This window comes from Staurois parvus, unplaced genomic scaffold, assembly GCF_062004578.1.
Source record: "Staurois parvus isolate SC_StPar_1 unplaced genomic scaffold, SC_StPar_1.0 ptg000746l, whole genome shotgun sequence".
NCBI classification, from domain to species: domain Eukaryota; kingdom Metazoa; phylum Chordata; class Amphibia; order Anura; family Ranidae; genus Staurois; species Staurois parvus.
Genome location: NW_028318542.1, coordinates 5905114 through 5977202, shown reverse-complemented (window position 1 = coordinate 5977202; position 72089 = coordinate 5905114). Strand labels below are relative to the sequence as shown.

Below are 72089 nucleotides of genomic sequence, written 5' to 3'. Positions count from 1 at the left end.
GTGTATAGTGACATGCATGGACAGTGTACTGAGCTGTATGTGTGCTGCACTGTGTATAGTGACATGCATGGACAGTGTACTGAGCTGTACGTGTGCTGCACTGTGTATAGTGCACAGTGTCAGAATGCCCGCTGCAGTCCCGCTATATCATGTGACCTACACTCCACTTTTTTTTTTTTTTTAAACGAACTGTAATGTAACAAACAACCAATGGCTGCAGGCTGGAGCTCGACAGGAAACGTTACATTAAAGTTTATTTAAAAAACGTTTGAGTGGAGGTCACATGTTTCCTGTCGAATGGAGCTCCAGTTTGCAGCCATTTTTTTACATTAAAGTTCATTTAAAGGAGTGGAGGTCACATGTTTCCTGTGGAAAGTGGAGCTCCAGTATGCAGCCAGACCCCCTTGTCTAATATTCGGCTATTGGACAGCGGCGGTGCAGACATTGCCAGCTATTGGTTATTATCCTGTGTCGTTGAAGGGGCGGGAGTGATGTTTGGTCACATGATCGGGCTGTCCTGCAATGGAGGGGCGATGGTGCGGGGTGTGTGCCGCTTGCCGTGCCGTGTAGCAGGTTACCTAACGCTGGAGGATGGGGTCACCGTGTGATTGTACAGTCCGCTCCCCAACCACCGTGTGTGGAGGGGTGTGCCGGCCTAGTGTACATTGCATTGGATGTGTGTGGTGTGTTGATGATTGGAGCCATGTTGCTTTCCCAGGATTCCTCTGTAGCACACGGACTAGGACAACGTCTTTCTGTTAGTTTCGTGTCCCCATTCACAAAGCATCATTCAGCGTGCCGCTTCCCTATTTCCTGGCTTTAACCACTTGCCTGCCGGGCGCTTTACCCCCTCCCTCTTACCAATGTTCAGCTTTCAGCGCCCTCATACTTTGACAATTGTGCGGTCATGCAACACTGGACCCAAACTACTTTTTTATCATTTTTTTTAGACCGAGCTTTCTTTTGGTGGTATTTATTCACCACTGGGGGTTTTATTTTTTGATAAACTAAAAAGGAGCACAAATTTTGAGGGGAAAAATAGTTTTTCTTAGTTTCTATTAAAATGTTTTGTAAACAAGTAATTTTTCTCCTTCACTGATGGGCACTGTTAGGTGGCACTGATTCAACTGTTGGGCACTATTGGCTGCACTGATGGGGCTACACTAATCACCAGGACACGGATTATCAGTGCCCTGATGATCAGTGTAGATGTTCCCCTGCGACATGCCGCATACCAGCTCTCCTCATGCGCTGTCAGCGGAAGGGGAGGACTACTGATAACCACCATTTCCTATTTACCCGGTGATCAGCTGTGATTGGACGCAACTGGTCGCATGGTAAAAGCATCTGTGATTGGCCCATTCCTTAGTCATGTGATCAGCTGTGTCCAAAGGACACAGCGATCACAGATCGTGCGTGCGGGGTGTGGTTCTGGGTGGACGTCCATGGATGCCCTCCCAGAACTAGCCAACCGCATTGTAGATGGCTTTTGGCTATAGCATGGTTGGGAACTGGTTATGGAAACGAAACCACTTGCCCTTCGGAAGATTTATCCCCAACCCCCCCACCCCCAATCCTGCCCAGGCCATTGTTTGCTATACGGCGCTGCGCTACTTCAAATGACAGTTGTGCGGTCATGCAACACTGCATACAAATGGAATTTATATCCTTTTTTTCACACACCGCTTTCTTTTGGTGGTATTTGATCATCGCTGGGTTTATTTTTTTATAACTGAACAATGACCAAAATTAAAAAAGAAGGTTTTTGCTATAAAACATATCCCATAAAAAAATTGGGGGAAAAAATTCTTAATTTAGGCCAAAATATATTCTGCTACATGTCTTTGGTTAACAAAAATCCCAATAAGTGTATATTGATTGGTTTGCATGAAAGTTATAGTGTCTACAAATGGTGATATATATATCTTGGAGTATTAATTAACCTCTTCCTTACCACGGTATAGCCGAAAGACGGCTACAGCGCGGTTGTCTAGTTCTGGGACGACGCCCATGAATGTCATTCCAGAACACGCCCCCATACGGACACAGCTGATCATGTGATAAGGTAAACGGCCAATCACAGCAGCCTTTTAGCATGTGATCAGCTGCGTCCAATGACACAGTAGATCACCAGGTAAATACAGTTGTCGATTTTCGGCTGCACTTTCCTCACATTGTCACAGCATGAGGAAAGTACTGCCGATAACCGGAAAGTGATCGGCACTGATGATCAGGGCCCATCAGTGACACCCAGCAGTGACCTAGCAGTGCCACCCACCTGTGCCCTGCAGTGCCGCCTATCAGTGTAGCCTGTCAATGCCGCCTCTCAGTGCCTCCTATCAGTGCCACCTCATTATCGCACATCAGTGAAGGAGAAAAATTACCTGTTTGCAATATTTTATAATAGAAACAAAGAAAAACTTTTTTTTCAATCTTTTTGCTCTCTTTGTTTATAGCGCAAAAAATAAAAATACCCAGCTGTGATTAAATACCACCAAAAGAAAGTTCTATTTGTGTGAAAAAAAATGATAATTTCATATGGGTACAGTGTTGCATGACCGCAAAATTGTCAAAGTGTGACAACGCCGCAAGCTGAAAATTGGCCTGGGCAGGAAGGGGGCATAAGTGCCCAGTAGACAAGTGGTTAATTTTTTATACTAGTAATGGCGGCAATCAGCGGCTTTGGTGGGCATTCTGGCACTGGGTGAGAACCAACTGCCACTCACATCTCCAATGACACTAATACAGAAACCAATGCTAATAAAAAGCACTAATACACTGGGCAGGAAGGGGTTAACATCTGGGCGATCAAAGGGTTAGCTGTGTACTGTTTTGTGATTACTGTGTGATGTTTTATTAGGGGCCGTGCTGGTTTTTATCTCCCTGCTTTGATTGGGACTGCCTGTTTGCTGGATGGGGACTGTCTCTGTGCTGGATTTTGGGGATGTCTCTGCTGGATTGGGCCATCTCTTTGCGGGATTGTAATGAAATTGCCATGTGAAGGAAGGCAGGCTGAACATTTTACCCCCTCTCTATTCCTTTTCATGCCCCCGCTCTTGTCATACACAGACTGATATTTATTGTCCTTAACATAGATGAAGCATACCAAATGAAATCCATTCATTCTAATTATTATTACCACTACTATGCACAATGGGTAAAGCTGTATATAAGAAACAAAAAGAGGGCGCACAGGCCTGGCGCATTACCTTAAACATGGGATTTATTTATAAATTGTAAAATACTCACAAGAGAAATGTAAAATCAGATCAAAATGAAAAACATGTCGCAAGGGATGCAGAGTGGTTCAGGAACCCCTCTGGGTGGTCTGGTGGGGGACTGTGAACCTTTGGATAGATGGTGGCTGACGTCTTTCGAGGTTGTACCTCTTCCTCAGAGCCAGTGTGTCACAGTCCCCCACCAGATCACCAAATCCTGTCCCTCCACCACCTCCCTCACCCGCACAACACCCTCCCGCCTCCACATCCTGCCGCAACCCCCGTAACTTAGTATCTGTCCCCCTGCTCCCTAAGATCTCCCCCCCGGTTTCATGTGCACTACTGAACGCCCGATCGGTGTGCAACAAGCTTACCGCCATGCACGACCTCTTTGTTTCCCGCTCCCTCAACCTCCTAGCGATAACAGAAACCTGGATCCAGCCCACTGACTCTACCTCCCCTGCTGCACTCTCCTACGGAGGTCTCACCTGGACCCATTCACCCAGGCCTAACGGTCGTAAAGGTGGTGGGGTTGGTCTGCTCTTGTTACCGCAGAGCACCTTCCGAGTCCTCCCAAACCCCCCCTCCCTATCCTTCTCCTCCCAAACCCCCCCCTCCCTATCCTTCTCCTCCTTCGAGGACCACTGCTTCTGACTATTCTCCCTAACCCCCCTGAAGATTGCTGTGATATACCGGCCTCCTGGATCCATATTCCGCTTCCTGGATGACTTTTCCTGCTGGCTACCTTTCTTCCTCTCCTCTGAGCTACCCACCATCATCCTTGGGGATTTCAACATCCCTGTCAACCCCGACAACCCAGACACATCCCATCTCCTCCACTTAACCTCCTCCTTTGCACTTGCACAGTGCATACAATCCACCACCCACTCCAACGGTAACATCCTTTATCTTGTCTTCTCCAACCGCTGCACTCCCCACAACCTCACTAACACCCCCTTCCTTCTCTCTGACCACAACCTGATTACCTTCTCTATCTCCTCGTCCTCCAACACCTACCCCTCCAAATGTCACACTACTACCAGCCGTAACCTCAGCAACCTTAACCCTGCCCCCCTCCACTCTGCAGCTGATCAACTCCATGACAGCATCCTCCCCCTGTCTTGCCCCGACTTGGCTATGACTGCCTACAACAACACGCTGTCAACAGCCCTTGACTCACTAGCGCCTTTAACCACACGCAACATCAGACCCCGACCGCTCCAGCCCTGGCAGACTGATCACACCAAAACCCTCAAATGACACAGTCGTGCCTTGGAGTGACTATGGCGCAAAACCAAATCCCAACAAGCCTTCACCCGCTACAAATCTGCCTTCCACAACTACACCTCCTCCCTCCACGCAGCCAAACAAGCCTACTTCCTGACCCTCATCAAGGCCCTCTCCTCCAATCCTCGCCGACTCTTCTCCACCTTCAACTCTCTACTCTCGCCACCCCCACCTCCACCCAGCACCTCACTCACTGCCCTTGAGATTGCCAATCACTTCAAAAACAAGATTGACACAATTCGCAAGGACATCGCCGCAACTCACACGCCCTCTCAACCCGTCCCCTCTCACACAGCTTCCCCCTCATCCCCCCTCTCCCTCGACATAACCCGCAGGGACTTTGTCGCTGCTCAAACTCCCTCCAACCCCGTTCCCCCTCACTCAACTACCCCCTCATCACCCCTCTCCCACGGCCCCACCACTGCTCTGACCTCCACTTCCACCCCACCCTACATTCCTCATACTGAAGCCCCCCCAACACTCCGCACCTTTGACCTTACTACCATCAAGGAAGTCTCCAAGATCCTCTCTGATGCCCGCCTCACCACCTGCCCCCTCGACCCTATCCCCTCACAACCCCTACGACCTCCCTCCCCCTCCGTCTTACGCTCCCTCCCCACATCTTTAATCTCTCCCTCTGCTCCGGCACTTTCCCCTCCCCTCTGAAACATGCACACATCACCCCCATACTTAAAAAGCCCTCCCTGGACCCCAATGACCCGAACAACCTCAGACCCATCTCCCTGCTCCCATTTACATCTAAACTCCTCGAGCACCTAGTCTACAACCGCCTAAGCTCTCACCTCAACGACAACAACCTCCTCGATCCCCTACAGTCCGGCTTCCGTCCCCTACACTCCACCAAAACTCCCTTTCTTAAACTCTCCAACGACCTGCTAACCGCCAAAGCTAATGGCCACTATTCAGTGCTCCTACTCCTTGACCTCTCTGCGGCCTTCGACACAGTCGACCACCCCCTCCTCCTCAAAAAACTACACTCCCTCGGCCTCAGAGATTCTGCTCTCTCCTGGCTCTCATCCTACCTGTCACAATGCTCTTTCAGCATTACCTATAATGCTACCACCTCCCCCTCACTCCCCCTCTCTGTTGGGGTTCCTCAAGGCTCTGTCCTCGGGCCCCTTCTCTTCTCCATCTACACCTCCTCCCTTGGTCAACTCATACACTCTCACGGCTTCAAGTACCACCTCTATGCCGACGACACACAAATCTATCTCTCAACCACCCACCTCAGCCTCTCGGTCTCCGCCCGAATCACACACCTACTGAGCGACATATCAGACTGGATGTCGCTCCACTTCCTTAAACTGAACCTCTCCAAAACCGAGTTTCCCCAGCCCGGACACCACCCCCCATTGACTTCTCCATCACATCCAACAACGCCACCATCAAACCCTCCCCGCAGGCCAGAGTACTTGGTGTCATTCTGGACTCCAACCTATCCTTCCAGCTCCAAGTCCAATCTTTAACAAACTCGTGCAAACTCCACCTCCGCAACATTGCCAAACTACGCACGTTCCTAACCCCAGAAACCACTAAACAGCTCATCCACTCCCTCATCACATCACGACTCGACTACTGCAACTCCCTCCTCACTGGCCTCGCCGCTGGCTATCCCCACTTCAGTCGATCCTGAATACGGCTGCCAGACTCATTCACCTTTCCAACCACTCCATCTCCGCCACCCCCCTCTGCCAATCCCTCCACTGGCTTCCGATTGCGCAACGGATCAAATTCAAAATCCTAACACTGACATACAAAGCTGTCCACCATACTGCCCCGTACTACATCACTGACCTAATATCCAAGTACCGCCCAGCACGCACACTCCGCTCCTCACAAGACCTCCTTCTCTCTAGTTCCCTGGTCTCCTCCTCCTATGCCTGCCTCCAGGACTTCTCCAGGGTGTCACCCATCCTCTGGAACTCCCTGCCCCAACCCATCAGATTATCACCTACTCTCCTCACCCTGAAAACCCATCTCTTCAGGGAAGCCTACCCCACCCCCTGCTAACCTGCCGACCTCCTCCACTCTTCCTACCACTCCATCCCCCACAGCTACCTCCTCCTGTACCACTATCCCCTCCCTCCTAGATTGTAAGTTCAAAAGAGCTTACAATCAAGTTCTCCTTTACTCTTTTTCTGTAAAGGTGAACTAACACTTTAAGCTTTGAGATTCCTTGTCCCATGCTACACAGAAAGGATGCATGAATCTCATGCTGTAGATATTGTATTTTGACCGCCAGTTATTAAAATACTAGAACAGCAGCTGCATTTGATTGGATGTAGCTGCTTTTTGGAAAAAAAATTTCTGCCTGGATCCTTTGATTTTTCAGTCGAGGGATGTTGAGTGGGAGGAGGCCAACAGGGCCACTCATTGTGCAAACCTCAGCCGATTCACCAGGAACTGGTTGGAATTCAGATAGTGTATGTCCAGCTTAAGCCCTAAGCTGTGATCGCATATGGAAGCAGAGGGACTGGCACATGGAACGCATTACAGCAGGCATATCAGTAATATGAAGTGTTGGGGTTTACATATTCTTTCATTCAGATTTATGTGTTGGGTTTTCCCACTGGGATGTGTTGCATCCTTGAAATTAAAAGAAATATATGAAAGAGCAAATATAACAAAAATAGGAGGAAATGGGTAAACTGGCTGTCCTTTTTTTTTTCTTCAAACAATAAAAGTTTATTGTTGAGAATTGTAGTGTAACAAAACATGGTGAAATTACAAATACTGCCATAACATCTATAACAATTCTTCTCAGCCTTATAATCACAAAGGGGAATAAGTCTTACATTTGAAAACATGCCATAGATTGTAATGCAAAGAAGTATTCAGAGATGATAAGATTATCTATGTAAAGAGCTACCAGCTGTTACTAGACCAGCTAATATGTAGTGCATATAAACATAAAAGTTCCTTTTCTACACTCGATTGCATCAAAAACAGTCTATTGATGCGGCAATTAAACAGACATCAGTGTCTTATAGATGTCTGAAAAGGTGAAAATATACCAATCTGACCACAATTTATGGTATCTGGTCAACTTGTCATCAGTCATGGTTAAAGTTCTTTCCATCTCATGCATCATATCTACTTCTCGAATCCAATCTTGGATAATATAATGATCAGTCTTATTTCCATGCTACCCTGTTAAACCTTCTGCTAGTCACACTTGTCCAGTCCCAGGAGCAGTGATCTTCTTCCTTCCACTCAAAATATAGTGGCAAATGTTTTTTTTAAAGGGCTGGTTTACTCTCCTAGTACCCAACCTTACTATTTTCGCAGCACAGGCTTAGGACCAGCCATGGCAGAGTTTATATAATGGAAAGATAAAAAATTGAAGAAATTTTCACAATTTCAACACTGTGACTGCTGAAAAATATAATTTCTTTTTGTGCGGCGAGAGCGGAGTCCTCTGGCTGGTATTTCAACCTTCAGCCAAGCCGTCTCAGCATTGGAGGGTAAGGTCATGGTCTATGGTAAACTATAAGCCTATATAGCAATATATACTATATAATATAATGATCAGTCTCATATCCATGCTACCCTGTTAAACCTTCTGCTATCCACATTTGTCCAGTCCCAGGGGCAGTGAACGTCTTCCTTCCACTCAAAATACAGTGGCAAATGCTTTTTACATTGGGTGCTGGTTTACTCTCCCAGCACCCAACCCTACTCTTTTCATAGCATGGGCTTAGGACAGGCCATGGCAGTTTAAAAAAAATTGAAAGCTAAAAAATGGAAGACATTTTCCCAATTCCAACGCTGTGCCTGCTGAAAAATATAATTTCTTTTTTGAGCGATGTCCTCTAGCTGGTATTCCAACCTTCGTCCAAGCCATGTCAGCATTGGTGGATGAGGTCATGACATATGGTAAACTGTAAGAGTATATAACTATACATACTATATAATGTAATGATCAATCTAATTTCCATGCTACCCTGTTAAACCTTCTGATAGCCATATTTGTGCAGTCCCAAGAGCAGTGAAGTTCTTCCACTCGAAATATAGTGGCAAAATGTTTTTTACAGGGCTGGTTTTATCTCCCAGCACCCAACCCTCCTCTTTTCGCAGCATGGGCTTAGGACTGGCCATGGCAGAGTTTTCACTTTTATTGCTGCCACAGGGAATGTAAACATCCCTTGTGACAGCAAGAGACACCTGACAGGTATTTTTATGGAGAGGTCTTGGGGTCTATGAGACCTCAAATCCCTCCCCTGCACTTGGAAGCATTCCAAACACCAAGATTGGTGTTTAGGCTTTCAGATTTTGTAAAAATGGCGCCAAAAGTTTTCAAGTAAAACGGAAGTGATGTCATCCGATTCTGGCTTTGTTTGCCTGTCTGTCCAATCGGTGGGATGGGGAGTGGCAAGAGGAGAGGGGCATCCAGATCTAGCCTGATATGGGGGTGCAGTAAAAAGTCGGGGGGGCAGAAGATGGCAGGTCAGCAGGACAGTGTACAAGGGTAAGCAGAGCAGAGGATAGGTTTAGCAGTTTATATGGTTATGTAAAGGAGTTCTCCAGACAGTCGGTGGGATGGGAGATTCCAAGAGAGCGGCGGGAGTTGGTGGGGGGGCATCCAGATCTAGTCTGATGTGGGGGTGCAGTAAAAATGTTGGGGAACAGGAGATGGCAGGTCAGTTGGACAGAGTGCAGGGGTAAGCAGGGCAAAAGATAGGGTCAACGGTTTGTGGTGCAGTGTACAGGAGCTAATAGTTTGTACGACGGAGGACAGAGATCAGCAGGGCAAAGGACGAGGAGCCAATGCTGGCAGGGCAAGGGTCACTATTGAAAGAAGAGAGGATAGGTGTCACTGCTGGCAGGGCAGAAGTCACCATTCGTGCAAGAAAGGATACGGGGTCACCATTGGCAGGGCAGGGGTCACCATTGGTGGAAAGGAGGATAGAGGTCACTGCTGCCAGGAGAAAGTCACGGGAGAAGATAAGAGTCACTGTTGCCAAAAGAGAGTATAGGGGTCACTGTCGGCAGAAGAGAGGATAGGGGGGTCACCATTGGTGTAAAAGTGGATAGGGATCACCTTTGGCCTATAGGAAGATAGGGGTCATCCGTTGATAAGAGGATGGGGTCACCACTGGAAAGGCAGGGCTCACCTCTGGTCTTTAAGAAGATAGGGGTCATCTGTTGATGAGAGGATGGGGTCATCACTGGCAGGGGTCACCATTGGCAGAAGAAAGGATAGGGGTCAATGCTGGCAGAAGAGAAGATAGGGGTCACCACTGGCATACGAGAGGGTAAGGGGTCACCGCTTGCAGGGGTCACCATTTGTGTAAAAGAGGGGTCAGTGCTGGCAGGAGAAGGTAGGGGTCACCGCTGGCAGGAAAGAGTATAGGGGTCACTGCCAGCAGGAGAGAGGATAGGGGTCACCATTGGTGTAGAAGAGGATAGGGGTCACCCCTGGCCTATAAGAAACGGGCATCCGTTTAAAGAGAAGATGGGGATAAAGGATGAGGGGGTGGAGGACAGTGTCAGTGACATGGGGAAGGACTGTCCTCCCAGATGTCAATGCCACTGCCCCCCCATGACACTTGCACTGTACTCTCCCATGTCACGGACACTGCCCCCCACCCCCATATGTCACTGTTCTCCCCATGTCACTGACACTATTGTCCCCCGATCCATCTTGCAGCCCATAAGGGCTTGGAGGCTTGCAGCCTATAAAGGGTTAACTCATCTTGCAGCCTACAAGGGATACGCTTCAGTGGTTTGCAGCCTTTAAGGGGTTAACTGTGGCAGCTCTGTGCTAAACTCGGAAATCGGAGACCGGCTTCTTCGACCTCAAACCAGCTTATGCGTACCTCATAGAAGGAGTACACATCTTCTCGGGATACTCCTTTTACCGCTACAGCGGTTCGGTCCCAGTCCTTTTCCCACCTCTGCAATCCTGTGCAGACTTCTTAGTCCATTGGTCCATCGGCCTGACACTCCGTAGTGCCGAATACGTGTTGATCCGAGCAGCGCTGGGACGCAACTGAGCAGAAGCGCTTCAGAGCTCTGAAAGGCACTGATTGGTTGCTAGTGACACTATGTCCTTAGCAACCCATGCCACGTGTGTGCTTCTGCTTAGCTAGCGCCTGCTGACTTGGAGAGGGGCCTAGCTGCAGACTGGAGCTCCTCTTTCGACAGGAACAATGTGACCTCCACTCCTTTTTTTTTTTTTTAACGAATTGTAATGTAACAAACAACCAATGGCTGCAGACTGGAGCTCGACAGGAAACATTACATTAAAGTTCATTTATAAAACGTTTGAGTGGAGGTCACATGTTTCTTGTCCAATGGAGCTCCAGTTTGCAGCCATTTTTTTAACATTAAAGAAGTGGAGTGTAGGTCATATGTTTCCTGTGGAAAGTGGAGCTCCAGTATGCAGCCAGACCCCCTTGTCTAATATTCGGCTATTGGACAGCGGCGGGGCAGATATTACCAGCTATTGGTTATTATCCTGTGTCGTTGAAGGGGCGGGAGTGATGTTTGGTCACATGATCGGGCTGTCCTGCAGTGGAGGGGCGATGGTGCGGGGTGTGTGCTGCTTGCCGTGCAGTGTAGCAGGTTACCTAACGCTGGAGGATGGGGTCACCGTGTGATTGTACAGTCCACTCCTCAACCACCGTGTGTGGAGGGGTGTGCCGGCCTAGTGTACATTGCATTGGATGTGTGTGGTGTGTTGATGATTGGAGCCATGTTGCTTTCCCAGGATTCCTCTGTAGCACACGGACTAGGACAACATCTTTCTGTTAGTTTTGTGTCCCCATTCACAAAGCATCATTCAGCGTGCCGCTTCCCTATTTCCTGGCTTTAACCTCTTCCATACCGGGCACTTTTACCCCCTTCCCTTCCACGCCATTTTTCAGCTTTCAGCGCTCTCACAGTTTGAATTACAATTGTGCGGTCATACAACACTTTACCCAAATTAAAATTTTATCATTTTCTTCAAACAACTAGAGCTGTCTTTTGGTGATATTTAATCAACACTGGGGTTTTTATTTTTTGCTAAATTAACAAAAAAGACTGAAACTTAAAAAAAAAACAACATGTTTTTCTTTGTTTCTGTTATAAAAGTTTGCAAATAAATAATTGTTCTTCATAAATTTAGGCCAATATGTATTCTGCTACATTGCTTTGGTGAAAATAACCCAAATTAGGATGTATTATTTAGTCTGTAGGAAAGTTATAGAGTTCACAAACTAGATATAGATCTGAATATTGATCAATCCTGAAGTACTGACGGCCAATCTAATTTCTTGAGGTCCAAGAATGTCAGAACAGTACAGATATCCCCCAAATTACCACTTTTTGCAAAGTAGACAGTCCGGCGTTATGCTGTTACACAGTTAATATTTATGTTAATGTACATGAGAATTCATATACCGTATTTTTCACTCCATAAGACGCACTTTTTTCCCCTCAAAAAAGGGGGGAAAATGTCAGTGCGTCTTATGGAGCGAATATAAAGCGTCCGGTCCGGTATTTTTGCGGCCACCATGTCAGAATACCGGGCCAGCTGTTGTCTCCTGCAGGGCCTTACCTGTTCCTCGCTCCAGTGCTGCACAGTCTTCCCGCGCTGGCTTCTGTGACAGCCGGGTGCCCACTGCGCATGTGCTGCGCTTTGTGAATGATCCGGTGTCTTCTGGGACACATGAAAGGTCCCAGAAGCCGCCGGGCCATTCACAAAGCGCAGCGCTTCTCGCACATGCGTAGTGGGCACCCGGCTGTCACAGAAGCCGGCCCGGGAAGAAGAGGGAAGTCAACTCCGCGGAAGTGGGAGCGGATACCTGTCAAATTCAGGTACCCGCTCCCCCTCCCTCCCCAAAGGTCAGCAGTCTCTGGTCATTCCCTTCACTGTCTGCAGTCTCTGGTCATTCCCTTCACTGTCTGCAGTCTCTGGTCATTCCCTGCACTGTCTGCAGTCTCTGGTCATTCCCTGCACTGTCCGCAGTCTTTGGTCATCCCCTGTACTGTCCGCAGTCTCTGGTCATCCCCTGCACTGTGTCCGCAGTCTCTGGTCATCTCCTGTACTGTCCGCAGTCTCTGGTCATTCCCTGCACTGTCCGCAGTCTCTGGTCATCCCCTGTACTGTCCGCAGTCTCTGGTCATCCCCTGCACTGTGTCCGCAGTCTCTGGTCATCTCCTGTACTGTCCGCAGTCTCTGGTCATTCCCTGCACTGTCTGCAGTCTCTGGTCATCCCCTGTACTGTCCGCAGTCTCTGGTCATCCCCTGCACTGTGTCCACAGTCTCTGGTCATCTCCTGCACTGTGTCCGCAGTCTCTGGTCATCTCCTGTACTATGTCCGCAGTCTCTGGTCATCTCCTGCACTGTGTCCGCAGTCTCTTGGTCATCCCCTGTACTATGTCCGCAGTCTTTGGTCATCTCCTGCACTGTGTCCGCAGTCTCTTGGTCATCCCCTGTACTTTGTCCACAGTCTCTGGTCATCTCCTGTACTATGTCCGCAGTCTCTGGTCATCCCCTGTACTGTGTCCGCAGTCTCTTGGTCATCCCCTGTACTTTGTCCGCAGTCTCTGGTCATCTCCTGTACTATGTCCGCAGTCTCTGGTCATCTCCTGTACTATGTCCGCTGTCTCTGGTCATCCCCTGTACTATGTCCGCAGTCTCTGGTCATCTCCTGTACTATGTCCGCAGTCTCTGGTCATCTCCTGTACTATGTCCGCTGTCTCTGGTCATCCCCTGTACTATGTCCGCAGTCTCTGGTCATCTCCTGTACTATGTCCGCAGTCTCTGGTCATCCCCTGTACTATGTCCGCAGTCTCTGGTCATCCCCTGTACTATGTCCGCAGTCTCTGGTCATCCCCTGTACTATGTCCGCAGTCTCTTGGTCATCCCCTGTACTTTGTCCGCAGTCTCTGGTCATCTCCTGTACTATGTCCGCAGTCTCTGGTCATCTCCTGTACTGTGTCCGCAGTCTCTGGTCATCTCCTGCACTGTGTCCGCAGTCTCTGGTCATCCCCTGTACTGTGTCCGCAGTCTCTGGTCCTCTCCTGTACTGTGTCTGCAGTCTCTGGTCATCCCCTGTACTATGTCCGCAGTCTCTGGTCATCCCCTGCACTGTGTCCGCAGTCTCTTGGTCATCCCCTGTACTTTGTCCGCAGTCTCTGGTCATCTCCTGTACTATGTCCGCAGTCTCTGGTCATCTCCTGTACTGTGTCCGCAGTCTCTGGTCATCCCCTGTACTGTGTCTGCAGTCCATTGGTTCAGAATATTTTTTTTTCTTGTTTTTCACCTCTAAAACCTAGGTGCGTCTTATGGTCAGGTGCGTCTTATGGAGCGAAAAATATGGTACCGTATTTTCCGGCGTATAAGACGACATTTTAACCCCTGGAAATCGTCTACAAAGTCGGGGGTCGTCTTATACGCCGGGTGCTGTGCTGAAACCTTACCGTACTTCCGGGTTGACGCTACTGCGCATGTCTTCGGCAGCAGTAGACGATCGCGGATCACCGTAGCTCGCAGAACTGCATGAGACGTCGGATGCAGCAGTGCTCGATTGAGCTTGACTGAAACTGTGATATGCAGAGAAGGGATACACAGTGATTCTGCGCATGTCACAGTTTCAGTCACGATCAATCGAGCACTGAACGGCTGCATCCGACGTCTCATGCAGTTCTGCGAGGAATGGTGATCAGTGATCGTCTACTGCTGCCCTAGACATGTGCAGAAGTGTCAGCTCGGAAGTACCGGTATGGTACTGCTGCATCCGACCTTGTCCCCTTAACTGCTATGAGATACGGTAATTATTAATATTATAATGTCTGTGGCAGTTCTGTGCAATTTATGGTATCTTGGAGACAGGCAGGGCTGGGCAGGCAGGGAGAACTGACCCACCCAATCCAAGCAGGCTTTGTATGCAGTGTGCACAGTGTGCACAGAAAATACTGGTACATTGCTTGCCGTGATTGGTTGGAAGAGGGGGGTAGTCTTATACGGCGAGTATAGCCCAAACCCTATATTTTAACAGGAAAAGTAGGGGGGTCGTCTTATACGCCCAGTCGTCTTATACGCCGGAAAATACGGTAGTTTATTTTTTGTACCATTTCCTATGGATATTTCTATAGTTAGTAATGCTGCCATCCAGTGGTCTTATTTGGTAATGCATTTGTTTTTCATGTTGCCTCCCTGAGATCTATGACACAGTTCCTTTGTATATGAAGCTCCTCCCTTCTTCTTGAGTTCAGCACTTCCTGTGTCATGGAAGCAGCTAACAGACCACATGTAACAGGGACACATGTATTCTGCATAGTACGCTACAGAAAGTATCATCTTTTGACCGCATAATACTGGAAACCATTCATTCTGCTGTATCCTGTTGTCACATGTACAGAATAAAGCAACTTCTGGATGAACACAGTATTGGTGAGTTCAAGCTATCTAATAAGTATTGTCCACAGTGATTATATCTGCTTATACAGGCTAGGCAGAGAGGTCTCACAAGGGATAAATTGCTATCACAACAATCTGAATCAGAATAGGCGTATTTCATAAGAGGCATGGCGAGTTTTTTGAAGTTGTAATTTTTGTTTTCATTTTTTGGAAAATGATAAAATTAAAAAAAATTATTTCCACTATTTCTTTTTTTTACACACTGTCACCAGTGCAGTACAGCATCATCATATAACTGGCATGGCAGTGAGCAGGGACACTGGCTGGTGACAGTACAAAATAAAAAATGCATTTTTTTTAAATTTTTTTATTAGTTTTAATTTTGTATTAAATTTTTCTCTCTTTTAAAGATTTTTTTTTCATATTTCACTATGAGCAAAGTAGTATAATGTTACCATAGTAACATTGTACTACTTTGGGGAAGTAATCAGTATTTTTTTTTTTTTTTTTTACACAATTTGCTTATAGCAAAGAATTACTTTGCTATAAACAAGCATTTACCTGAATGACATTGATTTATTCAGGGTTTTTTTTTTGTGCTTAGCTGTCATTTGGCCACGGCTAATCACATGACGCAGCTGGGCTGTGATTGACCCAGTTTGTGCATGTGATCGCTGTGACCATTCACAGCTAGACACACTTGTATACAATGGATGGCATGAAAGGAAGCCATCCATTGCATTCAACTGTCATGTGACCTGCTGTGATTGGTCACAGCAGGTCAGATGGTACTGGAAACTGGGTCGGTACACAGATCTGTCATCGGCCCTGTACACGAAGTACACGGCCGGTAACAAATCACATCGCAGAGCGGCCCTGCGGGCAGGCACACTGCACATGCCTGAAAGGACGCCATATGGTGTCCACCCCGAGGGATGAGGTGTTTTGCCCGACACCTTTGTGCTATTAGCTGGGCAGGAACCGGTTAACCACTTGCCTGCTGGGCACTTTACCCCCTTCCCCTTATCAATGTTCAGCTTTCAGCGCCCTCATATTTTGACAATTGTGTGGTCATGCAAGACTGTACCCAAACTACATTTTTAGCATTTTTTTTGAGACCGAGCTTTCTTTGGTGGTATTTATTTAACACTGGGGATTTATTTTTTGATAAACTAAAAAAGACCACAAATTTTGAGGGAAAAAAAAATTAATTTTCTTAGTTTCTATTATAAAGTTTTTTAAATAAGTAATTTTTAAGTGCCCAGTAGGAAAGTGGTTAATTTTTTATACTAGTAATGGTGGATATCAGCGACTTTGGTGGGCATTCTGGCACTGGGTGAGAACCAACTGCCACTGACATTTCCAGTGACACTAATACAGTAATCAATGCTAATAAAAAGCTCTAATACACTGGGCAGGAAGGGGTTAACATCGGGGTGATCAAAGGGTTAGCTGTGTACTGTTTTGTGCTTACTGTGTGTTGTTTTATTAGGGGCCGTGCTGGTTTTTATCTCCATGCTTTGATTGGGACTGTCTCTTTGCTGGACTTTTGGGGATGTCTCTGCTGGATTGGGCCATCTCTTTGCGGGATTGTAATGAAATTGCCATGTGAAGGAAGGCAGGGTGAACATTTTACCCCCTCTCCATTCCTTTACATGCCCCCCTGCTCTTGTCATACACATTCTGATATTTATTGTCCTTAACATAGATGAAGCATACCAAATGAAATCCATTCATTCTAATTATTATTACCACTACTATGCACAATGGGTGAAGCTGTATATAAGAAACAAAAAGAGGGCGCACAGGCCTGGCGCATTACCTTAAAAATGGGATTTATTTATAAATTGTAAAATACTCACAAGAGAAATGTAAAATCCGATCAAAATGAGAAACATGTCGCAAGGGATGCAGAGTGGTTCAGGAACCCCTATGGTTGGTGTGGTGGGGGACTGTGAACCTCTGGATAGCTGGTGGCTGACGCGTTTCGAGGTTGTATCTCTTCCTCAGAGCCAGTGTGTCACAGTCCCCCACCAGACCACCCATAGGGGTTCCTGAACCACTCTGCATCCCTTGCGACATGTTTCTCATTTTGATCGGATTTTACATTTCTCTTGTGAGTATTTAACAATTTATAAATAAATCCCATTTTTAAGGTAATGCGCCAGGCCTGTGCGCCCTCTTTTTGTTTTTAATATACAGTTCTCTTTAGATTTCCCTGGTCCGTTGAGGGCAGTCCCATTCTCCGATTCATACATTCCCTGCTGATGTCACTCTGATGAGCCCACCCTCATGAAAGCATGACAATTCACTACACACCTTCATTTATTATACAAATGACTGCACTGTTCTTTCACTCTGAATCCTGCTGGCAACAATGTGTTTGAGTTAATTCAGCAAAATGAAAAAAACAAGAAGCGCACCAACCTTGCGCAAATCCCATCATGGGGGTAGACACTCAGTACAGCTGACGCGTTTCGAAGGACGTGCCTTCTTCCTCCAGCTCTGAGGAAGAAGGCACGTCCTTCGAAACGCATCAGCTGTACTGAGTGTCTACCCCCATGATGGGATTTGCGCTGGCCTCCTGTTTCTGAAGTCCCCTGGAGGACTTACATGCCTGTTTTTATTCGCTGTTTGTGAGTACCATTCTTTTACTAATAAATTTTGGTTACTGAGGTAATGCGCAAGGTTGGTGCGCTTCTTGTTTTTTTCATTTTGCAGTATTGTTCGGGCTTCCCCAGCCTTGTTTTGGAGCTGCACGACCTTCTATGCTCTGGTGGTCATTTCCTTTTGGGTTTGATTTCACCTATTCACCACCGGCCTGGGTCCTGGAGCGCAGGAGGAATCGTATTTTGTCTACTGCTTTGAGTTAATTCACCCTGGGACTCTGCTCCACCACACACTTCTGTACTCTGTACTCCTGATCCTGCTGACAACAGCATTATCTAATGGCTTATATAGTTCGCCCTGTGCGTTCTGTTCCATCTGTTTGTATTTTTTCCTGTTGTATTGAACTATATCAGCTTACTACTGCTTGATGTATACTGATATCTAAAGGCAGTTTTGGGCCACTACAACTTGTATACTAATGTGTTTTGGTATGTTCCTTTGACCTCCCCTCCTGTTTAGTGCTAGATAGCTCAGTCTCAGCCAGTTTCTTCCATGTTCACACAGTCCAAGTTCTTCACAGAGCCAGGGTTTAGGAACATAATTGTCTTCAAAATGCAGCAAAAGCATTGTCTCCTTCCCTCTACCTAAAACACTTCATAAGGCTCTTCTCACACCATGCAGGTGCAACGGAGCACACACATTTCCATGTGTGGTTAATGAATTGTAACACTGAGAGATAGAATAGCAACAAAAAATTCAAAAGAAATGCATGTCTAACAAATGATGACTGATTTGCATGTTCATGAGGGAAATAAGTATTTGATCCCCTATCATTCAGCAGGATTTCTGGCTCCCAGGTGTTTTTCATACAGGTAACAAGCTGAGTTTAGAAGCAGTCTCTTAAAGGGAGTGCTGCTAATTTCATTTTGTTACCTGTATAAAAAACACCTGTCCACAGGAGCAATCAAACAATCAGATTCTAAGCTCTCCACCATGGCAAAGACCAAAGAGCTGTCCAAGGATGTCAGGGACAAAATTGTAGACCTACACAAGGCTGGACTGGGCTACCAAACTATCGCCAAGCAGCTTGCAAGTAGTTAATTAATTCCTTGCATTAAGTCAAATCAGTGCATAATTTGTTAGACATGCATTTCTTTTGAATTTTTTGTTGCTATTCTGTCTCTCAGTGTTACAATACACCAACCATTCGATTTTTAGACTGATCATTACTTTGTGAGTGGGCAAACATTCAAAATCAGCAGGGGATCAAATACTTATTTCCTTCACTGTATGTGTAGGCAGCCTATTAATTTCAGTAGCCTGTCCTACATAAGAGAAACCCGAAAAAGAAGTCCATGATCCTTTGCAAAATTGCACTGTACCAAAATGTGCAAATTAGCAGATAAATTATTTTTTTTTTATGTTAAAGTGAAGCTCCACCCAGAAGGGGAAGTTCTGGTTTAAAGACTGGTCCCCCACTCCCTATTAAGGATTGACACCTTCGGGGAGTGTGGGGAGAACTGGGTACCGGAAATTGACAGATACCCGTCCCACTTCTACTGAGATCGCCTAGGCAATCGGAAGCAGAAGTTGTCCTCCCCCCTTTCCTAGTTTTCTGTGACCCAGAAGACTACAGGACCATTCAGAAAGCGCAGCGAGCACCTGGCTGTGAAGTCCCAAGCTGTCACAGCCGGGTGCCCACACTGAAGATGCATGTGATGGGAACACAAGACGGCCAGTGAAACGGGCTGCGGGGGGGTCACCGCAGGATTGAGGGACAAGTGAGTAGCTGTTTTTTTAAATGTCAGCAGCTACAGTTTTTGTATCTGCTGACTTTTATTTTTTTTATAGTGTGACTGGAGCTCTGCTTTCAGGTGGTTGTCAATCTCTGATATAGAATATGAACAAAGCATATCCTTCTATAGTGTAGACTTGTCTCAATCCAGAGCCTTAAGTGTCATTTCTGTCTGCTGCCTCCTTACTCTATCTGTCACTTCTGACACCAAGAGAAAAATGGTTATAAGGGAGGGCAGTCCAGCAGATTGAAAGCCTAATCTCTGTACACTGTGTGAAGGGGGGGGGGGGGAAATGGGTGTCCCTTGTCCATTCCCACCAATCAGCTCTCAGAGCTCTCCTCACTGATGTAACTTCAGCTCCCTGCCCCCTACTTTTTAGAGCTGAGAGATTATGTGAAAAATCTGTACTTTGAATGGCTTTAGAGAAGATCACAGATAATAAGGTACAACCTGCTTAAAATGATTTGTTTCATCTCTGTGTATCACCTGAGGCCAGTCACTTCACTGGGTATATGTAAGGGTTTACAACAACTTAAACCACTTGCTCTTCAGAGGATTTACCCCCCTTCCGGACCAGGCCATTTTTGCGATACAGCCCTGCGTTAATTTAACTGACAATTGTGCAGTCATACAACACTTTACATAAAATGTATATCCTTTTTTATTCATAAATAGAGCTTTCTTTCTGTGGTATTTGATCACCTCTGCGGTTTTTATTTTTTTTTACGCTATAAACAAAAACAGACCAACAATTTTGAAAAAAAAAACAACAATATTTTTGACTTTTTGCTACAAAACATATCCAATAAAAAATAAAATTGCATCATAAAGTTAGGCTAAAATGTATTCTGATACGTCTTTTTTTATTTTTACAGTATTAATGGCGACGATCAACGACTTATAGCGGGACTGCGGCGGGCATTCTGGCACTGCTGGGGAAACTGACATCCCCAGTGACACTAATACGGTGATCAATGCTAATAAAAAGCACTGACACTGTATTAATGACACTGGGCAGGAAGAGGTTAACATCTGGGGCGATCAAAGGGTTAAGGCTGGCCATACATTATACCATTTTCTTGAGATTTTTGGGTTTTTTTTTTACCAAAAACCATATAATAGGAGATCAAACCTAACAAAACTTTCAATTGTATCCAATTAGGCAGGCTCTTGCACTACATAGTTGAAGGTAAATCTAAAGGAAGTTGGGCAGAAATTGGACAGAAAATTGTATAGTGTATGGCCACCCTTAGTCCTCATGCACACTGGAGGTTTTTACAGCGGCTGTTTTTGGCTTTTGACGTTTGACTTTTTTCTACAGCTAGTAAACCCCCCCAGCATGTTATCCTATGTGTCCATGCACACATGGACAGCAATCAATGTTTTTTGGCAGGAAAAACTAGTGGGTTTCTAGAGGAGTTTTTTAGCTGTAAAACACGGTAAAATGCCACAAACCATTTTTTGGGGACATTTTCTTGATTGAAAAAAATTTTTTTTGCTAAAAAAAAAACGCTAAAAAACACAAATCTGGGAAAACAGAGCTAAACGCTAATACAAAAATGCTTAAAAAAGCTGAAGAACTCACGTTTTTAACGTGACTTCACACAGCTAACGTTACCAGCGTTGTCAAAACACCCCATGTGCATGGAGCCGAACTGTGTGCTGTGTTTTATTTTGGAGACATGCTGTTGTGTACCTCTCTGCTGTGCAGAGACATACAAAGCAGCATGTCCATGCTGACAAGGGAGAGATCTGTGTTGTATATACACAGGTCTCTCTCCTGTCAGCTTTCCCCGATGATCAACGGGTGTCGACAGGGAATCGCTGGCCAGGACCCGGTGATTGAAATCCCTAGTTGATATACATGCAAATCATGTATGTATACAGTGAGGAACAGAAGTATTTGAACCCCCTGCGATTTTGCAAGTTCTCCCACTTAGAAATCATGGAGGGGTCTGAAATTCACATTGTAGGTGCATTCCCACTCTGAGAGACAGAATAAAAAAAAAATTCAGGAAATCACATTGTATGACTTTTAAAGAATTTATTTGTCTTGCACTGTTGAACAGAAGTATTTGAACACCTAAGAAACAGCAAGAATTCTGACTCTCAAAGACCTGTTACTGTGCCTTTAAAAAGTCCACCTCTACTCCACTCATTAATCTAACTTAGTAGCACCTGTCTGACTTTGGGGTGGACAGGTGTCTTTAAAGAGCTCAGTCAGACGCCAACTACTACCATGGGCAAGACCAGAGAGCTGTAAAAAGACACCAGAGACAAAATTGTGGACCTCCACAAGGCTGAAAAGGGCTACGGGGCAATTGCCAAGCAGCTTGGTGAAAATAGATCAACTGTTGGAGCAATTGTTAGAAAATGGAAGAGGCTAAAGACGACTCTCAGTCTCCTTCGGACTGGGGCTCCATGCAAGATCTCACCTCGTGGGGTATCACTGATGATAAGAAAGGTGAGGAATCAGCCCAGAAGTACAAGGGAGGAGCTCGTCAATGACAGGAAGAGAGCTGGGACCACAGTTTCAAAGGTCACTGTCGGTAGAACACTACGCCGTCATGGTTTCAAATCATGCATTGCACAGAAGGTTCCCCTGCTCAAGTCATCACATGTCCAGGCCCCTCTGAAGTTTGCCAATGACCATCTGGATGATCCAGAGGAGGCATGGGAGAAAGTCATGTGGTCAGATGAGACCAAAGTAGAACTTTTTGGTCTAAACTTCACTCATCGTGTTTGGAGGAAAAAGAAGGATGAGTTGCATCCCAAGAACACCATCCCTACTGTGAAGCATGGGGGTGGTAACATCATGTTTTGGGGGTGCTTTTCTACGAAGGGAACAGGACGACTGCACTGTATTAAGGAGAGGATGAATGGGGCCATTTATTGTGAGATTTTGAGCAACAACCTCCTTCCCTCAGTCAGAGCATTGAAGATGGGTCGTGGCTGGGTCTTCCAACATGACAACGAGCCGAAGCACACAGCCAGGATAACCAAGGAGTAGCTCCGTAAGAAGCATATCAAGGTTCTGGAGTGGCCTAGCCAGTCTCCAGACCTAAATCCAATAGAACATCTTTGGAGGGAGCTGAAACTCAGTGTTGCTCAGCGACAGCCCCGAAACCTGACGGATCTAGAGGAGATCTGTGTGGAGGAGTGAGACAAAATCCTTGTTGCAGTGTGTGCAAACCTGGTCAAGAACTACAGGGAATGTCTGACCTCTGTAATTGCAAACAAAGGCTTCTGTAGCAAACATTAACACTGATTTTCTCAGGGGTTCAAATACTTACATTCAGCAGTGCAAGACAAATACATTCTTTACAAATCATACAATGTGATTTCCTGAATTTTTTTTTTTTTAATTCTGTCTCTCAGAGTGGGAATGCACCTGCAATGTGAATTTTAGACACCTCCATGATTTCTAAGTGGGAGAACTTGCAAAATTGCAGGGTGTTCAAATACTCCTGTTCCTCACTGTACATGTACAGTATTTCTGCTATGGGGCAGAGGGCAAGCAGTTAATTAATTCCTTGCATTAAGTCAAAAAATGTTTAGGTTAAAGTTTTGCTCCCTCACTCCCACTAATACTTACCTGAGCCCAATCTCGATCCAGTGCTGTGCCTCTCTGCAGCTGCTCTCTCCTCTGCTCCCCACACTCACAGGCTTGGCTGAGAGCAATTGGTTCCCACTGCTGTCAGTCAAATTTTGTGATGAGGGGGCAGGGCCGAGCCACTCTGTCTATCAATGGAAAGGATCACACACAGGTGTACCACACTAGTATGCGGCTTCCTATGGTGGCATATCAAGAAGTGGAGGAGCCAGGATTGCAGGTGGGGGACCTGCAGGAACGTATAACCTGTTTGTTATTTAAAAAGAAAAAAAAAATTAGACTTTGCAATCACTTTAACAGCACTGCTCAGTATTTGCTAAAGAGCAACGCGTTTCTGTGCATGTCGGGAAAGCATACAGTTTATCTTAAAACTCGTTGCCATAAATGCCAGAAAGTAGAGCAGCATTGAGCACAGAGTACTCCATAAACACGGGTGCTCTATCTTCATCCAGTCTGCAAGTCTGTTATGGGGGGAAAGGAGGAAGACTCAGCTTTTCCTATAGCTGTACCGCTGACCCTGACACTGGCTCCATTCCAACACCTGACTGTTCATCACATACTTCCCTTCACTAATTCATGTGACTGTATTTGTTTTTAACTTGTCACAGTAAAAGATAAGTACTATTGAGAAAAATCATTGTTTTTTTTGTCTTTCAAGCTATTCAGAATTCCTTGTGCTGTTGGTATGAGAGCTACAGGATCCTGGCCTTTGTGACCGAATTTGTTAACCCTGTAATGGATTGTGCTCAAGGATGCTGTTAAGCGCAGAGTAGATAAGGGTTTGTTTTTTTTCCCAGTGCTGCTTGTAATACTGTGGAAATTAAATTAAATTTAAAAAAACGGTGTGTGGGCTCACATGTGATCCAATGAAACCCCATCCAATCAGCAAACGCCTTGTGCTAAGCTGGACTGATGTAAGTATGCAGTACAGATGTATCCTGGAGCTTTTAGAGTTAATAAAGTATATGAAGTGCTCTCTTCAAGTTAGGCTGCTAGGTTGAATTTAGTTTTTTTGTCTCAATATAGTTAGTGGAGCAGTAATCTATTGGTTTTGTTTGGTCAGGTAGCTGGGTGTTTGATTTCTGATAATGGCACTGATATGCAGCAATGTTGGGCACTGATAGGTGGCACTGATGGGTGGAGCTGACTGGCAGCACTGAATGACAGCACTGACTGATGGCACTGATGAGCGCAATTGCTGGGTGGCACTGTAGTGCCCTGATGATCAATGCGGATGTCCTCTGTGACAGTTGCCGGTTATCGGCAGTAATTTCCTCATGCTGTGACAGCGTGAGGAAAGTGCAGCCGATAACCAGCAACTGTATTTACTCGGTGATCTGCTGTGTCATTGGATACAGCTGATCACATGGTAAAAGGCCACTGTGATTGGCCTTTTACCTCATAATGTGATCAGCTGTGTCCACAGGACACAGCGATCATGGACAGCGCCGGGTGGGGGCGCGAGAGAGGGAGCATTCTGGGAGAATGTCATATGATGCCCTCCCAGAACTGGACAACCACACTGTAGCCGTCATTGGGCTATAGCGCAGTTGGCAAGTAGTTAATAAATAGATGGGAAAGTGTGTTATAAGTACTTTTTCTAAACTTTCTTTCACATTTTTTCAGTTGCTTCCTGGTTTCCATGCCTAAACAAATGATGCCATACATCCCAGGCGTCTTCAGGAAGGAAGGATGGGTTTTCTTAGCTAAGCACACCCTCCTGCCTGCATGCCTGAGCAGATGGATTCCAGTAAACAACCTTACCCTAGCTCTACTGCTTTATTCCCAATTCAGAGACTGGAGACCGGTGCCCTGACTGTGGCATTCATCCCTCGAAGTGGAAGTCCATGAAGTATAAAGCCAGCCACTCATTGTAGTCTTAATGAAAAAAATCTTTTATTGGCTACATATAAAATGACACAGCTTCAAAAAGCAACACGTTTCAGCCTGTAGAGCCTTCTTCAAAAGCAGTGTCATTTTATATGTAGCCAATAAAAGATTTTTTTCATTACGAGTATGAGTGGCTGGCTTTATTCTTCATGGATTCCAGGAAGTAAATGCTACATTATAATGCTTTATGAATTTCAGGAAGTATATGTATCATGAATCATCTGCCCTTACTCAAGATGGCCATGGCCAAAAATGTTAGGGGGGGGGGGGGTTTCAAAGTGATTTCTCAACAAAATAAAGCAAAGAGGCAGGGATGGATGAATTTGCTTTCAATATTAAAAAATGAATTAAAAAACATTTTCAGTTTGTGGTGCTCAGATGCAGTTTAATCCACTTTAATGGCTTCTTTTTTTAATGTAACAGGAAGGGTTTTTTCATCCTCTCCCATTTCAGCCTCTGAAAAAAATGAAGATATGTTATCGATATACTGTAGTTCGTGGAGTTTGGGTTGAGATGTTCTCAGGATGAAAAATCACTTATATTGTACATTATAAAACTAACCAAGAGTGTTTTCACCATTTTGGAAAATAAAGTGTTTTTTTTTTTTAAGCTTGAGTCGTTAATAAATACTTTTCCAGCCCAAGCACCCAGAATAGCATGAATATTGTATGCACCAGCTGTGTTATTTTTGAGAGTAAGTTGGCCACATGATGTCCCCTGCAGTTGGGTGTTACAACATGAACAGCTAATTTTTAATGGTCACTCATGTAATCTTGTGTTATCGGGTAAAATTCTGTTTTTTCTAAACTATAGTTGAATATATATATGCAGAATTTTGAATGCACATCTTTGAAGCAATGAGCTGACTAACAAAATGGTAGGCTTAGGATCTGGCAGACAAAATACAATGCACAATAAATTATATGAAAAAATAGAGTATAATTAAAGGCTATTCATTTTATTATCTAATGATTACTCATAATTTAAAATAATGTAATCATTTTTATACCTCAAGAAAACAAATATTTATGTTTGTCTCTGTGGCACGTCTCTCCTCCTCTACACTATGACACCATCTCTTAAATGTTGCATGAAGGGTATTTTACCGAGGAACTGCAAACATTGTATAATTCCGAGCTCTTGAGGCATTGGTTTTGGGTTCTGGGGTGATCTCTACTTCCTTCTTATCCACAGTTGGTTTCAAAGTAAACCTCTGGAGTACAGTAGTGAAAAACAAGAAAAGCTCCATACGGGCCAGACCTTCTCCTGCACATACACGCTTGCCTAAGGTGAAGAAAAGGGGGAAAAAAATTCAGCTTTAAGATAGCAACACATGTACAACCTGCAGGTTACAGTTCTCTTGCTTGTTGGGAAATTGGTGCTTGGGAAACACCTAATTCTGCTCTTTAAATGCTTTCCAGCCCCTTCGGGGCAGACTTTGTGACTATGTACACCATGCTAACACACCATGCTAACACACTGATTACACACCACTAATCAAAAGGGGTTATTCACAAGATGGATCTGACTTGACTGTAGTGTTTGGTAAATAGGTAGGTTGCACAGCACATAATGATTGTCAAGAGGCTGTGGTCCTGTCCACAATCTCTCTGGAAGATAAAAAAAAAGTGCACCATCAATCCAGACAGTATGGGGTTAATATTGTCCAAAAGAGTTCAAAAACTCTGATTCTTAAAGGAAGAGGCCAACCAAAGGCATCATCAGATGTTATCTGAGAGAAGAATCCTCCAGATGACATTCCAACAAGCAACAGCAAAGTGTCTAAGCTCAACAAAGAAAGTGACATCAAGTGCTCTACACCCCCATTGAAAAGCTTTGCAGCTTATCAAAGCTTATTGACCCTCAGACCATAAGTGGTGAAATGCACTCAAAAGCTTTAAAAGAGGCATTCACCCAAGCTCCGCCAAGCAGTCAGCATAGCTATCCAAATAGGACCTCCTTCAGGCACAGCGTGCAAAGTATGTAAACATAAAACACAAACGCGTCCTTGCCATGTCATAAAACACGTAGGGTAGAGCCAGGATGTATGGAGGCAATCTGAAGCAAAGCAGCAAAAGGAGAGATTCACAGTGGACTAATAGGTATCATTTTTACTATCTTACAGAGAAAATTTATTAGAGAGTTGAAATTTAGTTTTTCCTAGGTAGGGTGAACTTTTTATCTAAACGACAGTCAAGTCTTGCCTTCTATTCATATTTCCTCTATCTAAAACTGTGCAAATGAAAAAATATAGCTAATCTGATCAACACCTTTGCTGATTGAGCCTGTATTTGATTGAGCCTGGGTTCACATACAGTTGTGTTCAAAATAATAGCAGTCAGACATCACTAACCTGATGAATCACTGTTCTTGGTAGAAATGATATTTCTACATGGAAAATAATTTACTAGCAGGTGTAGTAGAGTAATAGAAATCCAACAGACCCAAGAGTCATGACATGCATGCTGCTGATTCTGTGTAATTGAATCACTAATTGAAAGGGGCATGTTCAAAATAATAGCAGTGTGGAGTTCTATTAGTGAGGTCATTCATTCTTTGAAAAACAGGTGGCAATTATTGCCCTTATTTAAGGAAGGAAGGCAGCAAATGTTGTACATGCTGGTTACAGTGCATTTCTCTCTGAAATTCTGAGGAAAATTGGTTGTTCCAGACATTGTTCAGAAGAACAGCGTACCTTGATTAAAAAGTTGATTAGAGAGGGGAAAACATATAAAGAAGTGCAGAAAATGATAGGCTGCTCAGCTAAAATGATCACAAATGCTTTAAAATGGCAACCAAAACCTGAAAGACATGGAAGAAAGCGAAAAACTACCATTCGAATGGATAGAAGAATAGCTAAAATGGCAAGGACTCAGCCAACAATCAGCTCCAGGAAGATCAAAGAAGGTCTAAAGTTACCTGTGAGTACTGTTACAATTAGAAGACGCCTATGTGAAGCCAAGCTATCTACAAGAAGCCCCCGCAAAGACCCACTGTTGAAAAAAAGACATGTGCTGAAGAGGTTACAATTTGCCAAAGAGCACATTGACTGGCCTAAAGAGAAACGGTGCAACATTTTGTGGACTGATGAAAGTAAGATTGTTCTTTTTGGGTCTAGTGGCGGGAGACAGTTTGTCAGACGGCCCCCAAACACTGAATTCAAGCCACAGTACACTGTGAAGGCAGTGAAGCATAGTTGTGCAAGCATCATGATATGGGGATGTTTCTCATACTACGGTGTTGGGCCTGTTTATCGCATACTGGGGGTCATGGATCAGTTTGAATACATCAGAATACTTGAACAGGTCATGCTGCCTTATGCTGAAGAGGAAATGCCCTTGAAATGGATGTTCCAACAAGACAACGACCCCAAACACACCAGTAAATGTGCAACATCTTGGTTCCAGACCAACAAGATTGACGTTATGGAGTAGTCAGCCCAATCCCTGGATCTTAATCCAATAGAAAACTTGTGGGGTGACTTCAAAAATGCAGTTTCTGAGGCAAAACCAAGAAATAGAGAAGAACTGTGGAATGTAGTCCAATCATCCTGGGCTGGAATACCTGTTCACAGGTGCCAGACGTTGGGTGACTCCATGCAACACAGATGTACAGCAGTTCTCAGAAACAGTGCTTATACAACGAAATATTCATTAAGTGATTCAAAGGAAAGCAAAATCTTCAAACATTTTTCAGTTTATATAGTGAATGTTTGAGTTTGTAAAGAAGAATACAAACACTGCTATTTTTTTGAACAGTCTAATATTCACTTTTCTTCAATTTCTTTAGAAGAACAACACAAATTTGATCTATTTTTCTTCATGTTTTGATTTGGAATAGAATGTGTAGTGTTCCCAATGCATTTGTGTGTATGGAAATAAAAGCTTTTAGAAGGAGTTTGAGCTTTATTCACTTTTATCAACACACTGCTATTATTTTGAACACAACTGTACATGTGGTGCATCGCATGTGATTCACACAGGAACCGCACCAGATTCCTGTGCAAATCACATGTGATTTGTGTGCAGTGCAATTGGAGCCATACATTTTGTATGGCTCTATTTGCACCGTACCCGCACCAAAAACGTGCAGGACCCTTTTTTTGGTCCACACTAGAATCAGGTTGCATGGGTATTCACACCTATGCAATCCGATTCTGCACATCGCACCACATTTTGCGAACTGATTTTGGGGTCTTGTTAACATACACACCCGCAGCAGTTCGCATGAACAGGGTGCGATTCTGATGCAGTGCAGAATTCGCACTGAAAACTCTGCAAGTTCCTCACTGCATCAGTGTAAACCAGGGCTGAAGATCTGAATAGGTTTTGCTCGATGGCATGCCCACCTTCCCTGAAATTTTATGTCTACAGGTAAAATAAGCACATTCAAATCCATTGTGGTTTGCTTCTAACCAAGAAGCACTGACTGTATATGCAGAATTAATTAAGTGTCCTCATTTACACACAGAAGGTACATACAGTAGTATAGCTAAACAAGAAGAAACTATTCATATTTTTAGGAGCAATGGCAACATAATTTAAATTGTAATAATTACCTCTTGGCTTGTTTATGTTACAGTTACAATGGATTGCCTTTAATGTTTGAATAATTCTCTAGTACTGTACCTGCAGAAAATGGCATAAAAGCATCATTCTTCTTAAAGACCCCATTCTCATCAAGAAAGTGTGCAGGATCAAAGTTGGTAGGATTCTTAAAGAATTTGGGATCTTTCAAAACAGAAGTGAGGGTAACAACCACCAAGGTGCCCTAAGTTGAAAATAAGATAAAAATAAAATCAAAACATAATTATCAAAATTTCTAACTGGAGATTTGGAAATGTATTTTAAATTTTACTCTTTAGCTTAGGGTTTAGCAACCTGAACTGCAGCATGTCCTGCAGTTTAAGAGAACCTGTCACCTTGCCCAAACTCCACCATTCCTTCCACCATTGCAGCTGCCAATATACCTGAGCTGGTGTCAAATCTCAGATGGAGGAGTTACCCAAGTTCCTCCATTATGTAACAATTCTCAGACCTTGTGATAGGCCATGGGAACTACATCATGGGAGGGGGTCACATGTCCCTATAGCCAGAAACACCAGGTATTTGGCAGCAACGTCCATAAAAGAGGAGAATTTGGGGATCCTTGGAGAAGGAAGAAAAGGTAATCTGGAGAGTAATATTTTATAAAGATCCTGCCAATTGATCCTGAAGGTGACAGGATCTCTTTAAAAACATAAATAGTGTTATTTTAAATTGTTTCCAATACACAACTGACAAAATCAACGCATCTCAATTAATTTTGTTGGGAGATGATCACTTGGCAATTCCTCTATAAAAGACATTTTTATAAATACCCCTACCTTAGGAATATTATATCCTCGGAAGGTGATGTCTTTGCTGGTAGCATGAAGTAAACCTGCTGGAACGATATCGGCAAATCTTTGGATTTCATGTATGACAGCATCTGTATATGGCATCTTGTTCCTGTCCTCCACAGAGGGAAAGCGATCTTGTCCAATCACAGTGTCAATTTCTTTCTGGACCTTCTCTGCAGGTTAAATGAAAACTATGATAGAAATGGCAAGGAGTTTTCTTTCAAAGAAAACCTGCTATCAAAAAGCAAAAAGATCTCTATGAGAAGGCAATGCTGTGCAATGACTAGTAAAGGACATGTGGTTTCTCATATAGTATATTTTTATTAAGATCTTTGGGATTCGTAGGCTGACTGCAGAACTTTGCTGTTGGGCAGTGAGCTAACAAACTACATTTCCCAGAGGAGCTGGAGTGTGGGCAGAGGTAAATAAATACAGATGCCCGGGAACCCAATGACAAGAAGTGAGTGGGGAGAGTTGGAGTGCAGGTGTGAGAAGAAGGCTGGCTGTACAAGAAACCAGAGGACCGGGTCAGGCCAGAGAGAGGGAGAGTGGAGGAAGAAAATGCCGACAGCTGTCACCGCTAATAAGTCTGGTGTACTGTCCTGTGGACAGCGATCCAGAGTGTTGCTGTCCAGAGTGATCTCTGAAGGAGGAACCACAGGAACACTGGCGGTCCTTCCATCTACAGAGTGACCATCAGCTGCCTGACCGGAGTTATGGATCAGGTGAGAGAGTTCCATCCTCAAGCCATTTAAGTTGCCAATGAACCCTGACATCAGCCTCTGAGAGCCCAAAGTGAGTTATTCGCATTGTTTGGTAGTTTTTTTGCTCACTGAGGGAAGTAATATCTCAGGACTTAGACTACTGCTCAAATTCTGAATTGCTGAACTGATTAAGATTTTGATGTATGCTGACCTTTACTTGAAGTTGCCAAGCGTGATAGCTGCTATTAGCACATGTTTTCTTTATGCTGCTTTTGTTGGTTTTGTGCTCTCAATATAATCAAAATATTAGTGTGAGTCTAATTTCTGGTGTTAGCCAGAGGATTCCTTTGACCAGAAGTTTACAGAGGTGTCAGCAGGGCTTGGGCTTTCAGGAAGGGGGTCAGACAAGACAGAAAACCCAACAATTATTCAACGACCCTTAAGGGGGGTAGTACTATACAAATTAGACAAATAAGGCTAAAGAAAAAATAAGTAATTAAATAAATAAAAAGACTTATATAATTGAGGTGGGGATGAAACGGGAATGAAAAATTCAGGTGAAATGTTTGTATTTGGATAAATATAAATTGTTGAGTTTTTTTTAAATGAACAATTTAATAAAAGATATTTATTTATTTATTTCGGGTACTTACAGTGGGGCAAAAAAGTATTTAGTCAGCCACCAATTGTGGAAGTTCTCCCACTTAAAAAGATGAGAGAGGCCTTTAATTGGCATCATAGGTAGACCTCAACTATGAGAGACAAAATGAAAAAAAAAAATCCAGACAATCACATTGACCGATTTGGAAAGAATTTATTTGCAAATTATGGTGGAAAATAAGTATTTGGTCAATATCAAAAGTTCATCTCAATACTTTGTTATATATCCTTTGTTGGCAATGACAGAGGTCAAACGTTTCATGTAAGTCTTCACAAGGTTGGCACACACTGTTGCTGGTATGTTGTCCCATTCCTCCATGCAGATCTCCTCTAGAGCAGTGATGTTTTGGGGCTGTCGCTGGGCAACACGGACTTTCAACTCCCTCCAAAGGTTTTCTATGGGGTTGAGATCTGGAGACTGGCTAGGCCACTCCAGGACCTTGAAATGCTTCTTACGAAGCCACTCCTTCGTTGCCCGGGAGGTATGTTTGGGATCATTGTCATGTTGGAAGACCCAGCCACGTTTCATCTTCAATGCCCTTGCTGATGGAAGGAGGTTTGCGCTCAAAATCTCACGATACATGGCCCCATTCATTCTGTCCTGTACATGGATCAGTCGTCCTGGTCCCTTTACGGTGAAACAGCCCCAAAGCATGATGTTGCCATCCCTATGCTTCACAGTAGGTATGGTGTTCTTTGGATGCAACTCAGCATTCTCTCTCCTCCAAACACAACGAGTTGTGTTTCTACCAAACAGTTCTATTTTGGTTTCATCTGACCATATGACATTCTCTCAATCCTCTTCTGGATCATCCAAATGCTCTCTAGCAAACTTCAGACGGGCCCGGACATGTACTGGCTTAAGCAGGGGGACACGTCTGGCAATGCAGGATCTGAGTCCCTGGCAGCGTAGTGTGTTACTGATGGTAGCCTTTGTTACGTTGGTCCCAGCTCTCTGCAGGTCATTCACTAGGTTCCCCCGTGTGGTCCTGGGATTTTTGCTCACCGTTCTTGTGATCATTTTGACCCCACGGGGTGAGATCTTGCGTGGAGCCTCAAATCGAGGGAGATTATCAGTGGTCTTGTATGTCTTCCATTTTCTAATTATTGCTCCCACAGTTGATTTGTTCACACCAAGCTGCTTGCCTATTGCAGATTCAGTCTTCCCAGCCTGGTGCAGGTCTACAATTTTGTTTCTGGTGTCCTTTGACAGCTCTTTGGTCTTCACCATTATGGAGTTTGGAGTGTGACACTTTGAGGTTGTGGACAGGTATCTTTTATACTGATAACAAGTTCAAACAGGTGCCATTGATACAGGTAATGAGTGCAGGACAGAGGAGCCTCTTAAAGAAAAAGGTACAGGTCTTGCTTGTTTGCAGGTGACCAAATACTTATTTTCCACCATAATTTGCAAATAAATTCCTTCCAAATCAGCCAGTGTGATTGTCTGGATGTTTTTTTCCTCATTTTGTCTCTCATAGTTGAGGTCTACCTATGATGCCAATTACAGGTCTCTCTCATCTTTTTAAGTGGGAGAACTTGCACAATTGGTGGCTGACTAAATACTTTTTTGCCCCACTGTATATAGCACCTTCAATTTACACAGCACTTTACGTATATATTGTACATTCACATCAGTCCCTAACCCTCAAGGGGCGTACAATATAAGGTATAAGATATAAGAAAAAAAAGTCAAATAAGGTGTTATATAGCAAAAAAAAAAAGTTGAATATAGAGGGGCAAACACTCCAAACGAAAAAGGGGAAAAAAAAGAGAACATAAATAAATATGTAGAAAAAAGACAAAGGGAAGGACCTTCTGGGGAGATAACATTATGTGAAAAAAATGGGAATCAGGAAGGTTACGAAATTGGAATTGTTTATAAAAGATATCCAAGGGAGCCATATTTCCTGAAAATAAGACTATGGTTTGTGTAACTGTACTGATAGTTCTTCCATTCTCATAAGGCTATTCAATTCAGTTAACCTCTCTGCTATATGGAGTATGGACTGAAACTTCAAATATCTCAGAAATATTGCCCTGGCAGCCACTAAAAAGTAATGTAAATTCTCTTTCTTGACCATAGAAATAGATTCTGAAAGCATAGGCATGATGTCTTTAACGCCACAGGCTAGAAAAAAAAAAGATATAAGCAGCAGAAACATAATGTGAGATCCAGGGACAGAAAAAGTCAAAGGTGTAGAGAAATTGTGGGAAGTCAGATAAGCCAGGAGTCAGAGTTCTGTCACGCAGATCTAGATCCAGGAAGGGTTTGGGGCACGCTCTTCAACCTATGATTTTAATCTTCAGGTTATACACTTTAAGGTCATTACAAAAGAAAATGGGGCACTCTTTGCAACTGAGGGAAAAGAGGTTCAGAATCCATTCTTACTCTGTATGTAGGAACTGGGCCTATATGCATTTAATATCAGTAGTCATCCTGTTAAGTTAAAAAAAAAAGTATCTAATTTATTCAATCCTCTTTATGGCTCATATAGCATATAAAGAGAAAGGTGTATCAACACAAACTATATTTCTTGAAGCCACATCCAGAAGACTTTGTATCAGGTCGTGCATTAAACATTGTGAACTTTTTTTCTGCCTCAGTAAAGTATTCCTTCAAATCAGTTTGGCAACTGGGCTCACTATAATTAATTCACAGATTCCCAATTTAAAGATGATCTCCACCTTTTGATATACTTTACATAGTTTGGGCCAGCTTGGTCGGACCTGTAGGCACTCATTCACAGAACACAGTGAATGAATGGTGCGGCTGTGTGGGTGGAGCCCCGCACAGCCACACTGTTTTCAAATCTGACAGATAGTATGGGAAGAAGTTTCCCCGTACTGTCTGTCAGGGTCTGGACCAGGTTCAGAGACCAGTTGCTATAGCAGTGAAAGGCTTATCTGAAACCAGCAGGATAGGTACACCAGCAGATCACCCTGGGAAATGACGCAGGCTCACCTGAGGTGCGGGATCTAAGCATTAATCTGTCTTCACCAGAGCTCCTAGTGGTGGAGATGGATTTTGCTGCGTGTTAATACCAGGTCGCAGATCTCAGGATCACCCCACCAGGGAATGAGCAAGCCGGAAACCAATAGCAGATCGAACAGGTTAGGGATCAAGCAGAAGCAGTCAGTCCAAAAGCCAAGGGTCGGGGACAAATGGTAGTAGATGAGGATCTAACAAGCCAAAGGTCGGTAGCGAAGGTGTAGACGGCAGCAGGAAAGATAAGCGGGATATTGAATGGTGAAGGCACAATAATATGGCAACCAGGAAGTGCAGAGACATGGCTTTTATCAGGAAGTTCATGGGAGGAGCAAGGAGTTCAAGTGTTATCCAGCATCCCCGGTAGCTCAGTGAGAAGAAACGTTGCCTCTCACCGCAGAAGGCCCAGGTTCAATCCCAGGCTCTGATACTGTCAGAGGGAGTGGGTGGGTAACATGTAACATGTTCCCAAAGGTGAACTTATTCTTTATCCCAAAGATTGGATTCAAGCTTTCCTTTATGCTGTATTTTTCTGTCTGAATATATCATATTGCTTTGATATCTTTCAGTGTATTAATGCTTGAATACTGTCTTACTTGTCTGGATAACTCTTTTTTGTAACTTGCTGACTACTGAATAACTAATAAATATTGAAACACAAAAAGATCATTGATGGCATGCTGCTGGTTCCATTGGCCCCAAAACTATACAGCCACCGTCAAACTGGAGGCCAACCGGCAACAGCTTAAGGAACTCCTAGAAACCTTATTGTTTAGGGTTGAATATGGCTGGTCTAAGAGGAGAATTACCTCCACTCCATTTCATGTGCACTTCAGGGGCAGGAAGTACAGACAATTCTCCACAAAAGGACACTGCAAATAATAAGCTGACAGGCATTTTACCCCCTATGTTGGATGATAAAAACAAACTGCACACTTTAATCAGTACATGTCAATAAAAAACACTATAGCACATAACTCTGTTATTAGCAAGACAATACTGTAGATGATATCAGTTATACCTGGAATGACAAAATATACACATCTAGAAATACCTTGTATCTCTGGAAATTTCTGCATTATTAGGAAAGCATATCTTAGGGTAGCGCTTGAAGTCTCTGTACCAGCAAAGAACAGGTCAAGAACTGATGCCAATAAGTTCTCTTCGTTAAACTCCGTATTTGTTTTTTTTTTCTCCTATAATAAAATACAGATACTTCTCATTGGTTGGGATGGGTACATATGTATTCTTCTGTTTAGTGGCCATCATAAGGTATTATGAGTGCATGTTCAAGATAACATACTTTCCAGTTGATAATTGGTGGTGGGATATGTAGGTATAACACAAGCAACATGCAAATTTTTTTTTTTAGCAGGTATGAACATAGACAACTCAGTGTGTGTGTAAACAAGACAAGATCTCTCAAAATGGTTTTTAAATTAAATTCACATGGATCTATATCAATGAACAATGTCATCGGCGATGGATTTAAATTATGGGTACCGTATTTGCCGGCGTATAAGACGACTTTTTAACCCATGAAAATCTTCTGAAAAGTCGGGGGTCGTCTTATACGCCGGTATACGGCGAGCCGGTGTCAGGGCGGCACTTTTTTGAGGGGCGGCGCGGTGGCGGAAAGGACACTAAGTACAGGGGCGGGCAGGGGGCTGCTGTACCTTACCTGGCTCTGGACCCGGTCCCACGACGATCCGGTCCAGGAAGCGCGGCTGCTCCTTTCAGTTCAGCCGCTCGGCTCCGCCTCCTCACCGGTGATTGGGCGCCAGCACTGGAAAGGCACACAGGCGACCAATCACTGGCGAGGAGGCGGAGCCAAGCGGCCCTGCGAAAATCGAGCGAGGGAGCGGCCAGTAAGTGTGCAGCAGCACCATGCTGTGACACTCTTGGCACTATTCCTCTCCCCCACTGACACTAACGATGGGGCACTGTTCCTCCCCCACTGACACCAACGATGGGGCACTGTTCCTCCCCCACTGACACCAACGATGGGGCACTACTCCTCCCCCACTGACACTAACGATGGGGCACTGTTCCTCCCCCACTGACACCAACGATGGGGCACTACTCCTCCCCCACTGACACTAACGATGGGGCACTGTTCCTCCCCCACTGACACCAATGATGGGGCACTATTCTCCCCACTGATACCAACGATGGGGCACTATTCTCCCCACTGATACCAACGATGGGGCACTTTTCCCGCCACTGATACCAACGATGGGGCGCTATTCCTTCCACTGATACCAATGATGGGGCGCTATTCCTCCCACTGACACCAATGATGGGGCACTATTCCTCCCACTGATACCAATGATGGGGCACAATTCCTGCCACTGATACCAATGATGGGGCGCTATTCCTCCCACTGACACCAATGATGGGGCGCTATTCCTCCCACTGACACCAATGATGGAGCACTATTCCTCCCACTGACACTAATGATGGGACACTATTCCTCCCACTGACACCAATGATGGGGCACGATTCTTCCCACTGACACCAATGATGGGGCACTATTCCTCCCACTGACTAATGATGGGGCACAATTCCTCCCACTGACACTAATGATGGGACACTATTCCTCACACACTGACACTAATGATGGGGCACCATCATTGGTGTCAGTGGGAGGAATAGTGTCCCATCATTGGTGTCAGTGGGAGGAATAGTGCCTCATCATTGGTGTCAGTGGGAGGAATAGTGCCCCATCATTGGTGTCATTGGGAGGAATAGTGCCCCATCATTGGTGTCAGTGGATGAAATAGTGCCCCATCATTGGTGTCAGTGGGAGGAGTAGTGCCTCATCATTGGTATCAGTGGGAGGAATAGTGCCCCATCATTGGTGTCAGAGCGAGGAATCGTGCCCCATCATTGGTGTCAGTGGGAGGAATAGCACCCCATCATTGGAATACCATACTGAAAAAGCATACCATATTGAAATCAAATCTGATGTTTTTTCATTTATATTTGGTGTGTGTTGGAAGAGGGGTAGTCTTATACGGAGAGTATAGCTCAAACCCTATATTTTAACAGGAAAAGTAGGGGGTCGTCTTATACGCCCAGTCGTCTCATACGCCGGCAAATACGGTGTTTTGGGAGGTTTTAATTTTTTTTTTACAAATGACTTTTTAAAAATGGTAGTGTTTTTTTTACATTTTTATGAATGATTATGGGAACTATGTAACCCTTGCTCATTCACATGGGGGGGGGGTGGAGTATCCGGAGTTCCTCTTAATTTTTATAGTGGGAATCTAGATTCTGATACGCCCCCCACAATGATGACTTGTGTTGAAGAGGTCCTTGTTTCCATCCATATGCATACAAGGTGTTTTCCTAGGTTGCCCCCCCCGGTAAGGTACACTCCATGTTGAGGGCACGTGTCTTGGTTTGGTTCAGGAAGGTGGGGCATACCAGGCTGCATGCTCAGATAAGGGTCTGGTATGGATTTTTAGGAGGAAACCCATTCTTTTTTTTTTTACTTTTTTTTGTGGGGTTTCCCAATAACATCTATATTAGACCCTCAACTAGGGAAAGGGTCTAGTATAGATGAGGTTGGTTTGTTTACAAACAGAACAAAACAGCCAGGAACTGTCATTTTCAGTCATTTTAAGCACATTGTTTTCATTGTAAATGTTAGTTTTGCTGCAGTAGGCTGTATACATCGTACAGATGTGTAACTTCACAGGCAGGTTAAGGGCATCCCCAGGCATCTTATTTTGCATTTTTAATGCTACTATTCAAATATTATTAAAAATTGCTGCTGCTTGCCAAATTGAATATTTAAACCATTTTTTGTTTGCTTTAGTACAAGGTTTCCAGGGAAGTGCCCAGCTCCCATGCAATTTGTTTGACAGTCCCTTGTCAATTAGCCTAGAAAATCTGTTTTTGTTTTCTAACATTTACCTCCCATTGACTTCAACGTGGTTTGGAAAGGTTTGAACTGAACACTGGCTGTTCAGACGTTTGTCCGTATGCCTAATGTTTACAGTGTTCAGTGTAGGCGAACATGACAGCTTCCATCTGTCAGTGGTTGCCAAGGAAGCATCAGGTGCCTTACCAATACTTGATGCCGCTCAGCTCATCCATGTTGGTGTCGAGGGCCTGTGGTCTGACATGGTTTGGGGGGGCATGCTCATTCCCATCTCCTTTTCTTGCCAGCCTTGCGGCATGCTTGGATTAAGAGTCTGGTATGGATTTTTGTGGGACCTCAAACTTTGTGTACCCCCTTAAAATTTATACCGCATTTTGGGAGGACTCCATGTCATTTTTTTTCTATTCTTGCTGTAAGATGTGCTACAGCAAAAGTGATATTCAAGAAAAAGAAATGCACAATTTTCATTTGAAGAAAAACAAAAAAAAAACAGCACACAATACTAAACCCTTACAGGCCCGTTATGTATTTTGGAGAATTTTTGGGGTCTGTGTACTCTTTTTTTTCTTTAAAGGGAGATGTTATTTGCCAGGAATTTAAACCTCTTTTTTCCTTTGTAAATATTAGTACTTTAAAAAATCACTGCTCTTAGCTGCATTAAAATATATGACCTTATTATTGCATTGGCACAATGTTAGGACTACTAACTATGAAGAGAACTTGGAAGGTTGATAACATTGTCTGAGGGCACTGGATTTCCGGGAAGATGAACACATTTTTTTTTTTGTACTTGCAGAAAATGTTTCTTAAAATAATCATCTAAACATCTAAACATTTGCAAACTGCAATATGTTATATGTTTGTTCTTTAATTCATGGTCTAGGGCTATGGGCTCTTTCTCTCCTGCCTCAGAATGTGACTGGGTCCTCAACATCATCACATTTAGTACTGGACCAGAGATGGGCTCTGGTCCTGCATTGTACACCCAGAGAAGAAAAGTGGCTTCAAGGGACTGGTCATCAATACTGGAACAACTGCTGCTTCAACTTCCTTGGGACCATGGATTAAGGTAATGATTTCTTGTCTGCTGGATCCAAACTGTACACAACAAGAATTACATCTTCGATATGCAGGGGGAAGGGCACCACCACATTTAATATTTTTTGGGCAGCCTGAAGTCAGGCTTTAAAAGCCATTTTGGTATTGATGTACTTTAATGATCTGCTGCCATCTACTATTTGAATTTGCCTATAGTGCACCCCCTAAAAAGTCACTGGTGAACTTAGTCCTATTATCCCAGTTAAGGCACACACACAGCCAGGCACGCAGCATTTTCCTCACTCTTCCACTGGCTCAAAAGGACAATCTAGGAGTGTCTTTTTTAGGGTTTTATTTGAACATTGAACTAAAAGAGGGGATGAGGGGAGCATGGGATTCCCCAAAATTGATGAATTTAACACTTTGAAAACTCTTTAGTTATCTTATTGAACTGTACAAAAATTTTCCATAGAATCTTTGTGCTGACAGTGACAATGACTTCTCTCGAAGAACAAAAAGCTACACACAATCGCTAGCCCTCTAGCACTGGGGTCATCTACTCACACAGCCAAAGAATCATTGGTTGCCTACTCCCAACTATCTACCAGGTTCTTCTCAGTGAGAAAGATACAGGCACACACTACCATAGGACAGCTGGACTTTCTTCCCCCAAGCTCCCTTCTGGCTCTCTCCAGTGAGTTTCTCCAGACCCAACTTGATTCCAGGACTAGACTTGAAAATAGACCCCCAGCTAAGCCTACCTGGGACCTTGATGTCTTCACACAAGCTTCTCTACCACTCCTGTCCCAGGGACAGAGCACTTGAACAGGGGTTTCCAGCAGGACTGGACCCAGGAACACACTGCTGCAGCCTCAGGCCTTAGAGTATTTATGGGCTTTCCCACTATCTACTGGGCACACCTTCTCAGGGATTGGCTGGAGTCCCATGAATATTCCAACTGTCCATTCCTACTACAAAATTCTAGAATCCAATAGAATACAGGGGAAAGAAATCAGAGCAGAAGGCTTTGGAACAATGAGCAGGCCTAAACAATAATTCCCTGCACCAGTGATTGCAGACAAAAAAGGGCTACAGTATATTTCCAGCTAGGATCCCATTTTTCTGTTTTCAACGCACCAACCTCAGGGACAACATGTTCACTTGCTGCCTAATATATCCCACCAACCTTTAGATGCCATTGTCATGAGATAATCAATGTTATTCACTTTTACCTGTCAATGGTCATAATGTGATCAGTGTAATTATTAGGGCTACGCATCTGGTATTCTTGTTCTTCTCCAAAGTAGAGACAAACATTTCACCAACATTCCATCACTGGTTTTAGTCAACCCCTGAACTCACCTCTTCCATCTTTATGAGAAAACAGTCTATGAAGTCCTGTGGACTGTTCTCATCCAGAACTTCTTGGTGGGACTTCACCATCTCCCTAACAAATGCCCTCAGTTTTTCAAAATTGGCAAAAATTTTCTGATGGGGTCCAGGAACCTTGCTCAGCAAGTTTGGAAACATGTTAAGAATCTAAAACAGAAAAAATATACCTTTTATTGGATTAGTTCCCGAATTCTGTGCAGGTTTGTGTCTCAGTTGCCGGTTACAGGGTAGGTCCTTGTTGAATATACAATAGCCATTATTATCATGTATTACTTTCAGGGAGTTTTTATGATATTGCATGCTTTGTACACTCAACCTAGTCAGAGAGGCTGAAATTCTTATAGAGATCGAGGCAAAGAACAGGGGACCCATCTTACCTAGCGGCTGCAATGGGGGTAGCAGTACAGAAGTCATACACATACTGCTGAATAAACATTCCTATGTGGTAGAAAATATAAAGATCTGTCCAAAATTGGATGTATTGGACAACGATCATCTCATATCTATGGATTCCTTTCACATCATTAGCTCATACATTTTTATGGCATTATAGTTATCTAAATGCAACACCCTGCATTAATACTGGTTGCATGATGGTAATTAACCACAAGATGGCAGTGTTCTGCAGTTTAATTATTCAGACTTTAATGAAGCAAAGCATAGTTAAACATGTGTGGTAATGGCAGGGCTTCTGTATTCAGACAAAGAGTAAACAGCCTATATTTCCCAAAAGAGCTGGCAAAGGGGCAGGAACCCATATATTCAGAAGCTAGAGAACTTTTACAGGAAGGAGGAAGTGGATGGTGAGAGCTGAAGAACGGGTGTGTTGAGAAGGCCATGTGGGACACTGGCGAACCAGGCTTGGTGAGGCCGCATAGAGAGAAGTGAAGGAATCGCAAACCAGTGGCAACACTGACAAGCAGGAGGGACAATCCTGCAGGCAGGTGGACCGGAGTGCTGTCATCTGCATCACTCTTCAACGGAGGATCCAAGGGAACTCGGGGGCCCCCCTGCTGAGAGACTATCTGCTACATTACTGTGGCTACAGACCGGGTAAAAGGTTTCATACCCATGTTCATCAAAGTTGCAAGAGTCATTGTTAAAGCAGAGCTCCACCTAAAAGGGAAGTTTTTGCTTTAATGACTGCTCCCCCCGCTCCCCATTAAGGATTTGCACCTTTGGGGAGTGGAGGGGAAGAGAGTACTCGAAACTGAGATGTACCCCTCTCCCACTTCTGCTGCGATCACCTAGGCAATCGGAAGTTGTCCTCCCCCTTCTCTCCCTGTAGTCTTCTGGGACAGGTGAAAAGTCCCAGAAGACTATGGGACCATTCAGAAAGTGCAGCACTACTCACGCATGCGCAGTGGGCACCCGGATGTAAAGCTACAAGATGTCAGAAGATGCCGGCACCGGGAACACAGGACGGCAGGTGAAACGGGCTGCGGGGATGACACCGCGGGATCGAGGGGCAGGTAAGTGGCTGTTTTTTTAATTAAAAGTCAGCAGCTACAGTTTTTGTAGCTGCTGACTTATTTCTTACAGTTTCACTGAAACCCCACTTTAAGTTCATTTGTCTTATTTTCAGTTCAGTACACTTTGTTTCACAACTATTCACAATGAGGCCTAGATTGTCTAGATAATCTTGCATTGTGGCCTACTGATTATTGCTTTATCAACATCTTAAACCGCAGGACGTTGCTACAAAATATGCACTCTGCTTCAGTTCCAGTCTTTTCTAGTCCCAAAGGAACTGTCTCATTACACTAGCTCACCACCCTGAATGAGGGACCCTGTTGAAGTCTGCTCCCGCCCCTTTCTGCAACCTCAGTAAATCTCAGTAAAGACTTCATTCTTTGTGTTAAAGTGTCATCATCTGAATTCAACATCCCTTAAAGGAGAAGTTCTCTCTATTCTGTGTTTACACTAGCTTGAGGGAATCTCTCTTTTATACCAGGAAGGATCTGAACCTTTTTTGTTAACCAACTAGGGCCCCATCAAGTGTGCAGAAGATTGGACACCTCTGTGTTAAAGAGAAACAAACAAACTAAAGGGATATTGATGCATCTAACCAAAGTATCCACTTACAATGGGAGTTAGACTGACAGTTTGATAGTGCCTTCCAGCTCATTTGGGGAGAAACATCTCAGAAGCTGGGACTAAGTTTTAAATTCTGACTTTGCAGGACATTTAAGAATTGCTAAAGGTGATACTGTGTTGCAACACTTTGTTGAACCATCTAGAGTATTTAACTTTCATTCTAGGCACACATACTGGCATCATTTTGTTGCGCTTCCATTCTTCAGATTCTGACCTCACTATAATAACCAGAATATCAGTGCACCCTAAACTGTGTGTGTCTGCTTTATGGTTTAATGTCAGGGGGTCTTCCTGGCCAAAGGTTTAAGGTGGTGTCAGCAATGGGTAAGCTTCTAAAGCGGCCCTCAAGGGGGTAGAAAAAACAATGGAAAACCACCTGCGCTACCCTGAATACACTATTATTCTAGGAATGGGTTGCCGCTGACACCTGGCTATACACCTGGATAGAATTGGATTAAAATTATAACAAAATTGTTGCTGCGCTCCCCCACTTATATAAATAATTTAATCAAAAATTAGGTTTCAATTGCACCCCTAGTGAATCCTCCTGTGTGTAATTATCCCAAACTCAATTCTTCATTTTATTATACAATCTTATGCAGTGATGTTTGATAAACCATATGAAATAAAATAAAATTATGCAAAACACATAAAAACACAATACATAAACCCACTTGTGTCCTTAAACAGGGTGAAAAATCACAAACATGTATTAAACCACACGTGATAAAACACTTGGCATAAATAAATGCCCAAAGGTATTGCTAAAGGCTGTGCTTAATAGCAAAAAAAGCTGTTTGACCCTGTGTGGTCGGTTCATGAAGGTGAGGGGGCAATCTTACTGGTGAAGGATTACACTTTTTGTTCACCTGCCAGATTTTTATTGATCGCTGGAGGTTTCTATATATCCAGCCATATTGAAGATTCCACACATGGACGATTTGTTTATTGTTTATTAATAATTGGTGGCACGTGTTTTTGTGGACTTTGTTCTATTTAATAATTTTTTTTTTCTTCCTATTTATATAGCAGTATAGTCCCAAGTTTAGGGACAAGAGCACTGCAATTTATACTTTGGTACATGTGGGCACTTGTTGAGTGGTGGTCGCACATTTATGTTGAAGGATTTATTATAGTCCTGGTAGATTGTCTTACAGTCAAGGTCCATTTATCCAGACCGTCCTATTGTTTGTTTTATAGGCACAATAGTGCCATTTGTCAGTCTATGTTCACTGAACCTTTGGGCATTTATTTATGCCAAGTGTTTATCATGTGTGGTTTAATACATGTTTGTGATTTCACCCTGTTTAGGGACACAAGTGGGTTTATGTATTGTGTTTTTATGCGTTTTGCACAATTTTATTTTATTTCATATGGTTTATCAAACATCACTGCATAAGATTGTATAATAATATGAAGAATTGAGTTTGGGGAAATTACACACAGGAGGGTTCACTAGGGGTGTAATTGAAACCTCAAGGGGGTAGGGTAGCACTACATAAAAAAAGTCTGCTTTTGAATATTCACCTGGCCAGCACGAGAGTTCAGTCCCCTGAAAAGTTCCCTGATGTATTCTAGAAGGGACATAAACTTCTTGTCTTCGTAGTCAAATCTCTTTCCAAACACAATGGAACAAATAACATTGGAGACAGCCAATCCCAGCAGATATGTTGGGTCAAAAGGGGTGTCTATTGACAGAGAAAGAATGCCAGTTAGAGAGCTATCACTATACAGCATTAAAAAAAGATAAATACACTAATCTTTTCATTTTTGATTGAGTAGAGGAGGCCCTTTTTTTTTTTTTTCAAATATGTCCCACTGGAAGATTTTACTTCCTGTCCCATAGCCAAAAAAGTGAAAGGAAATCCCTCCAAATTGGTCCAGTTTTGATGCTCATGTGCCCATTGTAGGCACCTTTGTCTGTGGACACAGGTCAGCATGGACACCCTGACTGGCCTGCAACTATACTGCCCCTTAAGCAACAAACTTCGATGCGCTGTGTGTTCTGAAACCTATTGGTAATGGCATTACCTTTTTCAGCAATTTGAGCTACAGCAGATCTCCTATTGAAGTGGACTACAAGAGCCAGCCTTCACTCTCCATGTGCCTTGACCTTGTTGCTGGTTTTCCTTCCCTGGACCACTTCTGATCACTGCAGACTGGAAACATCCCGCAAGAGCTGCATTTTTTTAAGTTGCTTTGACCCAGTGGTCTAGCCATTACAATTTGGCCCTTGTCAAAGTTGATCAAATCCATCTGAGTGTTCTTTATAGCTTTTGAGATAGGGACCACATGAATATTTCTCATTTCTGCTATAGATGGAGTCAGTGCAGGGATAGTTGTATTTTACCTTGCTGTACTTCTCCCATATGCCCAGTTGGAGAGTTGAAGACAATATTTTGTACTCAGTGCTGCCTTACTCCTATATCGTGAGCCGAGCAATTACCACAGTGCTCTCAAGGTTACTTTTTTAATTCAAAAGTCAAGCTTTATTAAAATAAAATAAGAAATATACAATGGGGTTAGGAAGCTCCACATGTAATCAGCCAGGGAGAGAAAGGGGGGGGATGTGATTGAGAATAATGGATAATGTGAACAGGGCATATTGGTGGCAGGCAATAGGTAAGTAGCGAAATAGCATGTGAATGGAGCGATCAAATTCCTCCTTGAGGGCTTGGAACAGTCTAGGGCCCTCTAGCATAAGCAACTGATGAAGATAGAGGACCCCTCTGGAGGCTCAATAAACATAGCTTTGTATAGAGAGAGCAGCTCCGGTGATTGGGGGTTGTGCCACAGAGGGACATAGGATTGGTAAGTGGGTGCACCAGCTCCCCCCTCCAGGAATTATAACCCGTATCAGTGTATGGGCCACTTGGTTTAGCCGTCCACAAACCAGGGCCTAATTGCAAACGCAATCTGATTTGTCCAAATGGTAAAAAGTAAGTCAGTTGGGCAGCCAGGTTATAAGCATTGAAATTGGGTAGGGATATCCCTCCCAGATCAGTGGGGATTTTGAGCATGTGTCAGGGTAGTTTATGACTACTCACTCCCCAAACAAAACTATTAAGAATGGAGCCTATCACTTTAAAGATTTTGAGCGGGACAAACAGTGGGGAGTGCCAGAGCATGTATAGAAATTTAGGTAAGAGGATTATCCTTATTAAGTTTTTTCTCCTCATGACCCTGAAAAGGAGGTGTGTCCAGGTTTGGGTTCGGGTCTTGAGTGTAGTAAACAGTGGTTCTATATTACCTAACACATAATCCGCCAGCGTCCTAGTGACCTGAACACCTAGGTATTGGATGGATGCTACTCTGCGCAGGGGGAGACTAGCTTGGTCTTGAGTAGGAGGGAATATGTCTAAGGGAAGAATTTGTTACTTGCTCCAGTTAATCTGCAGCCTGGAGTGTGCCTCAAATTTTTCAATGGTATGTAGGGTAGTTATGAGGGAAGGACCGGAGTCTTATAGGTATAAAAGCATATCATCGCCATGTAAGTCGGTTGTCTCAAACAGTGAAACCAAGCGGAGATCTCTATTATTAAGGTTCATTCTGAGAGAGACAGCTAAGGGTTCAGCTGCAAGGGCCTACAATAATGAGGACAGGGGCAGGGGCGTATTTAGCACAAGGCAAACAAGGCATTTCCCTAGGGCGACATTGTTAGGAATGGACTTGCCAGTAATGGTGGGACTCACCTGCCTTGTGGGCTGCAGTACCAGGGCTGGCCAGCGGGTGCTCCCAGCAATCAGAGACTCAACCCTGCAGCCAGCCAAACACCTGAAACTGCTTATGCAGGTGTATTTAAGTGATGGCCAGGCCTGCAGTCTTTGCCTTGGTGTGTGTGTTTTTCCTGGGCCCTGTATCTTGTAATCCTGCATTCTTGTTCCTGTTCCTGTGTTCCTGCTAGTACGTTTCCTTGTTGCCAAACTCTGCCTGTTCTGATTACGCTGACCCTCTCCTGCTCTGACCCCGGCTCGTTCCTGACCATCCCTCTGCCTGACCCTCTGTACCACGCTGCCCGCTACCTGCTGAACCTGGCTTGTGACCCCGGCCATTCTCCGCTTGCTCCCCCTGTACCTACCTGCCCGATTGTTATTGACCCGCCCTGCCTGACGACGCTTGCATTGTATGTACTGTTATCTGTGGGTGGTTTGGTTTGGTTCGTTTGCACTGTGTTATGTTTTAGTATTGCACTGCGTTTATGTTTGTATTGTTAGTGTTAATAAATTATATTGTTTATAACATATCTGAAGTCTGCGTTTCCCTGCGTCAGTCACATACCTCTGGTCATACCCTGGAGCCCTGACAGACATTTTTCAGGCAGGCAGCAGCATTTTTCAGGGGGGCAGCACAGCCCCCCTGAAAGAAGGGACACACGCAGCATTGGGACCAGGGGGGATCTGAGAGAGGCTGCGGGCTGCTTGATGGTGTATGGAGAGCCTGACTCTTGTTCCTGGGGATGTCTGTAGCTGTGAAGTTGAGTGTCTTCTCTCTCGCCAGGGTGGGGGTTTGTCAGTGTATGGGTGCGGTGGTAGTAGAAGGCTCCCTCGGGTGGAGGTGGCGGGGGGCTGGGGTGTTGTTGGTCAATGTCAGGCTCTCTTTGTGGGGAAGGGGGGTGTTGGTCGGTGGTAGGGTCTCTCCATGATGGGGGGGAAGGGGAGATGATTTTTGTGTTGCCTAGGGTATCAAGAAACTTAAATACACCACTGGACAGGGGGGAAGTCCTGCCTAATGCCCTGACCATTCTTATGGTTGCTTTAACTGTGTTTTTGTAAGTTGTTGTTCTACTGTATACTGTTGAGCCAGGGAATGCCCAACAGCTCTGTTTTGTATGCATTTTTATTTTCTTTCAGCAAATAAAAAGAATCTTCAAAAATAAATTGATCACTTTCTTATGCTTGCCCTTTTTTCTGCTTTTAACGTATTCAATGTAAATTTTACGGACAACATGTTCAATTGCTGCCTAATTTATCCCACCCACTTGCAGATGCCATAGTAACAAGATAATCTATGTTTTTCACTTTACCTGTCATTAGTGATGGGCCAAACACCCACATGTTCAAACGTTCAAATCTAATGAATGTTTAACTGCGAACTTCAAACTCAATGCAAGTCTATGGGGCTCGAACTTGTAAATTCAAAAGTGTCCATTTTGAAGACTTATATGCAAGTTATTGGCCATAAAAGGGGTATTGGGACTGCTCTGAAGGACAAGAATTAGTGAAATTGTTTTTTTCCAAAAGTACCTTTTTCAAAGGAGCAATCATTTTTCATTGCTTAAAGTAAGAAAAAAAGATAAATTCCTTTAAATAAGCAGTCTTATCTAGTGTGTGGTGTGGATTTACCTGTGAGCCATGATTGGCCAAAGTCACCGTGACTTTGGCCAATTATGGCTCTCACAGTGCATTGTGCTGTGATTGGCCAAAGCATAACACCTGACCTGTGGCCAATCATGGCTCTCACAATGCACTGGGAGAGCGCAGTGCATTGTGGGACACTTGGAGGGAGAATAGTCCGCTGAATGCCCTTACTGGCATGTGTTCGGTGAACACATGAACGGCCAATGATGACATCGAGCCCATCATAACCTGTTAGTGACCATAATGTTATGGCTGATCAATGTAATTATTAGGGCTACCTACACAATAAATATATATATATATATATATATATACTGTATATGGATATATAAAACATCAGTTACAAGTTTACGAAAAACCATTACATTTTCTCTTTAAAACAAATATTTTTTATTAGGCATTCCAATTAGGGTCAATTTTAAAAATGGCTCATTAATTGTTATAGTCACCTACCTTTGTTCTCTGCGAATTTCTCTCTCAGATAGTGGGCCTCTTCCTGGATCCTCTCTTCAATGCTCCTTTTCCCCATGCCGAAATTTCTCAAGGTTGTTAAAGAGAAGCGTCTCATTGCCTTCCACCTTTCTCCATTACTCATGATAATCCCTTGAACATAAGATTGTTTACAGCTCAGAAAACTATACTACAATGCCAGGTGGTGACTTCCAAGCCTGTAAAGGATCATAGCATGGTAGCTCCTTTGAAACAATTATTCATACACTATAACTTGATCAACCCTATTCTATAACCAAGAGCACTAAACTAAAATCTCTTTTCACAATCATCTCTTGCTTCAGAGTTCCCATGTTTCCATTAACCAAGAAAGTACTATAATAAATAATGCTTTTTTAAGATGCTTTGTAATAAAGTTTTGAATTGCAGAACAGACAAATACACTCATAAATACTGAATACAATACCAACTTGTTCTGTTTAATATTTCGTTCTAACTTAAAGTAGCATAAAATAAAAAAACAAACTTTTTGAAAGTTGCAAACACTCATGCACACAACTCGTAGACTCATGAATATGAGGGTGGCTGTATAAAAAAAAGTTACCAATCTATCACAGCATTGTGTAAATTTACTTTTTATTGATTTTCAAAATGCTTACAACAAACAGAGTTGCATCACAAAGCAATAAAAGAACAGAGAAATAGGCTCATCGATGAGAGGCATATAGGTACATACAATGTCAATACATACCAGTGAATTAGCCATCATTGTCAGACAATTTAGTAGGCAGATCGGAAATGGAAAGATCCCACGGTTCCCAAACTGCCTCAAATATGGGGACAGAGTCAGCATGCAAAGCAGTGAGGTACTCCATTCTTCTAATCTCTGCTATAACCTTCACCAATTCTGAACATGTAGGAGGCATAGTAAAAAGCCAATGCATGGGAATGGTTCTCCTGGCTGCTGTTAAAACATGGGAGGATAGTTTCCTGGCAAATTTGGAGTGGCCTGAAAAAGGTAGGCCAAACAAAAAGTGGATGGGCTCAGATGAGATAGGAGCCTGTAGAAGTAACTGCAAAAGGTTAAGGACCTCTCTCCAAAAAGGTGCAATATGCTGGCAAGTCCAGAACATGTGGAAGAGAGTACCACTGTACTCGTCACCAGACAGACGGAACACTCGGATTGCGAGCATGGAGAACCTCAGGAGTCTTATACCAAAACATCAGTATTTTATAAGTATTTTCTTTATATACTACACATATGGAAGATCTAGAGGCAGCTTCCCAAATCCTACTCCATTGATCCAAGGCAATATCACACTGGAGGATTCGGGGCCATTTACACATATAAAGGTGTGAATCAGTAGAAAGGGGGCAAGTGTCTTGAAGCAGCTTATAGGAAGAGGAAATTATGCCTCGTTAGTATGGACCCTGAGTGCAGATGCATTCAAAGGAAGTGGGAAGTTCAAGGGTTAGGGATGGAGCTTTGTAGGAGAAAAAGTGATACATCTGTAGATAAACATTGTATTGATGAGGTGACATACGAGTGGCTTTTTGAATCGCAGAAAAGGATTTACGTTTACGAGTCACTGAATGGACCAAATGTTGCAGCTGAAATAGATTGGCCTCGGCCCAGGGTCTCACACTAGCCAAACCCAAACTGTCTGGGAGATTGCGATTAAGAATGATATTGGTCTGAGGGGAACACAGAGGAGACAGGCCATATCTAACCCTATACCACCTCCATATAGGTAACGTGAAATTCATGGGTCCAAGCAGGAGATGTTTGTGAGAGGTGGTTTCAATGTTGGTCATAGACCAGAGTAGAGAACAAGGGTGCATTGGACTTAATTGCAGCCATTCAATCTAGGCCCATTTATTAGGGGGACTCTGAGAGAACCACAAGACCTAGATCAAGGAGAGAGAAGGACAGTACGGGCAATTCGGTGAGATTTACTATGCCAGATGAACTGGAGGAAGGATTTCTGAAGGAAGTGCAACTTGGACATGGGGATAGGAACAAGAAGCGTCTCAAACAGATACAGAAGTTTAGGCAGTATGGTTATTTTTAGCACATTAATCCATTCAAGGAAGGAGATGGCAAGATTGTCCCAAGATTTTAAGGATTGGGAAATTGCATGAAATAGAGGGGATAAATTTGCTTCACAAAGGGAGTGGTACAAGGAAGTAAAGTTGGTACCTAAATACTTCAAGGCATGAGGACATCACCGATAGGGATAGTTTAACTGAAGGGAAGATAAAATTGCAGATGGTATGTGGAGTGGTAATGCTTCAGTTTTAGACGTGTCAACCTTATAACCCAACAGGGCACCAAAAAGCTGTGAGGTACGATGTAAAACTGGCAAAGTAATGTGGGGCTCCATCAGCATCAGCATGATATCATCCACAAGCAAAGACAGTTTAAAGTCGCTATTATGGGTGCGAATCCCATGAATATCTGGATTGGATCTAATAGCTATAGCCAGGGGTTCAAAACAGGATAAACAACAAGGGGGAAAGCTGGCATCCCTGGCGTGTACCGTTGGACATCCAAAAGGAAAGAGATAAAAATGACACTAGTCTGACCTGGGAGGAGGAAGTGGAGTAAAAGGGTTTTAAAGCTGTTACAAACGGACCACTAAACCCAAATCTCTCCAGGCCTAGAAACATGTATGGCCAACTTAATCGGTCAAATGCTCTTTGGGCGTCCAAGCTCAGCAAGAGAGCAGGAGTCGGGGACTTATTGACTAGATCAATCAGGTCAAAGGTCCTCCTATTGTTTTCTGTGTCGTGTCTAGATGGGAAAAATCCCACCTGGTCCAAGCCAATCTGTTAGCCAGTATTTTCGTAAAAATCTTGTAGACAGATGGGGTCTGCGCATGCTGAAGTGCACAGTGCGCAGAGGTCGCCAACTGTCTGCAGAGTCAATAGCTAAAGACCTCCAAACTTCACGTGGCTTTCAGATTACCACAACAACAGTGCGTAGAGAGCTTCATGCAATTGGGTTTCCTTGGCCGAGCAGCGGCATCCAAGCCTTACATCACCAAGTGCAACGCAAAGCGTCGGATGCAGGGGTGTAAAGCATGCCACCACTGGACTCTAGAGCAGTAGAGACGTGTTCTCTGGAGTGACGAATCATGCATTTCTGTCTGGCAATTTGATGGATGTGTCTGGGTTTGGCAGTGGCCAAGAGAATTGTACTTGCCTGATTGCATTGTGCCAGGTGTAAAGTTTGGTGGAGGGGGGATTATGGTGTGGGGTTGTATTTCAGGGGTTGTGCCTGGCCCCTTAGTTCCAGTTAAGGGAACTCTTAAGGTGTCAGCATATCAAGACATTTTGGACAATTTCATGCTCCCAACTTTGTGGGAAGTGTTTGGGGATGGCCCCTTCCTGTTCCAACATGACTGCGCACCAGTGCACAAAGCAAGGTCCATAAAGACATGGATGAGCGGAGGAACTTGACTGGCCTGCCTGTCTTGACCTCAACCCGACAGAACACCTTTGGGATGAATTAGAGCAGACACTGCAAGCCAGGCCTTCTCGTCTGACATCAGTGCCTGACCTCACAAATGCGCTTCTGAAAGAATGGTCAAAACATTCCCATAGACACACTCCTAACGCTTGTGGACAGCCTTCCCAGAAGAGTTGAAGCTGTTATAGTTGCAAAGGGTGACCTAACTGAATTTTGAACCCTACAGACTTAGACTGGGATGCCATTAAAGTTCATATGCAAGTAAAGGCAGGTCTCCAAATACTTTTGGCAATATAGTGTGCATGTCCCTTTTATACTGTATGGGCAAATGCAGGGCCAAGAATGCCCTTGCCACAGATGATTGGTCCATTATAGGTGACAGCTCCCTGGCAGGCTCTGCCACAATGGTCTGTACAAGCATTAGAACATGCCCAAGCTCATCTCTAGTTAGGAGCTTTTTTTCAAATAAATTACATCAGGCAACATGCATTGTGAAGGATTCAGTGGCTTCACTGATCTTTCAGCAATCCAAAAATCTGATTCCTAAAATCTGGTTACTGCTACTTTGCACATCACCATTGCTCTTGTCCATTTCTCATATTAAATAATCCAGTGTCCACATAGATCTAATAAGCTGGTTGTACTTTATATCACATTTAGCTACCTACCATGGTTTCTGAATAATAAACTGATCAGGTCCAGTTCTCCTCTGTTGCTGAATGCGTCACTGTGCTCTATCAATGCCTCCTTCACTGCTTCGTACCCGACCAGTATAACTACAGGTGTGGAGGTTAAGTAGCAGGTGTACACAGGTCCATAGGTTTCACTCATCTAAATAGACATAGCAAGATGAAAAAAAAATCAGCTCATAGGCCGATTACATTTTCTAAAGAAGTCTGCAAAATTACAGATAGTAGCTGACTAGAGAACCATGCTTTATGTAGCATTGGCTATATACAGTATGTAGCGCTGTGTTTGACAGAGGGATGGGACTTCCCATCCTGATTCCCAAACAATAGTAAGTTGGACTAAGCACTGCTATCCACAAGAAGCCTTTTATTTTTTGAATGAATACACAAACTTCCTCTAATTGGCAGAGATAGAAATTGTGATGTCTTCTTCGCCTGCTCTCCACCTCAGCCAATCAGGGCAGCCTTGTGTTCATTGATAAAAATACAAAGCCTCCTATGAATGGCTGAGCAGCGTTTAGCCGTCCTCAATTGTGTCCCCAGAATGGAATTGGTAATTTTCATCCTGCTGCTAGGAAACAGCACTTTATACTTCATGTAGCTGATGCTACCATAGCGCTTCCCCCAGAGGACCTGCTGGGTTGTTTTGTGTTTTCTCTAAACACCTGAAGATGACACACCTCATTCACCAAGAACTTACCAACATATCCTGAGATATTTTAAAGAATTTATTAGGCAAAGCATAGTCTAAAATAGTGCACTCATGCAAACAGTCAATAAGACAAATAAAGTTTAGATAGGGTTAGATACAGTTAAACAGTATTCTGAATACCAGTAATTAACAGAACTGAACTGCATTTATCTAACAACAGTATATAAAGACAGTCTAAACTTGCGATAACAGTCCACACTCTGACCAATGAATGATGAAAAAAAATGTTGGCTGGCAATGTTGGGCCCTTGAAGAAAGCACTGCAGTTCCCAGCAGAAAGCTGAAATATGATGTCCGTCTCTTATCAGTCCCAGGGTACCCTCTTCTGAGTCTCTGGACACATGCTCAGATTCAGAAAAAATCAAGTTCAAGTCAGACAGGGATAAAAGTTCTACTAATCTCTCTCTTTCAATCCTGCTGAGACAGATCCTCATTTCCTTCCTTACAAGTGGTAGGAGTGCTCTCTAGTACAGTCTTTGTAATCCAAAGGAGCACTGGACTATTTTTTTCAAAATAAAGGGGATTTAAGCCAACCCCACTGAGGCAGAAGTATTTCACAAAACCTGGAAATAAGAAAAGTCAATGGCCAAGAGGCAGTTCCACGAAGGTTTGCAAAAGGCTCCTCTTACGCAAGCTAGCACCCAACAGTAATAGCCAGTGGTCCACTACTGATGATCACAATCACTCGCTGTGTCCAGCAAGTGAAACACTGATCCCCTGTGCAGGCTCTCAGGATCCAAGTACTTTTCTATGTATTATTGCACAGAGTATAATGGCAGCAGCATTTTCTAATCAGCACTCTTTTCCTGGGCAGCACAGCATCAGAAAACTCTGTCCACACACCACTGTTTCCCCTTGACTGCAACCTTGTGGTGCTCTCTCTCAACTGCAGACACCTTCTTTTTGCTTTGTTGCATCAGTCAATTACCTCCACGATCAAATCAGACCCAGCCAAGATGATTGCTGCCTGCACTGGAGACACTGCATAGACCAGCATTGCAAAGCAGTCTCCTTAAGGGCGAATTCACACAAGAATGGACAGCTGCCTGAGCACTTTACCTCTCTGACAACTGTCTGTTCCCGACTGCATTAGGAGACAGTGTGGTGCATGGTGGGCTGCTGTAAGAAACCACGGGGCCCCATACAGCCAACCTGACAGGCCCCCCCCCAAGAAAAAAACAGTTTTCAATGCTTCAGTTATGAATGAACACAGTGAGTGATCAGTACTGATCACTCATTGTGTACATTCAGGAAAGGAAGGGGCTGATAAATGTGACATATTTAGAGGACCCTTCCCCTACTCTCCATCCTGAAGGATCGTATTGTGTGTTTAAAGCTGCTGCTGGGAAGGAGAGGAGGGAATCCAGCATTACTGTGGGCATGGGGGGGGGGGGGCACAGAGGGGCCTGGGTAGCAGGGGGAAACATAATGCACAGGGAGGGTGATAGGTGCTCCAGGGGGGCAATTACTGGAACCGATCTCCTGTATGGCTCCCGCTGCAGTAGCTGAAAACCAGCGGGAGGGAGATAAGAAGAAGCCAGCTTTCAGCTGCTGCAGAGAGAGACGTACAGGGGATTGTTTCCAGCAATTGCCCCCCTCCACCATGCCGATCACCCTCCCCACCCACATCCAATTCATCCAGGGCCCCCCTGCTGGCCTGGGCCCCATACAGGAGGACTGGTGGTAACCCCTTATCCACGGCCCTGGGTGCACGATTTAGCATATCATGCGCAGCTTCCTTTACAAACCTTACTTGAAGTGTACAAAGTACACTTCGTTCATGTTGTTGTACAGTAGTATGATGCTCTGCACTGCTGCACAGTGCCATGCGATTCTCTACAGTGTGATTTAATAGAATGCAGCATGTCTGCATTGCATCACAACACACTGCATCACAGATCCGTAGTGCATTGCAGTGTGAATGGGACACACAGGAAACAAATGTTTTCCATGTGTCCTTGCGGTGACAGGCATTTTACATTGCAGTAACACGCCTGTCACTGCACTATGTGTGAATTCACCCTTAAGATAGCTGCTGCAGTTCTGTATTAATGAATATTCAGTATAACCCTGTCCACACTGCAGAAGAATAATATAGCAACAAAGGAAGATGTTTTACAGCAGTTATCAGTTACAATTCAGGTTACACTACATACAGTTTATGCAGTGCTCCCAGTGGATGCTTCTCTTAGTAAAGGAGATAGTTTGTTTGGACCAACTTGGTCCAAACAAACTGTCATAGGAAACCTGGGGTTGTGCTTATAGTGTTACCAAACCCAGGACCCTGCATTCACTCTGTCTGGTCTCGCATAGTACACTGAACATGGAAATGCAATTATTTACTAAATATAAACTGCTAAATACCTTTTCTCATCAGCAGTTAGAGCAGTCTTGTGACTTCTATCAGTGTTCAGCAGAGCACTGGTTAAAGCTTGTAGGAGGAGTTTTCTTTCTGCTCTAGAGAATGCAGAACCCCTGACATCTGTCTGGACAGTGCTGATTGGCCTTGTGTTGATCATATGCACTCTTCCAAGAAAAAAACCTCTCTACCAATGCATGCCAAACTGAGCATATGCAGAGTGTCTCCTTGCAATATGTCTTATCAGGAGATAAGGGGGGGGGGGGGGGGGCACTGGAAAAAGGGGAGGATCAGAGAAGTCAGGATCAAACAGCGTTTTTACACAGAGGATTAACCCCTTAGGTTCCAAAGTGAGTATAACAAGTATGCGTTAAGTATGTACTTAGTAAATTTAGTCTAAAGTCATCTTTTAGTCATTTTGTTGCCTGTTGTGTCCTATTGGTTAGAGTCCACTTCACTTCCTGTCCTGAACACACAACAGAAAGTGAAAAGAAATCTTGCCAAAGTGAGGAAAATGCTCTTTTAACAGCTTCCCGACCACCCTATAGCAGAAATATTGCTACAGGGCGGCACAGGTGTGCAAAATCACGTATATACGTGATTTCGCATTTCCAGGAGGGGGGACCTACCCGCGCTGCCATTCGCGGCTGTCATACGTGGTCCCAGCCAGTAATTACTCGCTGGCACTCGGTGATTTCCTAAGATCTCCAACGGGGAGGGGAACTGTTATGTTTACTAACAATTTTCCTCCGTCAGCTCGGGGACACTGCTCTGGATGGCTGTGCACAGCACAGCCATCCAGAGCAGTGTGATTACAGTGAAGCACACACACACACCGCCCCCTAGTAAAATACTCCCTGCACATAGTTAACCCTTTGATTGTCCCACATTTTAACCCGTTCCTGCCCAGTGCCATTAGTACAGTGTCAGTGCTTTGTTTAGCACTGATCACTGTATTGGTGTCACTGGGGATGTCAGTGACACCAAGTCAGTTCCCCCCAGTGTCAGAATGTCTGCCACAGTCCCGCAGTCCCGCTATAAGTCGCTGATCGCCACCATTACTAGTAAAAATTAAAAAAAAATCCCAGTGTATATACCGCCATTTGTAGACGCTATAATTTTCGCGTAAACCATCTAATTTACACGTATTGGGATTTTTTTTTTGCAAAGACATAGCAGAATACATTTTGGCCCAAATTTATGATGAAATTTGATTTTTTTTTAAATATTTTAACTGGACATGTTTAATAGCAAAAAGTCAAAAATATAATTTTTTTTCTCAAAATTGTCAGGCTTTTTTTTATAGCGCAAAAAATAAAAACCACACAGGAGATGAAATACCACCGAAATAAAGCTCAATTTGTGGGAAAATAAGGCCATAAATTTCATCTGGGTACAGCGTTGCATGACCACGCAATTGTCAGTTAAAGTAACTCAGTGCAGTAACGCAAAAAAAATGGCCTGGTCTGGAAGGGGGGTAAATCCTCAGGAGGGCAAGGGGTTAAAGAGCAGACCACAACAAGTCTTCCTACTGGAAGCTTTCCCCCTTATTGGATAAACATAACATTTTTTGTATTTACTAAACTTACCTTCATCAAAGCTTTAGGGACCTCCGTGGTGCTCACTTGCATTATATTCCCAAGTATGGGCAGAGGTGTGGGCCCTGGAGGGAGATTACTGTGCTTTACCCTCCTCCACCATGACACCAGGTAAATTAGAAGAGTGACTACGGTAAGGAGAAAGAGGGTGATGCCTATTTCCAGCGCCATCATGAAGGGAACTACTTCCCAGAGACACCTGAGTGTGAGATATATACCTGCATGCTTGAACTTTGACCAACATTCCAACCGAACACGTGTTTGATCTAAACACTATGGGTGTGGTATAGGTTTGGTGCTGTTTCCTAGAGAGAATGTTGTGTAATTGTATGGGGATCTGCTACTATCAATAGAAAAGGTAAGAGGCTCAGAGGAAACTATTCACACTGCTACAACAGAGGGAGAGTAATAGCCCAAACCCAAAGGGGTATCAATCCTGTTAGTCAACACTGTTGTTATTCTAATACTGTGCATACTTATTGTTACTTTTATTTAGATTTATCTTCTTCTCGATATTTGGTGATGGCAGAAGTCGAGCATCTTATTGCCTACTCTGCTCACTTTAAGGTGATCTCTGAAAACCTCTCTCTTCAGGGAAGCCTATCCTGCCCTTAGCTAATAATGAAATCTTCTATTCCTCCTACCAGTCCATCCCCCACAGTTATTACCTATTGTACCACCAGCCCCTTCCTCTTAGATTGTAAGCTCTAAGGAGCAGGGCCCTCCTAACCCTCTTGTATTGAACTGTATTGTTGCTGTGTTGTCTCCTGTTATACTGTACAGCGCTGAGCAAACTGTTGGCGCGATATAAATCCTGTATAATAATAATAATAATCCATGTGAGCTGTAGGCAAAAAGAAAAATATTAAATGTACCCCACATGGAAGAAAAATATATTTGTAATATATTTTAAAAATATTCTTCCCAAATATATTGACATATATTTGAAATAATACAATTTTGACTATATTCAATATATTTCAAAACATATTTCAATATATACATATATATATATATATATATATATATATATATATACACTGTATGTTGAAATGCGTTTATATTACAAAATATATGAAAAATATTTTTAAACATGCATTTTCAAATATACTGTATGCCTTTAAAAATACAAATCTACATTTTTGGCATACATTTACAAATATATGTAAATCTCTATATTGAGGTGAAAATCGTGACTCCAGTGATGTAAAAATGAGTGTACATTGCACTAAACAGACAGCGCAATGTTATGTGCATTTGAGTAATTAAACCACTCCTGGTCCTCTGGATATGGAAAGATGAAAATCAAAGGATCATCTGGCCATCCAACCGAAAGACAAGTAATCAAATGGTCATCATTCTCCAGGGATCAGGAACACTCATCCATCCAGCAGGGGAATCACTCTCCAGGTAACAGGTATCATGTACAAACACCAGGGGGTCACTCTTAGTACTCCACAGCTCGTGCCTCGCTCCCCAACCAATGAAGACACAGCTCCTCGTTGCTGGACGCTCCCACTCGTTCCAACGTGATTCCTCCATCCACCTGAATGCGGGAAACGTTTAACCTGCTGATTTAAAGAAAAAAATGAATAATTTAAGGGCTGTTTTACTGAACCTACCTTAAAAAAAGAACTTAAAACCAGGAACTGCTGAGAGAATGAAAACCTTGGTCAGGTCTATGAACAGTATAATTATAGAGCATAGGGGTCAGGAGTAAGTTAAAAAAAAAACAAGAGTTAGGATGAGCACCACATTCACATCAGATTCCTCCCTAACATCAAAGTCCCCAGATTTCCCCCTATACATCACATACCCTCCTTACATTCATGTCTCCAAAGTCCCACCTTATGTCAGTGTCCCCAGAGTTCCACCACCTTAGATTAGAATCAAACAGAGTGCCCCCTTCAGAGCCTGACAGAGTGTCCCCATACATCAGAATCCAGTGAAGTGCTCCCTTACATCAGAATCTAACAAAGTGCCCCCTTAGATCAGAATCCAGCAAAGTGCCCCCTTAGATCAGAATCCAGCAAAGTGCCCCCTTAGATCAAAATCCAGCAAAGTGCACCCTTAGATCAGGATCCAGCAAAGTGCACCCTTAGATCAGAATCCAGCATCCTGCCTCCTTATATCAGGATCTGTCAGAATTCCATCCCACATTAGAATCTAGCAGAGTACATCAGAGCCTAGCAAAGTGCTCCTTTACATCAGAATCCAGTGGAGTGCCCCCTTACATCAGAATCCAGTGGAGTTCCCCCTTACATCTGAATCCAGCGGCGTGCCCCCTTACATCAGAGTTAAGTTGACCCTAAGTGCTAACTGGACATGAAGAAGCTGTTCAAGTGTGTAAAGCTCCTGTAAGAATGCAGGAAGGGGGTTCAATTGCTCACTCACCTCAGGCAGGTATCTGCAGGCTCAGGCAGAAACATCAATCTTGCAGCCACAATGCATCTGCTGGCTTCTGTACTTCAAATTTCCCACCCGCACATCCTCTTTCTCAGACACAGTACTGGCTGTACATGGGGGATTGCATTGTAGGTGGAGCAGACATAGATAAATATTAATGGGAGGAGATAGAACAGATAGATCCTTCTCTCTCCTCTCCTTTCCATGTGGGGAGGGAGGGAGGGAGGGGGGAAGAGTGTCCTGACTGGGCTCTGTGGGAGTGTCACAGACACTCAGCCTTCACAGCTGCAGCCAGCCCACCCCAGAGTTTATGAACAGCTTCTCCTGATGCATAGTTGGCAGCCCTACCCCAGCACAACATCCAAAACAAGGAGGAGCTGCCGAGGAGCAGGTCGCAACTGAAATCTGCACCCCCGAACCCTCCCCTAGTTACAATCATGGTGATAAATATATTTTTATTCCAGAGTTCAGCTTTAACAAAACAAGTTGTTTATTGCAAGTGTCTGATTCTCTCTGGGATACAAGTTACAATTTTTGTGTTAATTGGAGCGCCATCTGTTGCCAAATTCTAGTGGTGCAGCACAGTAAATAAGCTATGAGACTACCCTGCTGGCTGAAAGGACAGCTTGCTCTCCTATGTAAACAACAGATATTTTAAGGGAGACTAGAAAAGTCTGGAGTTTTTAAAGAGGACCTTACATGGAAATAAGAAGATACACTTTTTTGCGACGGCACCAAATCATAGGCAGGATCAAAAACAAGCATATGCTGTGGCTGGCAGTGTGCAGGCATTGAGATGCCAAGTCCATCTCGGTCAGAAGTCAAGGTTGGTAATGGACAAAAGCAGAAATTATAAGTAGACAAGGATAATACAAAAGCAGGTCAGGTGGAAGATGGGTCAGTAACAAGGTCAGCATAAGCTTCCAGATCAAGAGTTACGTGACAGCAGACTGAAAGGCCATTCATCAATGATCCTATACAGAGCTCAGGTTTAAAGGGTTAGTTCACCTGTTCAAAAATCTGCCTATGTAAGTATGAGGCCAAGCCATTACTGCTCACCTCCATCATCACAGAAGTGAGATCTTTCTCTAATTCAAACCTACTCACATGCGCTTTATATCCACTGATGCAGTAGCTCTGAGCTCAGTATTTGAGAGCTCACTTCAGTGACAGGAGATGAACAATAATGACTAGGCTTGTCCTAGCAATGTCTTGGGAGTATTCCAGTCAGGTTTCAGGAGGTACATGAATGGCCTACAACTATAGCAAGGGCATTATTCAACTTTAGTCAGAGCTGCACAGTTTCTTTTTATCTGCACAAGCTCCCTATTTGCATAGCTAGTTTCCTGGTAAAGGTGAACTAACCCTTTAAATAGCCCACTTGGCACCAGTATCTGTGGTGCACATGTCTGTATTCTTGCACATACATGTAGTTAAGCTTCTCTGTCCGTAAACGTGCACACATTAGCCTGATGGCCGGCATGATGTTACTGACATGCAGGGCTTTTTTTCTCAGAGAATAGGTGGAGGAACTCTCCCACCCCTTATGCCCCGGATGCTTGTCATTGGGTGGACGTGACCAAATTGCACTAGTGGAAGGGTCCTAAAGGGGCAATATTTAATAAAGCCAGGAGTGCATAACACACAAGTTCAGGGTTGAGGAGTATGCTATGCACAGAGTGTAGGGTGAGGTTAGAACAGGAAGGTGCTTCTAAGTGCAGTATATCCATAAGAATCTTTAATAATGATAGTTGGAAACACTTAGAAACTCGTAGTTAAAACAGGCTCAATAAAATCGTCAGAGTGCAGAGGCTCAATCCACCATGCAAGAACCCGCTGTGCCGGCCAGCAGCTGACGGGGGGAGCTGATGATCAGATGTCCAAGATGGCCACCGCAAGTTCCGGGATGGTGGAACGCACCCTGGAGCACACGCTGTCCAGAAGACTGCAGCTGGAAGTGACGTGGGTTAGGAATGGGAGTGGAACGATGACGGGTTTCGGAGCATGCACAGAGCTCCTTCTTCAAGACCGATGCCAACGAGTGATAGGAGCCGAAAAAGTAGGAAGAAGGGGCGAGGAGGGGGCGGTCTGAGGAGACAGAAGTGCACACCCCCCTGAAGCCCAAACAATGGAGGCCAAGGGAGAAACGGACTCTCCCTTGGTCTCCATTGTTTGAGCTTCGGGGGGGCTTGCACTTCCCCCTCCCTGCCCCTTCTTCCTATTTATTTGGCTCCTATCACTCATTGGCATCGGTCTTGAAGACGGAGCTCTGCGCATGCTCCAAAACACATCACCGTTCCACGCCCATTCCTAACCTACGTCACTTCCGGTTGCAATCTTCTAGACAGCGTACGCTCCAGGGTGTGTTGCAGCAACCTCAGAACTTAGAAGCGTCTTCCTGTTCTATCCTCTTCCACATACAGAGTTTCCTTTAACTCCTAGAAGTGCTGCCCGGTTCCTGTTGTCCACTGTCTCCTCCATCCCTGGCTGACATCTCTCGGTCCACAGCCTCCTCCATTGATGCACCCTATACATATCCTCTACAGAATGTAGGGTTCAGTTTATTCGGCTCAAAATGCATGGTTTGGGAGTGTGGGGGGTTTAGAAGTGTGGTACTTACAGAGTACGGAATTCAGGAATGCGTTACACTGAGGATGCAGGAAACTGGAGTGCATTACGCTCAGAATGCAGGGTTTAAGAGTACATTGTGCAAAAGTACAGGGTTCAGGAGTGTGATATGCACAGAATGCAGGGTTCAGGAGTGCGTTTATGCAGAGGGTGCAGTATTTAGGAGTATGCTATGCTCAGAATGCTGGCTTCAAAAGTGCGCTATGCAGAGAGTGCACCTCTGAACCCCCATTCAAAGCTCACCTCTGCACCTTTTTTTCCATAGCTTATCTCTGCAAACTCTCTCCCCCCAACCCCTTCTCCTCAGCAGTTAAACTCCGCAGCCATCTTCTTTAGCTCTGATCTCTGCACCAGAACAGTTCTCACCTTTGCACACACAATCCTCCCCATCCCTCCACTGTCCCCATTTACTCACCTCTCAGCAGCCGCCCTTTGCTATTTTGTGGCTCTGCCTCTTCCCCAGAGGCCAGCACCTGTTGAGCAGCAGTGGCATCAACAATCAGGGGGCATTGGTATCCAAACACAAGGTTGCAGCTTAGCATAGAATACCCTACCCTGCAGCCCATGAAACAGACTGCATTCCAGCAGTTGTCCCCCCCATGTTCCTGCTCTGAGTGCCAGGTAGGTAGAGTTCTACTTGAGCTGGCAGCAGATGAGCATTGTCACTAGTGGCACACAAGCCGACTGCACAGGGCTATGCCAGAGGAATCTGGCTGGAAAAAAAGCCTTGCTGGAATGCATTTGTAACATACGATAGTGCACATGTTTTTTCACCTTTTTTACTTTTTGTACTTTGCAGACTGATGGGCTTATCTCTGTCACTCTGCTCTGCTGAGGCAGGAGAACCAGCACAAGGAACGTGCTGATAGAAGGAGTCCTATGAGCATGCTCCATGTGCTGGTTCTCCCTTCCTCAATATGAGCGTTATGTGTGAAGAAACAAGCCCTCACACATATCCACCATCAGGATTTAACCTCCTTCCCAGCACAGGATCACCCGTAAAACCACCATGTTAAGCATCAAGAGTGACCTATATCTGCACTGGGAAAGCAATATTCCCCCTAGGCCTAACTATTCAGTTTCTCGACCTTCTCTAATGTGAGTGTGGTGCAACCCTCTGGATGAGAGTATTGGTCCTAAATTACTTTTTTGTTTTTTACAACCCTATATAACTGAAACTTAAATTCTACACTCAGAAGGCTCTGTCTTGAGAATTTCTATCCCTTTTCTCTTGTTCACTCTCCATCCTTTGGAGTTCAATCCTTGTTTGCTGTTCAGGGACTACAAGAGGCTTATACCAAGTCAAATTCAAGAAGGTACAATATTTGCATTTGTTATTTCCCAAAACAGTGCAAAGCCACCATGCGGACAGACAAAGGTCCATTCACTCTGGCTCCGATAAACAGTCTAGGGCAGGGTTCTCCAAACTTTCTAAACAAAGGGCCAGTTTATTGTCCTTCAGATTTTATGGAGGCTGGAATGTGGTCAGTGGGAGTAGAAAATAAGCAATGCCATATCATTGGTTTTAACAGGAGGAACAGTGTGCCATTGTTGATAAAAATGAGAAGAATAGTGCCTCATTGATGGCTCATTAGGGGGAATGGTGCTCCATCATTGGTATCGGTTGGTGGAATAGTGCCCAAGGGCCAGATAAAGCCAGATAATGCCCTGTAAGAGCTGTCTCAGAAAGAGCTACTGTTGACACTTATCCTTAGCACACAGTCACTTGGATCTTGAGCTCAGGTCTATTCTTACGATGTCTCTCTAGGACAGTTGAACTCCCCCAGTTTCCTTCAGACATCTCTTCTATATATCTAATGACAATTGCTCAGTTTCCAGCTTCCACCAGACATTCTTCAGTGAGTCCTCCAGACCAGATCCTTAGGTGAGACAGCATAGTTAGCTCCAAAGATGATCAGTAATAGACCTCTCCCAGCTGTATGACTTCTGGGACCTCGATAAACATCAGCAAACTCCAGCAAAACCTTCCTCAGAGGGGCAGAGCTCATGAGGCTGTGTAGCTTCTCCAGCAGGTCATGAAAAAGGGCTGCTCCAGACCCCAACAAGGGGCCAGCATTGGGGGGGACAGCAGATACAAATGCAGGGGCCCAAGCTTCCTGAGAGGCCTAACAGGCAAGGTGATGGCAGGGGTGGGTGCAGGGAAGCTGCATGGTGCACTATAAAGAGAAGTCAGCAGCTGCTCCTCTGTGTCATTGAGCTCACACATCAAGCTTATTAATGACACCTCTGGCTACTTCCTGCATGTGCTCTCCTCGTGTGTGTGCTGCTTGTACCGCATTGTGGACTGTGATCGGCTGCAGGTCCTCTCTGCGTCTCAGTGACCTGGGACTAGGAAGACCTTCTTTTTTAATTAGGAGCTGTGTGTGTGTATAGATGTGTGTGAGGTTGGCAGAGTGTGTACAGGTGTGGGGGGGGTAGAGCTTGTACAGATGTGTGGGGGTGGCAGAGTGTGTACAGGTGTGGGGGGGGAGGGCAGAGTGCGTACAGGTGTGTGAGGGGACAGAGTGTGTATAGGTGTGGGGGGGGGGCAGAGTGTGTATAGGTGTGTGAGGGGACAGAGTGTGTACAGGTGTGGGGGGGGGGTGAGTTTGTATAGATGTAGGAGGCAGAGTGTGTATAGGTGTGGAGGGGGGGGCTGAGTTTGTATAGGTGTGGGAGGCAGAGTGTGTACAGGTGTGAGGGGGCAGAGTGCGTACAGGTGTGAGGAGGGGGCAGAGTGTGTACAGGTGTATAGGCGTCTCTGTGCTATATGGGTTTTTTTTTTTTTTGCTAGATTGGAATGTCTCTATGCTGAATATATGGGGATGTCTCTGCTGGATTGGGCAGTCTCTTTGCTGGATTGGGATGTCGCTTTGCTGAATATATGGGGATGTCTCTTTGTTGGATTGGGATGTCTCTTTGCATGATTGGCCTGTCTCTTTGCTGAATATATTTTTTTTTTTGTTTTGGGTTTTTTTTGTTTTGTTTTCTTAGATATCCTAGGGGAAAATAGATTCGGGGGTATTGAAAAGGTAGTGCAGTTAGTGTTAGTGTAGGGTCCTGCTAAAAATAGTTTACCTTGTCATGGTGGCAGGCTTCATATTTCTTGACCAACATATAATTCCTTACTGTCAAATCTTGAAAGCACTGATGACTTTGACCACACTTTTCATTTTCATACAGTTGCAAGAAAAAGTATGTGAACCCCTTGGGATTACGTGGAGTTTTGCATGAGTTGGGCATAAAATGTGCTCTGAACGTCATCTAAGTCACAACAATAGAAGAACACAGTCTGCTGAACATAATACTACACAAACATTAGATGTTGCCATGGTTTAATTGCACATAACATGTAAACATTCACAGCGCAGGGAGGAAAAAGTATGTGAACCTTTGGACTTAATAACTGGTTGACCCTCCTTTGGCAGCAATAACCTCAACCAAACGTTTCCTGTAGTTGCAGATCAGACCTGCACAACCATCTGGAGTCATTTTGGACCACTCCTCTTCACAAAACTGTTTCAGTGTAGCAATATTCTTGGGATATCTGGTGTGAATCGCTCTCTTAAGGTCATGCCACAGCATTTCAATTGGGTTGAGGTCAGGACTCTGACTGGGCCACTCCAGAAGGCGTATTCTGTTCTGTTGCAGCCATTGTTTCTTTGAATTACTTGTATGCTTTGGGTCATTGTCCTGTTGCATCACCCATCCTCTGCGGAGCTTCAGTTGGCGGACAGATGGTCGTACGTTTTCCTGCAAAATGTCCTGATAAACTCTGGAATTCATTTTCCCATCAATGACAACAATCCGTCCAGGCCCTGAGGCATCAAAGCAGCCTCAAACCATGATGCTCCCTCCGCCATGTTTCACAGTGGGGATGAGGTTTTGATGTTGGTGTGCTGTGCCTTTTTTTCTCCACACATAGTGTTGTGTGTTCTTCCCAAACAACTGAATCTTGGTTTCATCTGTCCACAGTATATTTTGCCAGTAGTGCTGTGGAACATCCAGGTGCTCTTTTGCAAACTTCAAACGTGCTTCAATATTCTTTTTGGACAGCAATGGCTTCCTCCGTGGTGTCCTCCCATGTACTCCATTCTTGTTTAATGTTTTCCTTATTGTAGATGTGTCAACAAAAATGTTAGCATGTGCCAGAGATTTCTGTAGGTCTTTAGCTGACACTCTGGGATTCTTCTTTACCTCATGCAGCATTCTGCGCTGTGCTCTTGCAGTCATTTTTACAGGACGACCACGCCTAGGGAGAGTAGCAACAGTGCTAAACTTTCTCCATTTGTAGACAGTCTGTCTTACCGTGGACACATGAACATCAAGGCTTTTGGAGATACTTTTGTAACCCTTTCCAGCTTCATGCAAGTCAACAATTCTTGATGGTAGGTCTTCTGAGAGTTCTTTTCTGCGAGGCATGGTTCACATCAGACAGTGCTTCTTGAAACCAGTAAACCCAAAACAGGTGTGTGTTTTTTAAGGGCAGGACAGCTGTCAGCAACACATCCAATATCATCACACTGATTGGAGTCAAGGTTGGCTCACTCCTGGCTCCAATTAGCTCTGGGAGAAGTCATTAAGCTAGGGCCTCACATACTTTTTCCTCCCTGCACTGTGAATGTTTACATGTTATGTGCAATTAAACCATGGCAACATCTAATGTTTGTGTAGTATTATGTTCAGCAGACTGTGTTCTTCTATTGTTGTGACTTAGATGACGTTCAGAGCACATTTTATGCCCAATTCATGCAAAACTCCACGTAATCCCATGGGGTTCACATACTTTTTCTTGCAACTGTATATTAAGTTGAAAGATTTGTGAGGTGGCCAGTGGGCAGATCCGGTAGGACGTTGGTGGTCAGACTGGGGGGCCCAAGCCTAAAGCTGTATAAGAGTCCTAAACATTTCTGATGGCTGCCCTGCCCCAAGCTATTAATGTTCTGCCCAGCCACCTACTGGACACTCCTCCCCAGGGATTGGCTGAAGCACACTACATATTCAAGCTTCCCATTTTCCTCTCTCTCAGCCCTCTGTGTTTTGAAATCCTCCAGAATGCAGAGGGAGCAATTAAACCTGCAGCCTGCGGGATTCAGAAAAGCCCAAAGAAAACAATAGTTGATCCAATGATTACAGAAAATCCAAAATGTACAAAATGTACCTTCACCACTTAATCAAACTAAGGGGTCATGGAATATTGGTGAGTGCGGTCTAAGAAAGGGGAGCACAACCACACAAGAGCATTAGAAAGTGAATAGAGAGCACTTTATTTACCTGGGCACACTTTAACACGGAATTTTATGCTGAGCACTGCTATATGACTTTTATTGAGCACATTTTATTTGGACTAAAATATTGAGTGTTATATGATTATATTTGTGTTGCAAAGGATAGTTTTATAGTACGCAGCAGGAAGGAGATTTATGCATTTTAATGAGGATCCATTTAAAGTCACATATATATCTTATTATTTTGTTGGTATTTATGATGGATGTATATTGTAGCACAGCACTTACACATACATATCCTACACTTATGTTGCTTTTTAAGCTGTTTTTTTGAGCTACATTAGATTTATGAGGGAAGTGTTTCTTCATTTGTTCATTGAGGTCCCAGCTGTGTTAGCAGGAGGGCCTATTCTACTGAACTTTGCTTGAGCTGCTCAAGGGAGTTAATTGGGGATCTGGTCTGAAAGGTTCACAGGAGATATGTCTGACAGATATTGGAAGGAAGCATCCAGATATCCAGAGACATTTGTGAGTGCAGACCAGTGTGTGAGATCCTAGTGACTGTGCTACCGCTATCCCTCTTGCATCAGTGTCAGTCTGTGCTTAAAGGTGGACATTTCTTATGGTGTCCATGTGTGGCTCAGTTTGTTATTTGCTTCTGCAAGGACCAAGTTAGGAGACTTTGAGAAAGGGACGAGTGTCCTCAAGTTCCTACTTTACGTTGTTGGAGTATCCCACAATTACCCTACACCCCACCCAAGTTCAAATTGTGAAAAAGCATCAAAGGGGATGGGTGCAACCTGTCACATTCTGTATGTAGCTAATAATTTTAGTGTTCAGCTACACACAGATCACACAGACTGCATCCATCCCTGCAGAGTACACCAATCACCATCTGTCCCTGTCCAAGTGTCCGATCGACATCTGTACCAGTGTCCCCTCAACAGGTGTTCCAGTGTACAAAACATTTGTCACAGTGTACTAGTGTCACATCAACATCTGTCACAGTGTACCAGAGCACAAAAGCCTCTGCAATAGTGTTCCATTGCTAGATCAACATCTGTCAGTGTCCCTAGTGCAGGGGTGGGTAACCTGCGGCTCTCCAGCTGTTGCAGGACTACAAGTTCCATCATGCCTCTGCAAGTCAAAGCTATAACTGTCAGTTTTGCAATGTCTCATGGGACCTGTAGAGTCATGCTTGTAACTTCCGGTCTTTGCAATCCCTCATGGGAAATGTAGTTTCACAACATCTGGAGAGCTGCAGGTTGCCCACCCCTGCTCTAGTGGACAGTCAACATCTGTCGGTGTCCACACAAAATCATCTGTCAGTGTACCAGAGTCCCACCAATAAATTAATAAAAAATGTAAAGCTCCCCCGTGCTCATGTGCAAATGCAAACACTCACATTGGTCCCGTATGCATACATAAACAGCGATCACACCACACATGTGAGGTAATGCCACAAACGTCAGAGTGAGAGCAATAATTCTAGCACCAGAGCTCCTCTGTAACTCTAAACTGGTAACATGTAAAGGTTTATAAAGTGTCGCCTATAGAGATTTTTAAATACTGAAGTTTGGTGCCATTTCACAAGCGTGCGCAATTTTAAAGTGTGACATGTTTTGTATATATTTACTTGGCACAACACCATATTTTGTATCTTACCAAAAATTGGGTATTATATTGTGTTAATGTGCATTGAAATTCATTAAAGTGTATTTTAACGTTGGTGTGCAAAATAGTGTCCGCAAAACCGCTGCAACAGTGTTGCATGACTGAATAATTGTCATTCAACAGCACTAAAAGCTGAAAAATTGGCCTGAGCAGGAAGGAAGTGAAAGTGCCCAGTATTGAGGTGGTTAAAGGATTGTTAAGTCACAATATAATACATTTTTGTGTTTGGGTTTAGAACTATACTTTAAGATTGACTTTTAGAAGTTAAATGGTTTGGTTTATTTCTTTCACTCCATCTTACGTTTTTCTATTCTTGCCACCTCTTTTCTCTTTGTGTATGCAACTTGCTGTGGCAGAAATCATTTTGGGGACACCATCATTGAAGCATTGATTTCCAAAGGAGCTGTAAGAGTAATCTCATGTAATGTGTCTCCAGTCTATGGGTTTCCTGAAGCATGTCCTAGTCTCCAAAAACTCATATGATATGTTCTCAGTCTGACCATCTTCTTAAGCATGTTCACAGTCTTTGTCCCTTTTCTTCTAGCATGTTTCCAGCCTTTGACCATCTTTTTTAGCATGTACATAGTCTGTGACCATTCCCTGTAGCATGTATGTAGTCTTTGACCAACTCCTATAGCATTTTCATTGTTTTTGACTAGCTCCCATAGCATGTTCATAATCTGACCATATCCTATAGCATGTCCTTAGGCTTTGAACATATCTTACATCATGTTCATAGGCTTTGAGCATTTCCTATAGTAGTTTTTGACTATTCCTGTTAGCATGTTCATAGTCTTTGAACATATCCTATAGCAGGGTCGTGGTATTTGACCATCTTCCATAGCAAGTTCGTAGTCTTTGACCATATCCTATAGCATGTTCATAGTCTTTGACCATCTCTTATTGCATACTTGTAATCTTTGGTCATCTCCTATAACATGTTTGCAGTCTTCGACCATCTACTATATCATATTCATAGTTCTTGGATATCTTCTTTAGCATGTTTTCAGTTTTTCACCATTTGATATAGTATGTTTGCAGTTTCTGTCAAATTTGTTTAGTATTACATTTACATAACATTATGTGCAGTCCTTTGAAGATGCCAGAGGCTGAATTTCAGGCCTCTTATATCAAGAAAGGTGGCTACTACTATATTTAAGCTCTCCATAAAAAAGTGTATTTAAAGCCAAAACCTTTTTAAGCTTTGGATAAAGTAGGGAGTGGTTAAAATCCATCTTTTTTTTTTTTCCTGCCAGGGAAATTTTTGTTCACTTTCTGTCTTGGAGGTATGACAGAAAGGGAAAGAAAATCTCTCCAAAAAGAGAGGAATTCCCATTGTATACAGACGTTACTGAAACAGTTGTAACCATTTGAAGAATATCCCCACCGCTTGCTCGCATGACAACACTCAAGGTGGCCATACATGGATCGAAATTTGGCCAGATCAGCAGGAACCAGCCAAATTTTGATCCATGTATTTGCAGGCTGGTTGTACAAAAATCGACAACTTGTGTACAATCAGCCTATCAGATTTTTCCTAAATCATCGGTGATGCTGTCTATAGCTGGCAACACTGATCGATGTATTCTAATGGCAGGGAAGGCTCTCCACTATCAGGATACAATACCACAATGGGACTGATTCCTCTATCCACACCGAATGTGTCGATGGGGGAATTGGGTATTTTTTTTTCTATTTAATCTGCTGATTGAACAAAAAAAAAGAAAAAAAAGATCAGTGTATGGGCTGCCTAAAAGTCATGATTTACTTTCACTTCATATCTGTGTGACATTGTTCACCACACTAAATACAGGGGTGAATTTCCCCAGTTAGCACATAGACAGCAATAAAAGCTTTGCATAGGGCCTAATCCTACTCCAAAGCTGAAAGACACAGTTTTCCCTTTACATACACTTTAAGATTTCAATTCATATGCTGTGAACATTCCAAGTTCAATTTCTCCACAATACTCATAGATACAGAGATGAATAAAGGCATGTTTTGCAGCTTGCTCAGAATATGTAAATGCTTTAATTTGCATGAGCTGAGCAAGTAATTCACTTTAAATTTAACCCAAGTTCTTCTTCTAAGACAGCTGAACTAATGCTAAACATATCTCACTACGTCTTTCCTTTTTTGTATGCTTTATTTGTTTTTTCCTTTGATTTAACCTGCTGGTTTAATATTACGGGATCTGAAATTTCACAAATCACTCAAAAAAATCATCGTATGGAAACACTTTCAGCATCTCCCCATAGCACCCTCCTAGTTAGCTGGGGGGAGCTAGCTAATTATTTTTTTTAGTTAGATGGCTGAGTAGCAGCCTGGGTGATAGCCAGAAGGTCAAATTTGGGTCAGGGCTGAGAAGCTCTGCAGATCAACTCTCTAATATCTCCCCCTAATTTAGAGACTTGGAGAATTCACTAGAACTCAGTGGGTGGGGGTGAGGAGGATCTGGTCTTCACTCTTGAGGAATCCTAGTCAATCCCCAGGCAGGAGGGTTGTCATGGGATTAAGACAACCCTTAAGAGTGGATGAGTCTGCTCAAAGACAGGAGAGTTTGGGTGGAAGATGTGAGGAA

At 43.9% G+C, this 72089-nt stretch overlaps 1 protein-coding gene across 1 annotated transcript; it reads right to left on the bottom strand.

Moving 5' to 3' along the window:
- Positions 1 to 25723: 25723 nt before the first annotated feature.
- On the bottom strand, positions 25724 to 57805 carry LOC149445164 (cytochrome P450 2C8-like). The gene is made up of 9 exons (XM_089654220.1): positions 57564 to 57805; positions 52883 to 53045; positions 48746 to 48895; positions 44463 to 44623; positions 40809 to 40985; positions 35574 to 35715; positions 30152 to 30339; positions 29415 to 29556; positions 25724 to 26070 (listed from the first exon to the last, which is right to left on the bottom strand). The coding sequence occupies exons 1-9, from the start codon at positions 57744 to 57746 to the stop codon at positions 25889 to 25891; spliced, it is 1488 nt and encodes a 495-aa protein (XP_089510346.1). The 5' UTR covers positions 57747 to 57805; the 3' UTR covers positions 25724 to 25888.
- Positions 57806 to 72089: the final 14284 nt, after the last annotated feature.

Bases quoted from the DNA above. Each gene is read 5' to 3' on its own strand.
- LOC149445164 (XM_089654220.1), bottom strand. From the start codon at position 57,746: ATGATGGCGCTGGAAATAGGCATCACCCTCTTTCTCCTTACCGTAGTC. The intron at 53,046-57,563 runs GTAAGTTTAGTA...ATGTCTATTTAG, and splicing joins TCCCTAAAGCTTTGATGAAG to ATGAGTGAAACCTATGGACC. The intron at 48,896-52,882 runs GTAGGTAGCTAA...CTTATGTTCAAG, and splicing joins TTTATTATTCAGAAACCATG to GGATTATCATGAGTAATGGA.